Below are 72,089 nucleotides of genomic sequence, written 5' to 3' on the forward strand. Positions count from 1 at the left end.
CACCTAGTTGTGCTTGAAGGGGGTTGAACTTTGCGTCTTTGGCCCCGCCTCTCAACTGTTAACTGGTGTACAGATTCTTGAGCCTATTGGGTTCTATCAAATCTACATTTGAAATTGTGTATGGATTCAGCCTCCACCACATCACTGCCTAATGCAGTCCATCTGTTAACTACTCTGACACTGAAAACAATTCTTTCTAATATATCTGTGGCTCATTTGGGTATTAAGTTTCCACCTGTGTCCCCTTGTTCGTGTTCCACCCGTGCTAAATAGTTTGACTTTGTCCACCCTGTCAATTTTCCTGAGATGCAGAGGATCTCATCCTCGTGTGTGTGAATTTCAGAAAAAAAATATGAGAATGTCCTGCAAAATGAGCATAAACGTATGCAGTGGGACACACGACATAAACAAATTTACTGTGATATATAGGAGACCGGACATATAAGATCCACCAGGGTACACATGTTGAGGGACTTACTGTAGGAGCCAAGAGTGATGAGGGTCTCAGGGTCGAGGGCGCGGACGGCCTGGTTCTGCCTCCCGATGAACCTCAGCCACCTGCAGCAGATCACGAGCATGCACTTGTTTACTTGGCTGCACAAGTCTTTATACAACACACATTCACGAGAAGCCTTCAGGAATTATACTCTCATTCTAATTTGCCTCGAGTGAATGTTGACTTAATCTTTAGAATTGCATTTAATATTTGCAAGTGTTACACAAACGACAACTTGTGTAACTATAATAATAATTACGCTACCTGGAGCTTAGCAATTACTTTATTCACTCTCGTGTTCTTGAAGATATCCTCATATTGCACCCAAAATTTGCCAGTGCAGGCTACTAAACATATGGCCCTGTATGACTAACCATCCTGCGAGAAGGAAATATTTAGTATCACTGCTACCTTATTCACTCTTGTGTTGATGATATCCTCATAATGCACCCAGAGTCTGCCAGTGCAGACTACTCATCACGTGCCTCTGTATGACTAACTATCCTGTGTGATGGGGATTTTTAGCATCACGTAGCTAGCGTTTTGACACACTGTACTCCCCTTCATATAGTCTAGGGCAGCTGCACAAATGCAGATGTACCTAAATGTCTTGAGAAAAAAAGCCACCTAAGATGACTTCCCTGTTGACATCACTTGGTTACACACCTCTCAATGGGGATATTATCTCCAGTCCAGCCGGCGCCCTCCTGACCAATGAGGGTGGTGTCGTAGCACGGCTCGCTGTTGCTCTCCACCTGGAACACAAGCACACGTCAGCGACTATAGACTCTCGAGAATAAGACGCGGGTTCGATCCCGCCGTCCTACTCCAAAGAATTTTTCTTAGATATATCAGGCTATTGTGATTTCTTTACGTATTGGAGGATATCTAGAGAGACCCTTACGTTACTGTAGATGTTTTCCCTAATACAACACAAACATTACGCTACGTCGGTGTTAATGTTTTGGTTACCATTGTCGGGGACAGTTTTTTTCAAAACTTTCAAAACAGTTTCTTTCAAAATCTCTCTTTGTCTAGGCTTCTCGAGGATGCAACTAAACACCAATTAAACCAGTCCTCTCAGCTAATAGGTAGCATTTTTACGTTAAGGTAACCAACGTTACAAATGCAACCTTCTATAAAAAGTAACGGCTCGCAAATATCTACATTTTCTGTGCTACTCGATAGGTTAGGTGGCTTGCCTTAGTTCGTAATATTTTTATTAGGCCAACAGGTTGAATTTTTTAGGACAAATAATTTTTTTTAACAAGAGAGAGCATTAGGCGAAAGAAAATAGTGCCCAATCGTTTCTGCTCTGTTCGGAGATTAAATCCGGGTCTCTCAGTTGTGAGTCGCGGACGTACACCACTGTGGTTTCACGACTAAAACGCGAACTATAAATTATGGCAATTTCTCGGCTAGATGTTAAATTACACAGTTCTGAGAATATAAACTTTTCTAAAGTCTTTACTAGTGTTCGGGTTCATAAGAAATCAAAAGGAGGGCGTTATAACTCACAGCTGACAAAAGTGTATATTTTTACACTCCACGAAAGTGGATATTTTTACACTCCACAAAAGTGGATATGTTTACACTCCACAAAAGTGGGTATTTTTACACTCCACAAAAGTGGATATTTTTACACTCCACAAAAAGTGGGTATTTTTACACTCCACAAAAGTGGGATTTTTTACACTCCACAAAAGTAGGTATTTTTACACTCCACAAAAAGTGGGTATTTTTACACTCCACAAAAGTGGGTACTTTACCTCACATTCCACAAAAGTGGGTACATTACTTCACGCTGCATAAAAATGTGCACTTTATCTCACACTTCAGAAAAGTAGATTATTTACCCTCCATAAAAGTGGGTACTCTTCCTTAAACTCCACAAAATGAGGTACTTTATCCCACTCCACAAAAGTGGCCACTCTACAACAGGGCAAGTGGATTCCATCCTTTATTTTTGACTAATAAATACAAAGCATTTATAAACATTAACCAAATTTCAAGAAGCCAATTTATTCATTAAAGCTCCATAGAGCTTCTTAAGAGCTTCGGACAAGCTTCGCAAGAACTTCGTAAGAGCTTTGTAAGAGCAAGAGAGTATAAGTAGCCCTGGCCTAGAAGGATTAAGTGAGCGCCAATTCGTAAATGTGCGCCCCTGTTCACCCAGCATTAATTGGGTATCTGGTTGTTAATTGATTGGTGGGGATGTGTTCAAGGGAAAACTAGTAGGTAAGGCTTACCATGACCTCTGGCAAGGAAGAGCTCTCAGCCTGCTAACAGGAGTCACACGTCACCCGCCCCTGTACCCACCTGTGTATGACAAAGGGGAGTAGCTGCTCACCTTGACTGATCCCTCAGGTTCGTTGACGGCCTCAAAGGCTAACAAAGCCGGATGGCCCTTGATCTTCTCAAACAGAGGCTGAAAGTAAAGAATTACGAGTCAACACAAACTGCTTATCTTAAAGATGATCTGAGTGGAATTCCTGAACCCATTATTGTCTGTAATTACACACGGAGATCACACTAACGTGATGCATCAAATGAACAAATCCACAAGGGCTGTGACGAGGATTCGAACCTGCGTCCGGGAGCATCCCAGACACTGCCTTAATCGACCGAGCTACGACAGGGTAAAAAGAGTTGAAACCGAAGTTCTATTCGACGTAGGTTCGAATCCTCGTCACGGCCCTTGTGGATTTGTTCATTTCTGTAATCTCCCTCCACACACCCCATCCCCCACAGTATAGTTATGAGGTATATCATCAAAACCTAAATAATAAACAAAGATTACACAGAAAATTATCATAAGAAATTAATTCTATTTTAAATTTTCCATTATATAAGAAATTAATTCTATTTTACATATTCCATTATATAAGTTTGTTATATAGTAAGATGGTAAAAATAGTACAAAATATTCAAACAATGTTGGGACTCTCATACGTTTCTGTCCAGATTAAGATGTTAGAGGTGAATATTTATTTCTATACATACTCCAGTTGATTGATTTGTTATTTTACTACGTTTGGTGCTGATGCTTTCAAATACATTCCTCTGTTAATGGTAAATACTGACTTTGTTCATTTTTGTCAAAGCAAATTTTCTCCACATTGAGCATTTTACATATCCTGTCTTTTTTACGTAAATTCTTCGAAATAGCCTTGATTTATGGTAAATCATAGATCTAAACTATGATTTACTTTAATGATAAACTATGATAAACTTTAACAATTTAGTTATATCAATCAAACAAGTTAGTAGCTTCTTTTTTCTTTCTTTCAATAAAATTTCCGTGGCGCAAAATATTGATTGCCATACATTGCTATTCTATGCCCTCATAAGCTTCACAATTGCAATTCAATCCGTATCAAAGAATCTAACTTGCTACTCACAGTAAGGCAGTACTGTATGTAGGAGTCAAGCTTGGTGTCGTCATATAACAGATCGATGGTTTTCTGGTTCCTGAGGACGGCGCCGTTCCACATGCACAGATCCACCAGCACGTTATTGGCCTGTGCAGCGTCCAGCAGCGAGAGAACATCGTTCTCGAAGTTACCAGTCCTGTCGCAGGCGGTGACGAAGCCGTTGTCGTCGTAGATCGGGGTGCTGTCACCCTCCACGTGCACCCATATACCTGTAAAAAGATTGACATATGTGTAATATACATACACAAACATACATGTGTGGGATTATTTTCTTTTTTATTTGAATATACACGTAAACAAATACTCACGGATAGAGTTGCCGCCGGCGTTGCCGATCTCCTGCACCCAGGTCTCCAATACGCCGTTGTAGTTACCGTTGCCGAAGTCGTAACCGTAGCTGTTCCAGGCGATGTTGGCACCGTTCAGGAAAACCTTTTCACCCCCATATGTGAGATCCGTTCCAGACACCTGAAGAAGATTAACTGATTGACACCCATGTTTGTGAAATACGGTCCAGACACCTGAAGATTAACTGACTGATACCCAAGTGTGCGGGATCAGTTGTAGACACCTGAAGTAGAACGACAGAAAATTACTATAATATTAATGATATGAAATAGTAATGTAACGTACAGTGGAACTAGTTTTGGAGATTACGACAACCTCAACCCAGATCAAGTTAACCGACATGTCCACAGTTCCCGGGGGAGGGGGGGGGGTATCATGATCCTTTCCACTCATGGGGAAATTGTATACAGAGTAGTTGAGACCTGTAAATAAATACAAGTTCACACACATAGAATGGAAGGAGATACGCCACGACGCTCTTACCTCCTGAAATATTAAAAATTATGGAACGTATGTTGCCAACTGGCTGGCGACCAAATCATAATGTTACTTCAACGTTTCATAAATCTTGTTAATGTGTGGTAAATAACAATAATAATCAATGATATTTATGGCCATCTATAAAAATTATAATGTAGGTCTGCCTGCTAGACGCTTGGAGCTAGCCTCACCAAATTTTTACCCGATAGTTGATGATGGGTACGTGCCGACATGGGCGGGCCGAGGTTGGCATCAGTGAAACGAATACCACTTGATATGGTGCCAACTGGACCCCCACCCCCTATCCCCGCGAATCTTATAATATCTTGAGGTTATCTTGAAATAATTTCGGGGTTTAGTGTCCCCGCGGCACGTGCTTGACCAGGCCTCCACCCCTAGGAAGCAGCCCGTGACAGCTGACTAACTCCCAGGTACCTATTTACTGCTAGGTAACAGGGGCATCAGGGTGAAAGAAACTCTGCCCATTGTTTCTAGCCGGTGCCCGGGATCGAACCCGGGACCACAGTATCACGCGTCCAGTGTTCTGTTCGCTCAGCCACCGGCTAATAACATATTAATTGCACTCTGAATCATTATTTTTTTTTATTGTGTATTACTCCAATGTCAAACATTATATACTGATGTTTACCAAATTTGTTTTAACCATAATACTTTGTCTATAATATGTATAGAGAAACTAGACATTGAGAAACAAATAGACATAGAGAGACAGAAAGATATAGAGGCATACAGACAGAGGACAGAGATATAAAGGGCGACAGACATACTGGGAGAGGCAGACATATAAAGAGAAACAGAGAAAGACAGAAAGACATATATAGAGAGAAAGAGACAGAGCCACAGAAACAGAAAGACGAAGACAGAGAATGGGTTGCCCCGGGCACCGCCGGGTACCCCATGTGTATATATATGAGGTAAATAAAAAAGTGTTTGTTCGTACATTACTTGTAATTTAGTTAACGTTTTGAAGCAGACAAAAATCCTCACTTACCGCGAGTCGTTTAGCAGTGGTGGAGCCCAGGAGGGCCAGCAGCGTGAGGAACAACATGGCCGCCATCTCTGCTGCTACGGATGATGTCTCACCCCTGGCCCTCATGTTATATACCCCGGGTCTATCCCTCCCACAATCCCATTCCATCTCCCCTACTCCCCTCCCACAATCGTCTCTAACCGTTACAGTGCATGGGAACACTATCAGCGGCCAGTGAATACATTCACATGCCCTACGTCATTATGCAATTGATTGTGAAAAAGTCGTAGAATTCAGAGATCTTACAAATATTCAAGAAAAATGTAAACATTTAATTCAAAACGATATACTCCCATAAATCATAGTCAAATATCCCAAATAGATTGTGCATTTAGGTGGTTAAAATTTCCATTAGCTGCCTATTGGATGGATGTGGGTTGAGTGATTAGTAAATATGTAACTGGTTCTCCACAGATGTAAAGTGTTCGGCTTAGAGCAATTTACATATGTGGTCCAGTTCTTGAACTCACTGTTAATATATGTTAAACAAACTAGTTTATCAAGACTAACTTCCTTAGTCAAATGAATTTTGAGGGGCCAATTATGAACGCTAACCCTTTTCACTATCACCCAAACAATGGGTATGGGGCTCAACACCACCCACGGGATGGGTAAGGGATACATTATCACCCACAGGATGGGTATGGGACTCACCACCACCCACAGGATGGGTATGGGGCTCATCACCACCCACGGGATGGGTAAGGGATACATTATCACCCACAGGATGGGTATGGGACTCACCACCACCCACAGGATGGGTATGGGGCTCATCACCACCCACAGGATGAATATGGGGCTCATCACCACCCACGGGATGGGTATGGGGCTCATCACCACCCACAGGATGGGTATGGGACTCACCACCACCCACAGGATGGGTATGGGGCTCATCACCACCCACGGGATGGGTATGGGGCTCATCACCACCCACGGGATGGGTATGGGGCTCATCACCACCCACAGGATGGGTATGGGACTCACCACCACCCACAGGATGGGTATGGGGCTCATCACCACCCACAGGATGGGTATGGGGCTCATCACCACCCACGGGATGGGTATGGGGCTCATCACCACCCACAGGATGGGTATGGGGCTCATCACCACCCACAGGATGGGTATGGGGCTCATCACCACCCACAGGATGGGTATGGGGCTCATCACCACCCGCAGGATGGGTATGGGGCTCATCACCACCCACGGGATGGGTATGGGGCTCATCACCACCCACAGGATGGGTATGGGGCTCATCACCACCCACAGGATGGGTATGGGACTCACCACCACCCACAGGATGGGTATGGGGCTCATCACCACCCACAGGATGGGTATGGGGCTCATCACCACCCACAGGATGGGTATGGGGCTCATCACCACCCACAGGATGGGTATGGGGCTCATCACCACCCACAGGATGGGTATGGGGCTCATCACCACCCACGGGATGGGTATGGGGCTCATCACCACCCACAGGATGGGTATGGGGCTCATCACCACCCACAGGATGGGTATGGGACTCACCACCACCCACAGGATGGGTATGGGGCTCATCACCACCCACAGGATGGGTATGGGGCTCATCACCACCCACAGGATGGGTATGGGGCTCATCACCACCCACGGGATGGGTATGGGGCTCATCACCACCCACAGGATGGGTATGGGGCTCATCACCACCCACAAGATGGGTATGGGACTCACCACCACCCACAGGATGGGTATGGGGCTCATCACCACCCACGGGATGGGTATGGGGCTCATCACCACCCACGGGATGGGTATGGGGCTCATCACCACCCACAGGATGGGTATGGGACTCACCACCACCCACAGGATGGGTATGGGGCTCATCACCACCCACGGGATGGGTATGGGGCTCATCACCACCCACAGGATGGGTATGGGGCTCATCACCACCCACAGGATGGGTATGGGACTCACCACCACCCACAGGATGGGTATGGGGCTCATCACCACCCACAGGATGGGTATGGGGCTCATCACCACCCACAGGATGGGTATGGGGCTCATCACCACCCACAGGATGGGTATGGGGCTCATCACCACCCACGGGAAGGGTATAAGGATGAACCAAATGAATGAATGAACCAACTAAACCGGTCAGTGAATATATCGTTCAAACAAAGGTCTTACCATGTTTAAGCGCTGTATAAGATTTGATACACTAAAAATTTTAGGGTTTTATGAAAAATACTGAACTCTTAGTGTAATATTGTCCAATTTTGAAATAATGTAAAGTTTACAAAAATAAATTCAAACATTTTGCAGCAACACTTTTTCAGGAATATTCATTTTCAGGTTCTAGGCCTGTGGTTGACCCGCTCTATGCTCTCAAATTATAGTAATGATGATGATGATGATGATGATAATAATAATAATAATAATAATAATAATAATAATAATAATAATAATAATAATAATAAAAATAATACGCAGAGAGTAATCACACTAATGTGACTGCATCAATGAGAAAATCAGCAAGAGCCGCGAAGAGGGTTCGAACCTATGCGGTGGGTGTTCCCGCACACGCTCTAGCAACTGTGTGAAAAATCCTGGTCTGGCTTAGTAGAAGCCTCAGAAAACCCTCGTGTGTTCAGTAGAACTCTAGTTTACAAACCTTATACCAGGTTGAGGTCTAGTCACTAGAGCGTGTGCGTGGGAACACCCTCCGCATAGGTTCGAACCCACATCACGGCTCCTACGCTTTTTTCTCAATAACAATAATACTAATAATAAATTCAATATATGATTGAAATGAGCCTGGCGATTTGAAAGCAACTTCAATACATTTCTAAGGATTTAACGTGAGGCTGAATTTGTCCAAAGTATCGTTTGGCTGGTGGTGATAAAGCTATAGATCATCTGACGTAATAATAGCCTCAGAAGAATAGCCTATGGCCCTATGCGACGGCCAGCTCTACTGTCTCTGAAGTTTGTCGATAGGAGATAAAGATATACAGAAAGAATAAAGGAATATACTTGTTTAATTTAATTTTTCAGATAAACTCTTGCAACTACTTTGCGTACCTGATAAGAAATATAAAAGTATCTAGAAATTACACAGCCTATTTTTACCAACTTTCTTACCAACAGCTTACCAACATTCTAAAAAGTAATTTTTGTATTCAGCTTTGTCAAATGGTTTGGAGGCATCAATAAACAGAACGAGAACAGAGCTGCTTGCGAATTATAGTACTGAAGAGTTTCCGCTACAAAGACATTGCACAGTGTCATAGAGCAACTAGCTTGTATGAAAAGAATAAGACCAAGTTAGTCAGCTAGCAAATAAATTTGAATTATCAAATACTTCGTTTAAAAGTATGTTTAGAGCAATAGATCTATAGTTATCAGAGGAAGACATAGCTCCTCGACAGCTCGCTGGGATGGGAAGGAGCACAGACGTGTTTACTACAGATGACGATGTACCATGGGAGGGAACGCCTGAGAGACACATGGTTAGATAAGCAGTTTCGGAGTCCCATGATTAAGGTTATCAGAGTAGATGTTAAAGGAGCTATTATAACTCCCACTTCGTTTAGTTTTCTTAATAATTACAGTGGTTATATACAGGTATTTAGCATATATACATAGGTTTCGCAGACAGCTGTAGGAAAGTTAATTTCAATCTCATAGGTCCTATACATAGTACTGTTGTACAGAATTGAGCATTTGTCTTTGAAAACATTACATATATTATTGAGACAAAATGAATCATCCAAGATGTTCGTAATACTTTTACATAAGCTCTTTGAGTTCCTCATTAAATCTCAAATTCATAAAATATTTTTCTCTGACAAGGCTATCAAGAACTTATGATCTCATAATTGTATCCATTTCTTAATATTCTTCATTAATTGGTGAATGTCGTGTTAAGTTTACTTTGAAAAGTGAACATGACACTCACTAGGAACTTGCTAGAAAATAGCACAAAAATCCTGCAATCTACCACCGACCAAAAGTGATGGCAAACCTTGGAAGCCATACTTATAAAAGAAAAAAAGACCCACCTTAAATATACAACATAACAACTTCGCTTCCCTTCCGACACTCAGACCCAGATCTCACTGCACGTCACTGCATAACAATGAAGTCACTAGCGAGGTTTTCCCGCCATCGAGAGTACCAGAGTCGTCGAGGTAGACCAGAACCCGGAATCATTAGTTTACCCAATGTTTACGGGCTCGTAATTAAACGTATTAAATGGATCAACATGGGCAGCTTATGTTCCTGTGGCTGCTTGTGGTTTCTAAGGCAGAGTTATCGTTGTTATTTTAGATTAAGCTACTCGGAACAAGTTCCAAGTAGCACAGGCTATGGTGAGCCCGTAGCTTACCTGGCACAGGAGCGGGGCAAGTAGCACGGGCTATGGTGAACCCGTAGCGGACTAACCTGGCACAGGAGCAGGGCTGTGTGTTCCCCCAGGGTCATTGGATCCTGTTTCTGCATTGGCTCGGGGTCTTGAAGTGGGTAGAATGTAATTATGTGTTAACTGGTTGTTGATTGCTGGTCTTGACATGTTGATGTGTAGCGCCTCGCTGATGTCGAGTCTTCTGTTGTCGTTATACCTGTTGATTGTTTCAGTGTTGCTTGTTAAGATGTCTCTGGTGATGGTCTGGTTGTGTGAGGAGATTATATGCTCCTTGATGGAGCCCTGTTGCTTGTACATTGTTAATCGCGTACATAGAGATGTTATGATATATATATATATATATATATATATATATATATATATATATATATATATATATATATATATATATATATATATATATATATATATATATATTTATATATATATATATATATATATATATATATATATATATATATATATATATATATATATAAATATATATTGACCAGACCACACACTAGAAATTGAAGGGACGACGACGTTTCGGTCCGTCCTGGACCATTCTCAAGTCGATTGTGTACCAGAGTCGTCGAGGTAGACCAGAACCCGGAATCATTAGTTTACCCAATGTTTACGGGCTCGTAATTAAACGTATTAAATGGATCAACATGGGCAGCTTATGTTCCTGTGGCTGCTTGTGGTTTCTAAGGCAGAGTTATCGTTGTTATTTTAGATTAAGCTACTCGGAACAAGTTCGCTTGCAAATATATATATATATATATATATATATATATATATATATATATATGCAAACAAGCCTGAATGGTCCCCAGGACTATATACAACTGAAAACTCACACCCCAGAAGTGACTCGAACCCATACTCCCACAACTGGTATGTACAGGGACGCCTTAATCCGCTTGACCATCACGACCGGACATAAGGAAGTGATAGCCGAGGCTATATGAACCACTTCCCCGCCGGCACTCGGATGGTAATCTTGGGCATAGCATTTTATCAAATCACCTCATTCTTTGGGGCACACGTGAGGAACACAAATGCAAACAAGCCTGAATGGTCCCCAGGACTATATACAACTGAGGTGATTTGATAAAATGCTATGCCCAAGATTACCATCCGAGTGCCGGCGGGGAAGTGGTTCATATAGCCTCGGCTATCACTTCCTTATGTCCGGTCGTGATGGTCAAGCGGATTAAGGCGTCCCTGTACATACCAGTTGTGGGAGTATGGGTTCGAGTCACTTCTGGGGTGTGAGTTTTCAGTTGTATATAGTCCTGGGGACCATTCAGGCTTGTTTGCATTTGTGTTCCTCACGTGTGCCCCAAAGAATGAGGTGATTTGATAAAATGCTATGCCCAAGATTACCATCCGAGTGCCGGCGGGGAAGTGGTTCATATAGCCTCGGCTATCACTTCCTTATGTCCGGTCGTGATGGTCAAGCGGATTAAGGCGTCCCTGTACATACCAGTTGTGGGAGTATGGGTTCGAGTCACTTCTGGGGTGTGAGTTTTCAGTTATATATATATATATATATATATATATATATATATATATATATATATATATATATATATATATATATATACAGTATATATATATTTATTTATATAACTGAAAATTCACACCCCAGAAGTGACTCGAACCCATACTGCCAGGAGCACTCTGCAACTGGTGTACAGGACCCCTTAACCACTCGACCATCACGACCGGACGAAAGATGATGGATGATGGTAGCCGAGGCTAATTCCCCATCATCCCGCCGGCACTCTGATGGTAATCTTGGGCATGATATTTTATTAAATCACCTCATTCTATGAATATGGAACTTACGTTCCGTATTCATAGAAGGATAACAATATTATTTACGAGAATTACAAATCTTCCTAATGAAGCGAGATTAAGAACTATTTTTTAACAATTGATAGAAACACGAAGAGTTGGGGATGGAATGATTGAAGTAAAAAAGTTGTTAAAAGATTAAATAAATGGAAAAATATCCAGTTGCTAACACATATATCAAAACGAAACAATAAATGTAAATGGGATACGTTTAGATTCAGGAAAGACCTGCGCGAATACTGGCTAGGAAACGGTGGTATTTATTTAATAATTTACCAGGTAACATAATATAGACAATGTCACTCGATTGTTTCAAGCATCGGTTAGACCTGAACTTGAGTTCGGGTGGATATAAGTAAGAGAGGCTTCGTGGCACGGTCAGAATGATTATATTTTATGCCGTTTGTAGTTTACGAGGTTTTTTTATTACATTTAAAATTCAGTAGTTCGGTTAGTTGAGCTGCATCACTGAAGGGGTACAGCAGACGTATAATGACAGTCATTACACCCAGCAAAATCCATACAACTTCATACATCTTTCAAACTCAAACTAAGGAACGAAGGAGTTTAGGATAAGATGGCAACGTGTGATAAGAACTCCACACTCATATGCACTGCCGAGTGGACTATGATCAGAAGCCAAAAGATGGGATCGAACCCGCGTCCCTGGATGCCTCAGACACACCCATCGTACGGCTTGAATATTTTCTAGTAGATACTTCTCGTTCTTGTTATCTCATTGTGCATACGTGAGCCTGAGTTAGAACAATCACAGATAGAAAATAAAACTCATTGAAAGAAGTGATAAAATCTTTATTTATAAGTTAAATGAACTTGTCAAAGATAGAAAATATCCAATTAACGAAGATGATATTTTGCTGGCACAGATATTTACCCTGGTCTCACGATAATTCATGTACTCCAATTGTAATTCCATTTAAGTTAAAACTTTTTTACAACAGATCTAGCTATTAAATGTTTAACAATATTCACATTAATCGCATAACAGTTGAATAAATTACAAGACTGGGAGCTCAGCCAAGTCCAGAAAACCTTCAGTATCATAAAGTGTTGTAGTAGAGGTAACAGGCGGAAGACTAGTAGAGGTCCAAGGTGCAGGCCAGGCGGAGGACATAGTCAACTATTCCACTGTGAAGTCTACCAAGCCGTAATCAGTCCGGCCAGACAGGTGGCCGAATCCTGCCAGCTGGGTGTCCCGGGTGTCACTGCAGTCGCCAGTAGCTGCGTAGTGCCAGGTCCAGGCACCCTGTGAACCACACCTCCAATATCATTAAGAAAGTCTCCACAAATTAACATACAAAAATACCGGATATTCTCAAAGGGATAGACAACTGTCTACACCATAAAAACTAGCCGCCTGAGTAGCCTAGGTCAGCCGGAACTGAAATAGATACATGAATTAAATATAATTTTTGAGAATTTGTTCGTATATATATTTTCTAACGAAATTCACATTTTATTAAATATTTTAGTTTGTCGTTTTTTATTAACAAGCTTTTATTAACAAACACCGTGTAGATCAAAAACTAGCTAAAAGTTCATCTAATATCCCCATCTCACAGGATGGTTAGTCATGCATGGAATCAGGAGAGAAAATAACTGCCTCAATACAACAAATAAATTAAATGACTAAATAATAACTTTATGATTTTCATAACAGGTAACCACTGAATCATGGAAATATTATATTATAATTATTTGTTACCAGTTTGTCGTGAATGACTTTCCCATGGCAGCAGCATTACTTGACATAAATATGGTTAATACAAGTTTGAAATTGTCTATATTAAGAGAAAAACAAGCATAAATGTTTAACTCTCAAAGCTTTCCGAGATTAGGTAAGTGTACCAAGATCTAGTAGGTGATTGTGAAGCTCTAGTAGAGAGAGTGGGTAGGATTAAAGCTCTAGCAGGTGATAGTAAACTATCAGTGGATCGTAGTAGAGTTATAATAGATGATAATAAAGATTTAACAGGAGAGAGTAAAGATATAATAGTTGAGAATATAAATCTATCAGGTGACAGAACAGATCTAGTAGGTGATAGTAAAGATCTAGCAGATGAGTAGTATATTAGATACATTAGAAGTAGGCTAAGTCTTGGAAATTTTAGCTACACTAAATTATTTTTGTTTGTATTTCATAAACTATCTTATTTAAGGAGGAAAATCATTTACTTCACTGTAGCCATTGGAGTTTACTCACAAGATGTAAACTCCAGTAATGACAGATCTATACTATTAATACATGTAAAAAATTTGATCCCTTCTAATGCTAAATAAGGTATGTTTTTAGCTAAACAACAAATCAGTTTCATCCATAACTGTCCTGTAATAATAAGTTAACATATTGACTAAGGAAAATGTCTACGACCGAAGACATACTTCAGCCGAGAGTTAGAACAAGGAAGACACTTACGCTGTAGCCTTTGGTGTAGGCGTACTCGAAGAGGTCTGGCAGCGAGGTGCCGGCAGCACAGGCGGACGAAAACTCACCAATCACTATTGGCTTGTCCAGGTTGTAGTCAGAGGCCGCCACCTGTAGCCAGAGGAAACACTTGTATTAAATAATTTCCTTGTAACGTTTTGGTTTCCCATTAAGCCTATTTGCCTTATTTAAGCGAGGCACTTATTTATGTCAGGTAAATAGAACCATCAGAATTTGGGATGGGACGAGGGGACGGATAGGCGCCCAACCACCTGGACAGTCGGGGATTGAACGCTGACCTGCATGAAGCGAGACCGTCGCTCTACCGTCCAACCCAAGTGGTTGGTACACCCAAGATAATTAAAACCTAAATTGTCAAGGCTTTATACAGACTCACAGTGAAGGGTGCGCCCGTGGTCCAAGCCCCTTGCCAGTCGTAGCTGTGCATCTGGTAGAAGTCAATTTCTGCTCCGGAGCCGCCAGCAGCCTGGTTGAGACACTCGTCCGTGTAGTGGTTGTGTGAGCTGGGGAACACATCGTTCTCAGAGAACTGACCTGTAGAGGAAAACACATCTTATTTTTTAACAATTTAAATCTCTTAATTTTTTTTTAAGTTCTCTATCTGCTAAGTTATAGTTTTCTAATGAAATCATTATTTAATTAAAGCTGTAACACCTGCCAGTTTGATTTAACATTAAACAAATATCCAATATTTGAAAGGTCACATTTCAAAGTTTATTTTTCAGAAAAATAAATATGTTTCTCTACAATTATGTATATTAATATTTATATAAGAAAACTGTTACTCTGTAAGAACATAGACTACATTAGCTATATATTGTCCAAACTGTAGATGCAGATATGAGACCGGAGAAGAGCTCGCCACAAAATTAAATAATTTAAAATCGAACCTTTGGTCGCTGCAAATATTGAACAGAACCTGTTGATTTTGGAATAAACCCATCGGGTGACTTACTCCAGGAGCCAATAGTGATGAGGGTCTCAGGGTCGAGGGCGCGGACGGCCTGGTTCTGCCTCCCGATGAACCTCAGCCACCTGCAGCAGGAGACCACGAGCATGCACTTGTGTATTGTAGCCAAAAATATATTATTAATTTCGAAATTCATATTTATTTCAAGTACAATTCTAATTTGCAATATTTTAGATGAGTTGCCGAGTTTTTTACTTCTTTAGAAATTGTGAAATGCTTTTAACCGGCATCGTAATGGAGGTCACTGGCGCATCTTAATATAATAAAAGTTTTGCATGTTCTACGTTTTTCTCAACATTAATGGAAACTAAATGAAACATCATACATCTAATTCACATTACGATGATTTAAGTTAAAAGCATTCCACTGATGACCCAGACTGAGATTCAAAACAGCTATATTAAATTATAAATAGGCTGAGTGAATGATTTCTTGTCATTTTCGCCACAAATATGACAAAAACTTATGTGAAGTAAGTAGTGTAAGCGTACTAGTTGACAATTATTCAAGCATACTAAGGTGCTTGAAAAATTTTCAACTAATAACAATCCCTAAACATAGGACGAGATGTGCTTTATAAGAAAGCTGGTTCATTTCGCGATTACCTCTCAATGGGGATGTTATCGCCAGTCCAGCCAGCACCCTGCTGGCCGATGAGGGTAGTGTCGTAACACGGGTCACTGTTGCTCTCAATCTGTAACACCACAGTCATTAGTGAAACAACTGTAAACACTAGAGATTACAGAAGCCTAAGAAAAATGGGGTTCAAATTAAAGGTTGAGTATTTTTAAGGAGTTAAATCTGACCTTAGTACTGGTAAACACTTTTCGTACATTATATAAAAACAGCTCATGTAACAATTAGATTGTTTTGTGTTTGAAACGTTTGATTCGTGCATTTTGACTAACGCTTGTACTTACATTCAAATTTGGAATGTGGAAACGAAAACTTTTTACATTCGAGCAAAAGAGAGCAAAGAAAGACATCATATAAGTTTTTTGCAGACTAATCTTAGGGAATGAAAGGATATTCTTTGAGCATTTAAGCAAAACATTTCGTCTTGAGGTAGTTAGCATGCAATTGAGTAAACAAATCATAATTTTTAATAATTTCATGGGATACTATTAAATATAGACAAAATGACCTTACGAACTTTCAAGGGAGCATATGCCTTACCATACCCAACGTTAATTAATAAGCATTTAAATTTATTTATTTTGTAAGTTAACAAGGGTCGTCTTTATTTTTAAGAGTAATACTTTAGTCAAGGCTAAGAAATGAGAGTTAACAGTTGGCAAGAGTCGTCTCTCACCTTCACTGATCCCTCCGCCTCGTTGACAGCATCAAATGACCCCAGAGCGGGGTGACCCTTGATCTTATCCATCAGAGACTGTAAATGAAAAATGGAATAGTTGTAGGTATTCTGCATCGCACACCTGTTTACTAGGATAATGTAACCTTTACTGCTAATTAACTGCATACAAATAGTATCAAAGTGCACACTGATATTTGGGCTGTTTCACCACGAATTTCCAAATAATTACTCACAGTGAGGCAGTTCTCTATGTAGGAGTCAAGCTTGGCGTCGTCATATATCATATCGATGGTTTTCTGGTTCCTCATGACGGCGCCGTTCCACATGCACAGATCCACCACCACGTCGCTCGCTTCTGCAGCGTCCAGCAGCGAGAGAACATCGTTCTCGAAGTTACCAGTCCTGTCGCAGGCGGTGACGAAGCCGTTGTCGTCGTAGATCGGGGTGCTGTCACCCTCCACGTGCACCCATATACCTGTAAAAAGATTGACATATGGGTAATATACATACACAAACATACATGTGTGAGATTCTTTTCTTTTTTTATTTGAATATACACGTAAACAAATACTCACGGATAGAGTTGCCGCCGGCGTTGCCGATCTCCTGCACCCAGGTCTCCAATACGCCGTTGTAGTTACCGTTGCCGAAGTCGTAACCGTAGCTGTTCCAGGCGATGTTGGCACCGTTCAGGAAAACCTTTTCACCCCCATATGTGAGATCCGTTCCAGACACCTGAAGAAGATTAACTGATTGACACCCATGTTTGTGAAATACGGTCCAGACACCTGCAGAAGATTAATTGACCGACTGATTACTTTATTTTCATAAATGTACGCGAACATTTATATCTGTTCTCCCCGTGCACGTTTTAATCATTATTGTATTTGGCTTCTAGATTACGTATAAAATATAGCTTACCGTTAAAATTTTAAAACATTAACAAAAACATATAAAACTCCAAAACTTAAATATTTTGCAAAATTAAATTACTACAATAGTAATGGTGTAGTCAGTAGAAGTAATAATATCATTCATTCAAAAATGTTATAATTATCATTCAATCAAAAATGCCCTAGGCACTTGAGTAGCGCCTGGAACCTTTATGCGCTGTCTACCCAGCTGTCATAGTATGTGATATTAATTTAAGGTACCCATCTCGCAATAAATAGGTACCCGGGAGTTAGGCAACTGTTGTGGGTGGCATACTGACGAAGGTCAACAGCTAGTCTTATGGGATCTCAATTAGCCTAACAGGCTTCTTGCCCCCGAAAGCGGAAAACCATCAAACAAAATTTTCCTGCTTATTCCCTTCTAAGTTACATTTTCTTTCAGAATTTTGTGGTGTGGGTTTGGAAGAAGTCTTATATAAACCTACAGAAGCTTCCATCTGCCTCACTTACCGCGAGTCGTTTAGCAGTGGTGGAGCCCAGGAGGGCCAGCAGCGTGAGGAACAACATGGCCGACATCTCTGCTGCTACGGATGATGTCTCACCCCTGGCCCGCATGTTATATACCCCGGGTACATTACCTTATCAATCTCCCACATTCACTCTCATCTCTTTCAGTTCCCATACAGAACTGTGCTTACGTCAATTCTTTGGAAAAATTAACTGAGGCAAATGGCTACTTCGCACGGTTCCCATGCCTGAAACCATTTTGATCAATATGAAAAAAAAAGTATTTTTCCCATAAAAAATATGTAAATCCGTAGGTTAGATAAACATATGAATAAATAGTTTCACCAGACCACACACTAGAAGGTGCAGGGACGACGACGTATCGGTCCGTCCTGGACCATTCTCAATCGACTTGAGAATGGTCCAGGACGGACCGATACGTCGTCGTCCCTTCACCTTCTAGTGTGTGGTCTGGTCAACATGCTTTAGCCACGTTATTGTGCAAACATTTTCACTATTCAAAAGAACATAAATACAAATGAACCTGCTGAAGGTTGATGTTGTTGTTAAAGATTCGCTACCTGGAACAAAGTTCCAAGTAGTACGGGCTATGGTGAGCCCGTGGCTTAAGGCCTATTGTCCCATACCATCGTAGTCTATTTATTACATTGAAGACACGGCTCACGGCTGCAGCCTACTCTGTTCAAGTTCAAGTATGTTTATTGAGACAAGAAAGAAATACATCTCAAAGGGATAAGGCAGCTTAACCTACTCGTCACTAGGCTGTGTCAGTGTTGTGGCTTCTTCACTGTCAATATTCGCATCACATCTCAACAGCTGTTCTGTTGAGATAAGAGTAAATGCATTGCATCTATACAATTTCCATTACACCGTATTTATATTTTTGTGAACTTAAATGATCATAAAAATATAAATACCTAACACGACAGTTAGGTTTACTTTTGGGATTTACAATTTTAACAGTACAAAATGTGTATTTTATATATGAATATGAGTTAATATTGTGTACAGATGCCCAGAGTCACTATGTAGTATCATTTTGGAGGCTAAGGTGGGAGATTCATAATTTAGTTGAAGTAATTATTAACCAAAAATTATTTTGGTTTATAGGATGAAAAATTATTTTAGTTTGTAGGATGAAAAATGATTTTGGTTTATAGGATGAAAAATGATTTTAGTTTATAGGATGAAAATTTTTTTTAGTTTGTAGGATGAAAAATTATTTTGGTTTATAGGATGAAAAATTATTTAGGTTTGTAAGATAAAAAAAATAATTTTGGTTTGTTGGGTGAAAAATTGCTTAAGCTTGTAAGATGAACAATTATTTTGTTAGTTGGATGATTTTTTTTATTTGTAGAGGGGAGGGGAGGGAACTATCAGGAGAAGCGCCAAGCCATTACGACTATATATCACTGGGAAGGGATCAGAATAAGGATTTGGAATGGGACGGGGATAAAAAGCATGGTGCCCAACCACTTGGACGTTCGAGGAATGATCGCCGACCTGCATGGAACAAAACAGTCGTTCTACCGTCCAGCCCAAGGGTGACAAATTCATAAGTGTGTCTCATTTCAAGACAAGCGCCACCTAGGAGTGAGTGTGAGTGTGCTGCTCTGATGTAATGCTGTAAAACAAACAACACATTAACACATGGTAACGTGTGAGAGCTCAAACTTTCATTCACCGTTATTGTTGTTTTTGATTAGACTACTCGGAACAAAAGCTCCAAGTAGCACTGGCTATGGTGAGCCCGTAGTGGACTTGCGTTGCACTCACCATTATTATGTTTTTATTTTGATATACTATACTAAAGCTGGAGATGAGTCGATCAGTGAATCGTGAGTTAGGCTCATCACTTGTCATCGCACGTGATTATGGTAACTTTACGTTGGCAGTCCTCTGTTGTCACGCAGAAGACAAAGGTACCATATCGTTGTGTCTCACGCCTACTCGTGGGACTTAACACATCTGATGACTTTAGGATCGATTGCTTGATACCACAGGTGGGTATATAAGACTTATTAAGCTTTGAGCTCTTCCTCTGGATGGTAGAGCGACGGTCTCGCTCCATGCAGGTCGGTGTTCAATCCCCGACCGTCCAAGTGGTTGGGCACCATTCCTCATCCCACCCCACCCCACCCCGTCCCATCCCAAATCCTTATCCTAATCACTTCCTATGAAGTGTTATATAGTCGGAATGGCTTGGCGCTTTCTATATTATATGAATATGAATATATCTTACTGTCGTTTTCCCTGGAACACGTCACGACAACCTGTTTACAACTAGGTCCACAGTTATTGCTGGGTGAACAGCTAAATTAAGGTAATTATCATGAGAAAATGCTAAGCCAGTTCGACTATATAGCACTTGGGAGGGGATATGAGGACAAGGAGCCGTTATGACGGAGGGAATGAACAGTGCCCAATCACTGGGACCGTCGGGGATCAAACGCCGACCTGCAAAAAGCGAGGCCCTTTATTGTACAATGTAAGTGGTTGGGTGGGGCCAGCGTTTAAGATTCTGTCCATTCAATCATTCATGCCCAGGGCTTGAACCCGAATGAAATCGCTCCCGGAGCGTGGCGAGAGAGTGCTACCACTGATCCACAGTGTCTTAGGTTTGCATTGGTGAAACATACACATTTATTATCTTTTGCTTCAACTATGACATTCGAGAAATGGTTAGCGAAGTGAAGTTTGTAATGATCTGTCCTCCATCTACACGACCGAGGACATCTGTCCTCCACCTACACAACCGAGGACATCTGTCCTCCACCTACACGACCGAGGTCATCTGTCCTCCACCTACACGACCGAGGACATCTGTCCTCCACCTACACGACCGAGGACATCTGTCCTCCACCTACACGACCGAGGATATCTGTCCTCCACCTACACGACCGAGGATATCTGTCCTCCACCTACACGACCGAGGACATCTGTCCTCCACCTACACGACCGAGGTCATCTGTCCTCAACCTACACGACCGAGGTCATCTGTCCTCCACCTACACGACCGAGGACATCTGTCCTCCACCTACACGACCGAGGATATCTGTCCTCCACCTACACGACCGAGGATATCTGTCCTCCACCTACACGACCGAGGACATCCAACAGGACCAGCCACAAACGGCCGAGCAATTCATCCACACCAAAAGTGAACTCCTCAGTTGGAGCTTTATTATTCGCAACTAAATATAATAAATATATTGCGAGAAGATTCAGTATACATTATTAAAAAACGTATATATGATTTTAGCTTCTGTATTCATAGCTATAAGTAATACATGAGAGAATATTCTCTCGCACGACTAAAAAGCACTGAAATACGATTTTGTTTAGGGAAGTTTACTTGTGGTTGAGGAGGTATTGCGCTCATCATGGCTCAGTAGGTAGTGCGTGTGCCTGAGGACTCCAGGTATACAGCCTCAATATCTTTTCAATGTTTACAGGCTTTCAGTATTGTCAGCAAATATAAACAAAATATCTTACCTAAATATAGTTAACATTTACGTAATTCATAATTCAGTCCAAATTATCGTAAAGCAAAGGTGATTTTTATTTGTCTTAAAAGGCGTAAGCATATAGTTAAACATTTCACCAAAAATAGTCGAGACCCTTAAACAGACTTCAGTAATTCGTTTATCTGCATTACTTCTATATAATTTATGCAGTATATTATTAGCTCGGCATTAAGTAACATAAGACTTAAAACAGCTGAAGACGGCCTATTGACTCATATGAGGCAGCGCCCATTTTTATTCACCTAAATTCTGTCTTACCTACGCTTGAAACAATCCAGCGATCCCACATTCTAATCTTTTACTCGGTAATTTGTTTCGTTAATCAACGAACCCTGTTTCCAAGCCAGTATTTACCCAGGTCTTTTATGAATCTAAACTTATCCAATTAATATCCATTGTTTCATGTTCTGTTTATTGTTTAATAATATCCATTGTTTCAATTAATACCCATTGTTTCAAGGTCAAGTTAAAGTACGTTTATTGAAACAATACATACATCTCAAAAGGATAGAGTAGCTTAGCTCCCTAGGACAACTACTGACCTTCTCCAGGATGCAACCCACAATAGTTGCCTAATTCACGGGTACCTATTTACTGCTAGGTGAAGGGAAACCTGCCCAGGAGTTTGTCCTGCTCAGGGTTTGTACCCAGATCTCTCGATTGTGAGCCGAGGAGACAGAACACCTTGTTACAGGACCCTGAGACTGTTACTGGTCTATCTAGAGGAACAGCAGGTGCGGACAAATGGCCCTTTTGCTCTGCTCGAGGTTCCTGCCCACGCTGAGCTGGCCTTAGGACACCTGCGTTATCATTTGACAGATGTACCGCCCCAGTCAAACTCCCCACCTGATAATGTCCTCGGAGCGGATCGTGGTCTAGTTGGTGAATTCAGTAAAGCTTGAAATAAAATACAACACATGAAAACTGTTCCATATTTTATTATTTTTAGAGATTTCCGTATCTCAAAAATGTTGTCAAGAGATAGGCGTTAACCCTGGTTCCGGGGCATTTTTAACTCTGCTGTGCCTTTTAAATTAAAACGTTTAACCATGTTTATTAAAAACTGGATTTAATAGGAGGTTACAATTACTTGGTTTAAATAATAATTCAGTTTACACATGGTTGAGAATCATGGTGTGATGGAGCGTCAGGAAGAAGACTTGGGAACTACAGCCGGACGTTGCTCGTCTTCAGCTCAGCCTTGTTCTTGTTAGACACTATTTTCATTATGCAATTCAGTTTTGGTCGCAGTACTATAGAATGAACACAGATTATCTTGGTTTTTAGAAATCTAGAAATCCAAATTATCTATAAATCCAACATTATGTTTGTAACTCATCTTATGTATGTACTTTTACCTAAATAAACATTTGATTGATTTCATTTGATTAGAACGTGTTCAGCGAAGGATGGCAAAGTTAATCCCACCCATATGAAACCTTCCATATAAAGAGAGAGAATGAGAAAATGTAATTTACAATCTCTAAAAAGTCATGGATGAAAGAGTATAACAAAGGGGATACTGATAATGTGCTAAATATAGAACACGAAACAATAGATATATTGAATATAAGTATAGATGCAGGAAAGATCTGGATTGGAAACAGCATTGTTGATTTGTGGAGCAAATTACAGAGTAACATAATAGACATGGAATCACTTGATTGTTTCAAGCGTAGGTTAGACAAAACATATGAATGAGTTTTGGGTTGATATAAGAGGAGCTGCCTCCTATGGGCCACTATAGGCCTTGTGCAGTTTCCTTTATTCCTATGTTCTATTCGACTGTGATGGCCACGATGCCATGGTCGATGCGAGTGGCCAGGTGGCCCAGCGACACGGTCACCACCTCCCGGGAGTCCACGCACTCACCCGTGCCGCTCTTGTAGTGCCAGCTGAATCCTCCCTGAGAATGGAACGTTGAGTCAGTACTCGGGGGAAATGTGGAATACACACCAAAAAATTGCTGAGTGAAGTTAGAATGAACACTAAAGCAGCTCACAAGTGGAGTAGTTTATATATGTATATATACCTTGCACTGTTTATATGTATATATATGGTACTGTTTATATATACCTGGTACTGTTTATATATATACCTGGTACTGTTTATATATACACCTGGTATTGTTTATTTATACCTGGTACTGGACTGTCACCCAAACGTGTCAGGAGGCAGTAATCAGGTGAGATACCAGAGAACCAGGAATGAGTATGTTAGTGTGAGACGGGCATCAGAGAAAACGTATGAAAATTATATAGCAAATAAAGCCAAGACCGAACCAAAGCTACTCCACAGTCACATCAGGAGAAAAACAACAGTGAAAGAACAGGTGATGAAACTTAAAATGGGTGAGGACAGGTACACAAAGAATGACAAAGAGGTGTGTGAGGAACTCAACTAGAGATTCCAGAAGGTCTTCACAGTAGAACGAGGTGAAGTCACTGCGCAAGGAGAGGGGGAAGTAAACCAGGCGGCCTTGGACGGGTTCGAAATTTCAAGAGATGAGGTCAAGAATCATCTGTTGAAACTGGACGTGAGAATGGCTGTTGGTCCGGATGGAATGTCACCATGGGTATTGAAAAAGTGTACAAAAGCACTTTGCTTGCCACTCTCCATAGTGTATAGTAGGTCACTGGAGACGGGAGACCTACCAGAAATACGGAAGACGGGTAAAGTAGTACTGATATATGAAAAGGGTGACAGACCAGAAGCACTAGAAGCACTGAATTACAGGCCAGAGTCCTTAACTTGTATACTATGCAAGGTGATGGAGAAGATCATGAGAAAAAACCTAGTAACACATCTGGAGTGAAAGGACTTCGTGACAAATCGCCAACATGGGTTCACGGAGGGTAAATCTTGCCTCACGGGCTTAATAGAATTCTACGATCAGGTGACAAAGATTCACCAAGAAAGAGATGGATGGGCGGACTGCATTTTCTTGGACTGTCGGAAAGCCTTTGATACAGCACCACATAAGAGGCTGGTGCATAAGCTGGAGGAACTGGCTGGAATAACTGGTAAGGTGCTCCAGTGGATAAGGGAGTACCTAAGCAATAAGAAGCAGAGAGTTTCAGTGAGGGGTGAAACCTCAGATTGGCGTGAAGTCACCAGTGGAGTCCCACAGGGCTCTGTGCTCGGACCTATCCTGTTTCTGATGTACGTAAATAATATCCCAGTGGGTATAGACTCATTCATCTCAATGTTTGCTGATAATGCCAAAATTACGAGAAGGATTATGACAGGAGGAGAGCTTGAGGCTTCAAGAAGACCTGGGCTAATTGAAGGAATGGTCAAACAAATGGTTGTTAGAGGTTAACCCAAACAAATGTAATGTAATGAAGATAGGTGTAGGGAGCAGAAGGCCAGATACAAGGTATCATTTAGGAGATGAAATTCTTCAAGAATCAGAGAGGGAAACATCTGGGTGTTGATATCACGCCAGACCTGTCCCCCTGAAGCCCAAATCAAGAGGATAACATCAGTGGTATAAAAGAACGGCCTTTAGAAACTTGTTAAAGAATCATTCAGACCTTTGTGTACCACATATTTCAGACCAATCCTGGAGTATTCGGCTCCAGCATGGAGTCCATATGTAGTCAAGCATAAGACTAAACTGGAGAAGGTTAAAAGGTTTGCCACCAGACTAGTACCCGAGCTGAGGGGTATAAGCTACGAGGAGAGACTACGGGAATTAAACCTCACGTTGCTGGAAGACAGAACAGTTAGGGGGGACATGATCACCACATACAAGATTATCAAACGAATTTATACGATAAAGACAGAATATTTAACACAAGGGGTACGCGCACTAGGAGACACAGAGGGAAACCGAGTGCCCAAATGAGCCATAGAGACATTAGACTTTTTGTTTAGTATCAGAGTAGTTGGCAAATGGAATGCTTTAGGAAGTGATGTGGTGGAGGCTGACTCCATACATAGTTTTAAGTGTAGATATGATAGAGCCCAATAGGCTCAGGAACCTGTACTCCAGTTGATTGACAGTTGAGCGGCAGGGCCAAAGAGCCAGAGCTCAACCCCCGCAAGCACAATTAGGTGAGTACATAAACACACAAACAGAGGTAGATGGTTGAGACAAGTTAAGTGAGAAGGACACAACCGTCAGTAATGTCAAAACACCATACGACAGAATACTGAGAAGATGGGACACCTCATCCTGTAACGACACTCATACAATTACATACATATACAAAACACACACACACATATATATATATATATATATATATATATATATGAATGAAAACTCACACCCCAGAAGTGACTCGAACCCATACTCCCAGAAGCAACGCAACTGGTAACTACAGGGCGCCTTAATCCGCTTGACCATCACGGCCGTCAAAAGGAAGTGATAGCCGAGGCTATTTGAGCCACTTCCCCGACGGCAACTCGGATGGTAATCTTGGGCATAGCATTTCACCAAATCACCTCATTCTTTGGGGCACACGTGAGGAACACAAATGCGAACAAGCCTGAATGGTCCCCAGGACTATATGCGAATGAAAACTCACACCCCAGAAGTGACTCGAACCCATACTCCCAGAAGCAACGCAACTGGTAACTACAGGGCGCCTTAATCCGCTTGACCATCACGGCCGTCAAAAGGAAGTGATAGCCGAGGCTATTTGAGCCACTTCCCCGACGGCAACTCGGATGGTAATCTTGGGCATAGCATTTCACCAAATCACCTCATTCTTTGGGGCACACGTGAGGAACACAAATGCGAACAAGCCTGAATGGTCCCCAGGACTATATGCGAATGAAAACTCACACCCCAGAAGTGACTCGAACCCATACTCCCAGAAGCAACGCAACTGGTAACTACAGGGCGCCTTAATCCGCTTGACCATCACGGCCGTCAAAAGGAAGTGATAGCCGAGGCTATTTGAGCCACTTCCCCGACGGCAACTCGGATGGTAATCTTGGGCATAGCATTTCACCAAATCACCTCATTCTTTGGGGCACACGTGAGGAACACAAATGCGAACAAGCCTGAATGGTCCCCAGGACTATATGCGAATGAAAACTCACACCCCAGAAGTGACTCGAACCCATACTCCCAGAAGCAACGCAACTGGTAACTACAGGGCGCCTTAATCCGCTTGACCATCACGGCCGTCAAAAGGAAGTGATAGCCGAGGCTATTTGAGCCACTTCCCCGACGGCAACTCGGATGGTAATCTTGGGCATAGCATTTCACCAAATCACCTCATTCTTTGGGGCACACGTGAGGAACACAAATGCGAACAAGCCTGAATGGTCCCCAGGACTATATGCGAATGAAAACTCACACCCCAGAAGTGACTCGAACCCATACTCCCAGAAGCAACGCAACTGGTAACTACAGGGCGCCTTAATCCGCTTGACCATCACGGCCGTCAAAAGGAAGTGATTTGGTGAAATGCTATGCCCAAGATTACCATCCGAGTTGCCGTCGGGGAAGTGGCTCAAATAGCCTCGGCTATCACTTCCTTTTGACGGCCGTGATGGTCAAGCGGATTAAGGCGCCCTGTAGTTACCAGTTGCGTTGCTTCTGGGAGTATGGGTTCGAGTCACTTCTGGGGTGTGAGTTTTCATTCGCATATAGTCCTGGGGACCATTCAGGCTTGTTCGCATATATATATATATATATATATATATATATATATATATATATATATATATATATATTTATTTATTTAAATTTTCTATATAATCTGGAATTTAAATCTTCTATGTAATATTTCAGCTCAGCGCAGGCCACCTTATGCACCTTAAATAAACTAACTGGTAAGAGCTCAGTATAGATGTAATAACCAAGCAGGTTATTACATCTATACTATAGTTTTGTCTTTTTCATTTAATCTGCTTTTCCGAATTTTATAAAAGCCACTGAACCATTTGGGAATCAATGATTATATTTATATATTATATCATTTTAGCCAATTCTCGAAACAAACTTAAAATTTCTGTGATGATAAAGGTGTTCAAATATATAGGAATCACATTATAATTATCATTAGAGAGAATCGAGCACAAAAGAACATAAAGAACGGTGTGTGTCACGATATTCAGAAATTCCTGGATATCATTCACAATGTCAATACGGGAGCAGACACGCACAAGGCGAGTGATAGTCACATTTAACAGATTCGACGAGGAGTTTATCAAGGAACTTATGACTCGAAAATCCACAGGAAAGCAAAATTTGCAATCATTCTGAAAATCCGGACATTCTGCGAGGAGACTTACGCTGTAGTCTTCAATGTAGGCGTACTCGTAGAGGTCACGTAGCAGCGATCCGGCGCCGCAGGTTCCCGAGAACGCGCCAATCACTATCGGTTTGTGAAGATTGTAGTCGGTAGCCGAGACCTGTGGATGTTAAGGAAACATTCGACTTTTGAGGTTTTTGTAATCGTTGATATTACTAATAATAATTGGCTTTAGATAATATACCATAAAGCCATTTTTAGTGTGGCTTCAATGTATATGAAATGTTGTTGGTTCAGGACCCAGGGAGACATACACCGTCAAGTGCAAGCCAGAAGATGTGGACTATCGTGTACTAAAGGTACTGGCTGTTACAGCAGTGGTTGCTGTGAGGTGCTTGGGGTCTGCTGGCTAGTGGTTGTGTGTGCTGTACGTGGACAACCTGTCCTCAGGTTACGTTCAATCCATCCAGTGGCCGACCCCACAGATGCATTCATAAATTTTTACATGCTGTTCATTCAAAATTGGAATTCTCTCATATATAAAATAATATTATAATATATTAGCATACTGTGCATATACAGGCATAACTTAGGTTAGGTGTTTAGGTTCTGTTGGCGATTATTTGTATTTGGAGTACGTGGGTGAAGCCTTTGTAGCATTGTGGTTCGAACAAAATTCATCAGTGAAGCACTTGTTCTGGAAGTGTTCGAACGTCAACAGTTGTGAGTCGTGTGTAAACCGTTTTTCATTCATAAACACCTGGGGGTTTGGCGGGTACATGGAATCACTTTTGGGTCTTTGATTGGAGGACGGGCTGGACTCACAACTGATTTCGTATGAACACTTCCGGAACAAATGCTTCACTGACGAATTTTGTTCGAACCTCAACGCTACAAAGGCTTCACCCACGTACTCCAAATACAAATAATCGCCAACAGAACCTAAACACCTAACCTATCCCTGTATATGCACAATATGGTAATATATTAAAATATTAATTTATATTTGAGAAAATTCCTGGTTTGAATGAACAGCATGTTACAGTTTATGAATGAGTCTGTGGGGTCGACCGCTAGATTTGAGGACCTGGTTGTTAACCGTCTGACGGTCATGTCACAGGGAATCTAATGAGTCAGCCCGTCCTCCAAACGAAGATCCAAAAGTGATTCCATGCACCCGCCAAACCCCCTGTTTATGAATGAAAAGCGGTTTACACACGACTCACAACTGCTGCCGTTCGAACATATCCGGAACAAGTGCTTCACTGACGAATTTTGTTCGAATCACAACGCTATAAATGCTTCACCCACGTACTACAAATACAAATAATCGTCAACAGAACCTAAACACCTAACCTAACCTATCCTATGCCTATATATACACAATATGCTAATATATTATAATATTAATTTATACTTGAGAAAATTCTCGTTTTGAATGAACAGCATGTTAAAATTTATGAATGCGTCTGTGGGGTTGACCGCTGGATGTAATGGACTTGAGTCGAGGACGGGTTGAATGAGTAAGGTTAAGCATGAGCTATGGGAAGGCAAGACTCTCAGCCTGCCAACAGGAGTCAGTTGTCTACACCTGTTCCCACCCGGATAGTTTCTATCGTGAGGCTCAGTTTTTATCTCCTCTTTGACAATACATTTTATGTTTCGTTATATAAATATCCCTAGTCCCCCTCCTCGTCTAATCTATCAGAATGCAATAATTTTATGTTCAACACATACTTCTCCATTTTCTGCATTCGCCAAGTTTCTGTTTGTGCAATAATATGTATTGTTTATGTGCACACAAGTGAATCTAAATCTCCTGTTTTGTTTCGGACACTTCTGTTATTTGTGTGGTGTAGGTTAAGGGTGTTGTGTTGACGTCCATCTCAGCTCCATTTTTAAACCAAACTTTGATATTTCACTCTCAAACCATTTTTCTGCCACACCCACACTTAGTGTCTTCTTTCTCCAAATATGTTCCTATACCTCTATCATCTAACAGTTTAAACCCCTGACAAACTCCATCTACCGTAGAGTCCATGGAATTGGCAAATGTAACAACCTCAGCCCTAGATAAACTAATCTTGTCCCGAGAACATTCATGTTCCCAGTTATCACTGAATGATATTGAATTAGATTTGCAATCTTCTCTAATCCCCAATTGGCTCCAATTACCCTTGACAACTATTCATTTCCAGTTCCCCATTCTCGAAAAGAATGACACGTGATCGGGATCCCTCCCTTGAATGTAATTCAATAGCTGTTTTAAACTTCTGAATAAGTGTCTCTTCCTAAATCGTTTCCACCTGGACGAATACAAATAGCCAGTTGTTTCCCATTATCATCCATAATATTACCCGCATTATTAATAATATCCCCATGAAACAAAAAAATAGTTATTTAAATCTGTAATGTTGATATGTTCAGGTTATGAAAAATTATCTCCAAGTGTGTTTACAGGTTGAGCAATAAAAAGTATGGTTGCTTAAATGACCTGCCTTGGGTCGCTGGCCAAGAACACTAACAAAGACCTGTTTTAACAATGATATAAAATAGATGGTGTGAAGCTAATGCTATCACTCCCTTCCCCTTGTGGTATTATAACGATAACAGTTGAGTCTGTGGCCTTGCGCTTTGTCATAAGGTTGATTTAATATTCACTTCCTGACAGTGTAAAACTCCAGAATAAGACCAGGGTTTAAGATGACACCAAGACTAACATTGAAAGGAGCGTGAGGACTCCAGGAGCCAAGCCAGTCGAAGGCGTGCATCTGGTAGAAGTCAAGATGAGCGTTTGTTCCGCCGGCCGCCCCATTGAGGCACTCGTCCGTGTAGTGGTTGTGGGAGTTAAGGTAGACGTCATTCTGGGCGAATTGACCTGCAAAGCGGTTCACACTTTATTACCACTGATTATTAGTTGAGGGTTATGAGAAAATAGTAATAATACATCCGAAATAATACGTTTTCTTGAGTATTTTCAGTGGTAACAGAAATGGGCCTTAATTAGTTTCATGAAACACTTTGTGAGAAGTCAAGGGCCAGCTTGACACGAAACTCTGTCGGCAGAAGAGACTTATATCCTTGTATTCCGAGCCGACTCGTTATTCTGCCAATATCACTCGAGAAGGTCACACCAGGATTCCTCGTGTCATGGATCATTGAAAGTACATATTCAGCTGTATAACTTTGTGTCTACGCTTGTCAATATATGTACATGACTTTTTAGAGACACAGCTGCGAGAATTGTCGTATATCTATATAGTAGACTTGAGGTTTATTTCTAGACATCAATGTCCAAAGGTTATCCCATTATTTCTCATGATTTCTGTAGAGTGACGGGAGAGTATTAAATAGGAGTCATCATGTATCTTCAGTGTTCCAGCAAGTCCTTGAGTCCCTGCCTGGAAGCCTGACGGTCAGCTCCATACAATAGTATTAGAATAACATGGGTAATTTTACTAGTGAAGTGCAGTTATAAATTGATCTTGAATTACGGAAATTAAGGACAATAGTGTCGATCATAGTTACATTAACATGGTGCATGATAAGAGGCATGTGCCTCCCTCGGGTGACTTACCGAAGGATCCAATGGTGATAAGCGTCTCACTGTCGATAGAGCGAATGGCCTGGTTCTGGCGACCAATGAACCTGAGCAACCTGTAATAAAGTCACTTATGAGAACATTTATCTTTATAAACATTATCAGATATCGTATTTACACACATATATATATATATATATATATATATATATATATATATATATATATATATATATATATATATATATATATATATATATATATATATATATATATATATATATGTGTAAATATATGTTCACTTACGAGACGGAAAAGGATGGGAAGCTGCCTTTTCTAGATGTAACAGTCATGGAAAAGGGCGGAGGTTTTCACACTGCAGTCTACACTAAGGAAACAAACATAGGAATGTGCCTAAATGCCAACAGCGACTGCCCTGACAGGTACAAGAGGAGTGTTGTTAACGCATACGTCGACCGTGCTCTCAGCCACAGCTCAGAATGGAAGCAAGTCGACGAAGAACTCTGTAGGGTAAGGCAGGTCCTAGTCAATAACGGCTTCTCCAATGGTTTCATCGAAGACATCATAAGAAGGAAAGTGAAAAGCCATGCAACCTCTGAAGAGACAACTAACACAACACCTATACCCCCTATTAGACTATTTTACAGGAACTTCTTTTCCACAGCTCATAAAACGGAGGAAAGGGTCCTGAAAGATATTGTTAATAGAAACGTTATCCCTACAGACAAAAATCAGAGGATACAACTGACGATTTACTATAAAACCAGAAAAACGGCCAGCCTACTCATGAGAAACTCTCCAGACACAAAACAGAACGCTTTAAAAGAGACTAACGTCGTCTATGCCTTCAAATGCCCACTTGGGGACTGTAAGCTCCAAAAAACCCAGTATATAGGCAAGACAACAACATCTCTTTCTAGGCGTTTAACGATGCATAAGCAACAGGGCTCCATTAAGGAACATATAATCTCTTCCCACAACCAAACCATCGCCAGAGAAATCCTAGTAAACAACACAGAAATCATCGATAGATACAGCGATAGCAGGTGGCTTGACGTTTGCGAGGCACTACACATCAAGAAGTCAACACCAGCAATCAACAGCCAATTATTGCACAACTATATTCTACCCACCTCAAGACTCCGCTCCAATATAGAAGCATCAAGAAATATGGACCAATAGGCTTTCTACAAACACTTCTATTCAATACCCATTGTTTCTGTTCTGTCTTGTGTTGATACTTTTAATACCCTATTAATATCCCCTCTTGTTCTGTCTTGTGTTAATGCCACATCACCCCTCCCACCTCACTCAAATGTAGATATAAAATCAGAGATACGTAAGTTCTAATCAGTTGTGTATTTGTGAAGTCTTTGAAAATGTAATAAGTTTTACGAAACGCGCCCGTGTCGCGTCAGACTAGAAATAAAAATGAATTTTGGAGAAGTGATTTTTGATTTACCTCCAACAGTGAAGCGTAATGTACGAAAGATTGAGAAAATTCGTGTTAGAATTATTAATCTTACTTTTTCGGTCATATTTAATAATATATATATATATATATATATATATATATATATATATATATATATATATATATATATATATATATATATATATATATATATATATATATATATATATATATATATGTGTGTGTGTGTGTGTGTGTTGTGTAATTACCTAAGTGTAGTTACAGGATGAGAGCTACGCTCGTGGTGTCCCGTCTTCCCAGCACTCTTTGTCATATAACGCTTTGAAACTACTGACGGTCTTGGCCTCCACCACCTTCTCCCCTAACTTGTTCCAACCGTCTACCACTCTGTTTGCGAAAGTGAATTTTCTTATATTTCTTTGGCATCTGTGTTTAGCTAGTTTATATCTATGATCTCTTGTTCTTAAAGTACCAGGTCTCAGGAAATCTTCCCTATCGATTTTATCAATTCCTGTTACTATTTTGTATATAGTGATCATATCACCTCTTTTTCTTCTGTCTTCAAGTTTTGGCATATTTAATGCCTCTAACCTCTCCTCGTAGCTCTTGCTCTTCAGTTCTGGGAGCCACTTAGTAGCATGTCTTTGCACCTTTTCCAGTTTGTTGATGTGCTTCTTAAGATATGGGCACCACACAACTGCTGCATATTCTAGCTTTGGCCTAACAAAAGTCGTGAACAGTTTCTTTAGTATATCGCCATCCATGTATTTAAAAGCAATTCTGAAGTTAGAAAGCGTGGCATAGGCTCCTCGCACAATATTCTTTATGTGGTCTTCAGGTGATAGTTTTCTATCTAGAACCACCCCTAGATCTCTTTCTTTATCAGAATTCTTTAAAGATTTCTCACATAATATATAGGTTGTGTGGGGTCTATGTTCTCCTATTCCACATTCCATAACATGGCATTTATTAACATTAAATTCCATTTGCCAAGTGGCGCTCCATGTACTTTGTCCAGGTCTTCTTGAAGGGCATGACAATCATCTAAGTTTCTTTTCCTTCCTATTATTTTAGCATCATCAGCAAACATGTTCATATAATTCTGTATACCAACAGGTAGATCATTTATATAGACAATAAAATGGGATTGTGTGTGTGTGTGTGTGTGTGTGTGTGTGTGTGTGTGTGTGTGTGTGTGTGTGTGTGTGTGTGTGTGTGTGTGTGTGTGTGTGTGTGTGTGTGTGTGTGTGTGTGTGTGTGTGTGTGTGCAAATCACGAAAATTAACACGTGATGAAAAATGTGACAGTGTCAGACCACGGAGGACGAATTGAAACAGGAATTTCCTTAAGTACTTTCGTATTTAATAATACATCTTCAGAAGGGTGAGTTACAAGTAAAACGATATGGACATATATAGGCAGGAGAGAAGTGAAGTGAAGTGAGGTACACTGATAATTTTTTTGTTTAATGACTGGGATTGGGTGGGTATGAATAGGAGCAGCATCCTATGGGCCAATAGGCCTTCTACAAAGGTAACTGCAGAATGCCTATTGGCTCATAGGATGCTGCTCCTATTCACCCTTCTGAAGATGTATTATTAAATACGAAACTACTTAAGAAAATTCCTGTTTCAATTCGTCCTCCGCGGTCTGACACTGTCATATATATTTATATAAACATTTCATTCACCTGGGCACTAGGAGACTCGAACCGCCGACATCAATGGTGTGAGGGTCAGCGCTCTATATACCACACCATGAGACAGACTTAATAAGGAAAGATTCCAGAGGCAACTAACGGGCTATTCATGCCCGTGCCACCTCTTGGGTTGCTTAATCTTCATTAATCAATCAATCAAGGCAATTAACCGCTACCCAACTGAAATGTTATACTTTCCCTGGCTGCTATTAAGTACAAAAGAATTAGTGATTAACGCCCACACCATATAAATATGACGTGGGCGTGAATATATATAGAAAAGTCTGTATATAGTGAGAAAGAGAGGGTTTCCGGAGAGAGTCATACTGCCTGATGTTTTCGTAGCCTAACAGCTATAACAACGAAGCATGTAAACAGAAGTACTCACAGGTCTATGTAAATATTTGTATAAAAAAAACTTTGAGGCTGTAGTTATGTATATATAACCGATCTCAACAATTTGTGTGTCACTCATCATCATAAGACTACAGAGTGAAAACAGTATTTAACCACAAGCATACAATGTAACCATAACATTATGTTAGTAACGTTACAATGTTGTAACAAGGTAATAATGTTAAAATACCTCGAGGTCATGATGTGTGTGTTTTCTGGTGGCCTCTGTTGACCTCAAGTTTGTGCACTCCTTTAATCGAGGCTAATGGGACAGTATCATACTGCAAACCTTATTGGTATGATGATCAAACCACAGCAGAAAATGCAGAAACGACGATGTTTCGGCTAACCTTTACAGCTTTTATTCTCTCATAAGACGTGCATACTTTACACCAGGCTTCGTGCAGAAGCAAGTCAGTTGTGTGTGCTGAACTTCCATGTTATCGCACTAGAAATTACAATATAAATTTACTGCATTACCTGATACATTCTGTAACTTTTTAGCACAAAGACGCCATCTTATTAAAATTAAATTTACACTACACTTACTTTTCCATGGGAATATCTTCGCCGGTCCAGCCAGCACCAGCTTCCCCGATGACGGTGGTGTCGTAACACGGGTTGCTGCTGCTTGCCACCTGTAATAAACGGTGTCATCACACACATACATATATATATATAATATATCATTACTCATCTCATTACTCGAAAGAAACTATCAAGTCTCACAAAGTGTGTTTAAAAATGAAAATGCTGCCAAATGCTTGCATGACCCCATACTAGATCAGACAAAATCTTTAATAGTTTTAAAGCTAAGCTTGGTAGATTGACCAGACCACACACTAGAAGGTGAAGGGAATCGACTTGAGAATGGTCCAGGACGGACCGAAACGTCGTCGTCCCTTCACCTTCGAGTGTGTGGTCTGGTCAACATACTTTAGCCACGTTATTGTGACTCATCGCCTGCAAGCTTGGCAGACATTATTGTGAATATTTTAGTTTACCTTGAAAAGCTGAATAGAAAACACCGACCTAACCTAACCTTCTTAGTATGTTAAGATAAGCATCTTATTGCTTCTTAATTATAATTAGTACTTAACCTATACCTATATTGATATTACAGTTTTATAAAAAGAATAAAACAAAACCAAAATATTTAATTAATTGTAAAGTAACTCAGGATATTGTCAAATATTGTATAAAATCTCTATTGTTTAATAAAACTGAAAAAATTACTAATATGAAAACTGGTGTTTAGTAAATCTACAGAAAGGGTTTGTACCTTAAAAACATAATATAACTTGGCATGTACCACATATGTACTTTATAATCAGACAAAAAGTGACTATAAGCAATAAGTTATATATGTATTGTCTTGTGCGAGAGCGGGTTGGGTAGACACACGCGGGAGAGGAGTTAATCCTAAATGGGCACCGACCAGAATAGGCCAACAGGACAGCTGCAGTGACTCCTGCTTCGACTGACGAATGTATTCACCTAAATATGTGTACATATGTGCGTGTGTGTGTATGTGTACTCACCTATTTGTTCTTGCGGGGGTTCAGCTTTGGCTCTTTGGTCCCGCCTCTCAACTGTCAATCAACTGGTGTACAGATTCCTGAGCCTACTGGGCTCAATCATATTTACATTTGAAACTGTATGGAGTCAGCCTCCACCACATCACCGCCTAATGCATTCCATCCGTTAACTACTCACTGAGAAAGCCTTGTGAAAGTTCGTGTGTGTGTGATGAACATTTTTAAAGCCTCACCTTCACGAAACCTTCGGGTTCGTTCATCACTTCGTAGGAGGCCAGGGCGGGGTGACCCTTCGTGGTATTGACCAGAGACTGAAATGAAAGTGTTAAAAAGTTATACTGTATATATTTAATAGGAGGGGATACTCAGCAGCGTTCAGGATAGTCTGCCTCTCCTCTCACCCCCTCTTCCTCAATGATTTTTACCTTTCCTTTCCCACTTCCCCTCTTTCCTCTAATCTCCCCCATTTACCCCTTCTCTCCACCCTACTCCCTACCCCGTCACAAATCACAAGGCAAATCGGACCTTGCATACTAGGCCGAGTAATGTGTTCTGGCTATTAGGTACGACATACATATAGATGTGTGATATATATATATATCATATTTCGTTCAACGAAGCCCTTACTTTTAACAATACATTTGTCCCCTCTGAAGTCGATAGAATGATCACATAAACTGTAATGTAAATACAATGACTAGAGTGCTGGGTCGTACGAACAGCATAAGAGTGTTGTTTTAAAAGTGAGGAAAGAGATTTACATATACATTTATCATCTCGAATATCCTTATTCGAGAGGAAAATATACTTTATTTCTGCCTCACATGGGCCATTAGGCCAACTGCAGTGGATTAGGATCCATGCAACTTAAATTGCATGGATCTCGGGGCCTACTGCAGTGTTCTATATGTTCGTGTTTACTTTAATTTTATTGACTATGTGTCTACAGATGTAAACAATGCAAAGTTGATGTACTTACTTTAAGGCATAAGTCTATGTAGAAATCGAGTTTCATGTCGTCGTTAATTAGGTCGATTAAATCTTTTTTGTTGACACTAGAAGCGCCGTTCCACAGAACCAGGTTCACCAAGACGTTATGTTGTGCACTAACGTTCAACAGCTGGAGAACATCGTTCTCCAACTGCCCAGTGAGATCACAGGCAACAACGTAGCCATCGGCAAACAATGGCGAGAAGAATCCTTCGCTGTGCACGAACACTCCTGTCACCAGATAATATCAACTCATTTAGAATCGTTGTTTTAAGATAACCAGTTTGTTAACACGCTAGCGTATTATGGTATTACTGAAGTTATAGAACAGATACTCACTGATGGAGTTGCCGCCTGCACTACTGATGTTCTTCACCCAGGTCTCCAGCGTCCCGTCGTATGCTCCATTACCAAAGTCATCGCCAATGTTGTTCCAGGGGATGTTGGCCCCGTTCAAGAACGTCTTCTGTCCACCGTATGTGAGAAACGCTCCGGACGCCTGTTGGCGCAATGACAATGAATTTTGGTGTATATAGTACATGTACTGTATGTATGACGCACTGACCAATGTGATGAAAACACAAAGATCCGGACAACACAGAAACGAAACAGTGAACATTTTGGCTTACAAACTGAGGTAGAATGTGAGACAGTGACTGCTTATTCATTCCGTCCTTCTAAGGTTTCCCAACGTCAAGAAACTGTCGTACTAAAGTGGCCTTATCCTAACCTACCAGAAGACCCAAATGAGAAAACGGGACAGTATGTAATTTTCGCAAGTCGCTACCATTTTCTAGTACGATGACTTTTGGCCCTAGGTAAAGTATTCGTCAAAATGCGACGCTCTATTAGGAGGGCGGGTTGCATCTGAGGAATGGGGAAGGAATCACCCATATGTTTTGTCAAGTCAACATTCCCGTCGTAGGCTTCTGATAACATCCTTCACACGGAGCAATTACTTACAATTTCAGGTATTTACTGAGCTTGGGAGATATTGAAGTTCCGTGCATTATTTATGTATACAGATTTTTTTATGTTGAAACCAATTTTTTATTATGAATGTTATGAATCAGTGAATTAAGTGATTCTTACTGATTTCATGATATGTATAAATTCTTAATTTTCCCTCTCAATTATTATGATGTAATTTGCATTCCTGTATTGCGTAATATATACGTACTGTATATTGTTTTATTATTTATATCATGCTGACGTGTCAGTGATGATAATGATTAGTGATGAAAACTTTGTATGTTTTTGGATAAGAGGCTATTACAGTGGCGCCTCTTGGTCGACATTACCATGGGAATTGCGTCAGCTTCAGTGGTGCGTGCATTGTTCCCAGCTTAGCGTCCTGCTGTACCTTGTAATTATTTATGTTTATGTTGATGCTTGTTCTCATAGTATTTACTGTGCAACGTACATTAGTACATCTTTAAATTCAGACTTGTTTTGGAGTGATTAAGTCAGGATGTTCTAGTGTCTGAAAGAAGTCTTGTCTGGCAAGTTCTGGTACTGTGGGAAAGCGACGCTTGCAAGCGTAGGACGGTGGGAGTGAGTTAGTGGCTGTGGAGTACTGGAGTTGGTCTGACGTGTGTTTCGGAGGTTTAGTGATGTCTGCATAGTTGTTTGTATATGTTTAGTAACTGCTTAATTGATCTGGTGAGATAATTATACATATATTTTGCCCTCTATCTAAAAGTGTGTCATTAGTTATTTTATGCTTATAAAAAGACTATTGGCTCCATCCTTGTTTATTGTAAATTTCTGCGTAGTGCTTTTGCCCCCCCCCCCCTCCCATAACGACTTGGATGTTATAGGTTAGACAGTGTGTGTATAATTATCCCTAGACGCTTGTGACTCTTTGTGAGTACATATGTTTTACTTGTTACCACTGTATAATACCATGAACTGACTGATATTGGCGGGGTTTATAATAATGGACAATATAATTCTGCCAGTCAAATGTTCCTTGATTACTCATGTTTAAAAAAGGCAGACCTTTCTTGTCAATTTCCAATAGATCTTTTGTATTCTGTTGTTCTAGTTTTTAAATCCCTACCTGTCTACGGGGTATTTTATAAATCCCTGCACCTTCTGCAGTCTTTTTCGTACATTTATGAGAAATCAGCGGTGTAATATCTGGGTTTTTTTACTTTAGTATGAAACTGTCATTTATACGTTAGTATGAAAATTATATTTTTACTTTAGTATGAAACTGTGCATTTATACTTTAGTTAGAAACTCATAATTTATGTAATACCTTTCGCATTTCTTTTTAACCGTAATCTATTAAGGCAATCAATATTTTGATATCGATCATTCTCAATTTTGTGTTTTATAAGCCTTTAAAAAATGTTGTGTAGATGGGATAAACGTGAACTAACAGCACAGTTTATGAATCTCTGTATTCCTTTGAAAATTCCACACTTCAAAAAGATTATTGATATGTATTTGTGTACATGTATGTATATATATGTATGTGTACATATGTACTTGTGCATGTAATATTAACAATTGTGTAACGCGTCACAAAATAGTCACTTGCTTGGCTGAACGAATTATGGGGCTCAATTTCTGAACCCATTATGTGCCTTTGTAACCCTTTCCACCGCCGCCAAAGGATGGGAATGGGGGTGCATAATAAGTAAATAATATGTAATGTTTAATCCCTCGATGATATTAATTTAAGTTATGGAGCAGCGTTCCTTCATTCCGGCAGTGTATAAACACCAAGCTTACTTTATCTCGAGCTATGGTCATTAAGCAGTTGTTGTGGTGTCAGTAACCCTCCCTCGGTGGGTAGATAACATGAAGGAAAGCTCTTACTCACCGCGAGTCTTTTAGCAGCGGCGGGGCCCAGGAGAGCCAGCAGGGTGAGGAACAACACGGCGGCCATCACGGTCAGCACAGTAGTGTCGCGTGGCGCCAGTGCAGCCAGTTATATTACCAGAGATTCCCACACAACTAACCCTGACACCACCTGCCACTACAACTCTTTGGTTCATCAGTTTCATGAGGAAAAGCTAAGTTCAGATAACTTTCATTGGAATTTTTAGATGCATTAAATACACGTCAGTGCTCAGGTTAATCGTTTCTCCTTCCCAGGAGTTACATATATATATTTGAATCTCGAGTTTTTTGTATATATAGTATTGTGGAGAGTGGTTAGAGGCGACGGAGACTTATCTCAACCAATCTCTTTTCTTGGAACTTTTTCACTGAAATTTTTTCCATAACATAAGCGAATCGCTTCGTGATACCGGTTGCGGATATGTTATGAAATTAAAATTTAAAAAATGCCCAAAATACTTGATGAGATAATTTTTTAAACTGATTAGTTAAACTAAATACATTAGACTGCCTGGCAAGTAATTTACATATAATTATCAAAACCTCAAAGAACATTTTTATTTTAGCTTATTTGTATTCGAAACTTTAGTGTGATAGGAACAAAAATTACGATAAAAACTTTTGTATCGAATTATTTATATTGTTAATAATATTTTTTTTTGGTTCTTTAAACTTGTTTAAAGACTTAAATTCATAATTAATGTATAAATAGGTCAGCTTACTCATGGAAACATGATTTGGTTGCAAAGTAATATATGTACAACACACACACACACACATACATATATATATATATATATATATATATATATATATATATATATATATATATATATATATATATATATATATATTAGTATATTTTGGTAGCAGTCTTTCTGTAGACATATATTATTAAATATGACCGAAAAAGTAAGATTAATAATTCTAACACGAATTTTCTCAATCTTTCGTACATTACGCTTCACTGTTGGAGGTAAATCAAAAATCAATTCTCCAAAATTCATTTTTATTTCTAGTCTGACGCGACACGGGCGCGTTTCGTAAAACTTATTACATTTTCAAAGACTTTAGTTCACAAATACACAACTGAATAGAACTTACGTATCTCCGATTTTATATCTACATTTGAGTGAGGTGGAAGGGGTGATGTGGCATTAACACAAGACAGAACAAAATGTGGTATTAATAGGGTATTAATTTCATCAACACAAGACAGAACACGAAACAATGGATATTGAATAGAAGTGTTTGTAGAAAGCCTATTGGTCCATATTTCTTGATGCTTCTATATTGGAGCGGAGTCTTGAGGTGGGTAGAATATAGTTGTGCAATAATTGGCTGTTGATTGCTGGTGTTGACTTCTTGATGTGTAGTGCCTCGCAAACGTCAAGCCGCCTGCTATCGCTGTATCTATCGATGATTTCTGTGTTGTTTACTAGGATTTCTCTGGCGATGGTTTGGTTGTGGGAAGAGATTATATGTTCCTTAATGGATATATATATATATATATATATATATATATATATATATATATATATATATATATATATATATATATATATGTATACATATATATATATATATATATATATACATATATATATATATATATATATATATATATATATATATATATATATATGTATACATATATATATATATATATATATATATATATATATATATATATATATATATATATATATATATATATATATATAACTGAAAACTCCAAACACCAGGACGATTGGAACCCAGACAGCCAGGAGCACTGTGCACCTTGGCGTACCTGGTAACCTTAACCACTTGACCACACTGACTGTACATAATATTGTTAGTCGTGAGACTATTTATCCAACATCCGACAGCGTTCGGTGGTTTACTTGGGCAAAGACTTTTTTACTTTTCATCGCTTTCCCTCCATCCCTGTAACCATCTTTTAATACATACGGTCTTCATCACCAAATTACATGACAAACTAATATGCAATCATCATGCATAAATTATTATACTTGATGAATCATAGTAAGGATGGGGTCTGGTATTTAGCAAGATTCGAAATTGGTATAAATTGCCACTTCATGCAATGTAGGGGAGACATGGGGGATCGACCAAGATCTGCCTACGGCTATCCCTGACAGCCTCCCAGTTACCCTACAATGTTTGGTGAGACTAGCCCCGTCTGCCCTCTAACCTCGAACAAACATATTATCTTTTATAGATACAAATTTTAGTCAAATTACTAATTTATGGGTGAAGCTAAAAGAGAAAATGGTAAACTTCTTAGTAATACACCCGGCTTGGTGCCTTTTTTATCATTACTTACTTTCAGTATTACAAAGAAGTGTAGGAGCTTATTACAAACAGAATCACTGATGCAATCTGTCTGTGGAAGATAACAAATTATTCTCTGATTACGAGCCAAAGCTGCTGCATCCGCTCCCACACCCTAATACAAGTTGCCAAGCCTGTGGCATTTTAATGCCTCGTAAACAACCCAGCACTCTCAAGCGGATTGAATAGAATGTATGAGTCAGTCAACTACAATTCCTTGCTTAATGTAAACATTGTGATGAAACGGCACAAAATTCTACTCATGACAGATAACGCTACGACTCGCATCCCTTTAATAACCAGTGGAAGCATTACACACAAGCCTGTGCACTCCTACATGATAACAAAGACTTGTATTCTTTCCTCCACGGCAAAACAAACCTGTGCACTCTTTCTCGGAGCAACACAACCCCGTGTATTCTCCCACTGGATAATACAAAAACTGTATTCTCTCCTCCAGGGCAAAACAAACCCGTACACTCTTCCATAGCAACACAAACCTGTGTCCTCTCCCAGGTAGGTAGACTTATCCAGGGAAGAAAAATTTCCATTCTGCTTCCAAATTACTACACACAGACAGTGGCTGTACACTTGAACACAGAGAAGGCATGTCTAGACCAATTGATTACAAAGCACAAACTAAACAAAATTCTTTCATTAAAGTAAAATAGCATTCGATGTATTTAATAATGACATGGAAACCTTTCTCAATAGGCTGCTGATTGTATAAATGACACGATATCCTCGCACACTAGGCTGTTTATCGTGTAATGAACATGGAAACCTTACATACTTGAGTATGTAAATTAAATGAAAGCGTTGTTCATTACCTTGCTGCTCGTGTAAACGTAATACTCATGGGTAAAGGAAGCGCAGCCAAAGGGTTATAAAAAACACATACTTATTACTATATATTTAATATATTTAAAAGACAATTAAAAATTCCCTCATAGAAAATGATGTAAATGATCATATAAAAATATTATCAGGAAAAAGGTGTTGATCCCGGCTTTGAGATAGGATGCATTACTATGGCGCCATTTGGGTTTAAAACAAAAAACTTGAAAACTTGGTCATATTTGGATTTCCATAAAGTTAAAAGATCAAAGGTGGTCTTAAGTTTCATTCTAAGTTTACACGAATCTCGGTCATCTTCTGCTGGCATGACAGGAATGATGTTTGGCAGTTACTGGACGGTGAAGTCGACGGTGCCGTGGTCAGTTCGACCGGACAGGTGGCCTAGTGCCTGTCTCTGGGCGTCGCGACTGTCACTGCAGTCACCCGTAGCAACATAGTGCCAGGTCCATGCACCCTGGGAGTGGATCATATATTTACTTTTACCAGTTAACGTGGAAAACAATATTAGTTATGTATAGAATGATGACTGAGTACATGTTAAATAACTTTAAAAATAGAGGATATGTAGATTAGCGCGTGAGATACGGAACATATGATGTAATGATAATTACGTGATAGGACTGTAGTGATTTTTTTTATAATATGAATAGATATTATATGTAGTCAATGGTGTTAGAACGAGGAAGACACTTACAGTGTAGCCGTGGGTATAGGCGTATTCGTAGAGGTCTGGCAGCGAGGTGCCGGCAGCACAGACTGACGCAAACTCACCAATCACTATGGGCTTGTCCAGGTTGTAGTTAGACGCAGACACCTACAGGCGAAAGGGCAAAATTGCTACTGCAGACTTAACTTGTAAGCTGACACTAGCTACTAATAATAATGTCTATAAATTTCCTTCTCGTGGAAATATCGAAATCTTGTTCTCTGTTCATAACAAAGAAAATTCAACAGTAACATTTTGTGTAAGAGAAAATAAATTAAAATATAAGAGACTTAATAACGTAAATTTGAGGGCTGGTTAATGTTAATCTCTTTTGACAAAATGTTCTGAGACCGTTAATTCCCAGCTACGTCTGGGTACAAGTGATAGCCTGAACAACCCAGCGGATTTTCTTCTAATTCGGAGAATGGAAGGTTTGTACAGGCTACCATAGTGTTTTTTCACTCACAGGTTGAGTGACGCTTATTAATAAATTACCCCTTCAAGGCAAAATTTAAAAAATAATAAAAACTTACAGTGAAGGGAGCATCAGGGCTCCAGCTGCCGCCCCAGTCATAGGTGTGCATCTGGTAGAAGCTGAGTTGTGCGTTAGAGCCACCGGCCGCCCCGTTCAGGCAGGAATCCGTGTAGTGATTGTGGGAGTTGGAGTAAGCGTCATTCTGGGCGAACTGACCTGCGCAGTAGTTCACTAATGAGATTCACTGCCAAGCAGTTGAAAGGTTTCCAATACACTCTAGCTGTTGAATCTCCTATTTGCTGTTACTCACTAAATTATAAGAAAATTAGTACATTAAACCATGGTGCCTAATGTATGTTCCGTCGTGTATAGAGACACTTTCTAAGAAAATCAACTGAGTGGCCAAAACAATAGAATGACAAAAAAGTGTCCAACCAAACCTAAGCTAACCTACCCATACCTAACCTAACTCAATCCAACCTACCATGCCTAATCAACTTGACAAAGCACAAATAATACCTGTCACAAAAGCTTCATTCAGGCTTTAGTTCTCCATGAATTTCTATACACAAACGAGTGCGTCACATGTAATATAGAAGTAGATACACCACATGTGATATAGAAGCAGCTGTACCATATACAATATAGAAGTAAATGTGCCACGTGTAATAGAGAAATAGATATACCACATACCGATCAACAAAGATATGGACAAGGTTGACTATTAAATTAAAAATAACTAATCAGAAGGCCATGGTTGCCAGCGTGTGGCTTGGCTTACCCCAGGAGCCAATGGTGACGAGGGTCGCCGAGTCTATGGAACGGACGGCCTGGTTCTGGCGACCGATGAATTTGAGGAATCTGCAGTAGAGAGTCACTCGTCACATACGCCGGGTCTTTAAACATCTTCAAGTGTTACACAGTGAGATCACAATAACGTGATGTATTTATGAGAGGCTATACAACGGGGGTATATCGGCTATATAATAAATATTGAGGCTATAGAATGAGATCGAACCCGGGTCACTGGACTCCCCTGCAGAGTTAACTGACGCGAGTTCGATCCTGTCATTGCGTCTGTATTTTCTCATCTACGCATAATTATATCCGCCCATAGTTACACGGTCATAAATGATTTTCAAAGCCCACATGATACGTCCTAGAAATTCACATATGAACAGTCTTAAAAGATTACATTTACTGCTACTGGTGGCTCGAGATACGGAACATATGTTATTGTAGAAACACTGCAAGTATCAATTAGTTGTCAGAGATAGTCATAAGAGAGAACGACTGCTTGCCTCTCCAAGACTTGGAGGCCAGACGCCATATGGAAAGAACTTAATATCTGTTCGAAGTTGAGGCCAGGGAAACAAGGGAGAAAACAGAAGGGAGGGGGGGAACGAAGAGGGGTGGAGGGAAGGGTGAGCGAGTATCCCGGGCGATGCCGGGTACCCCTCCTAGTAATATACAAATATATGCTAAGACGTCATTTGCTGCTAAATTAATGTGTACCCAAGTTCTGTATTTAGCCTGGGACCGGTAAAACGTGTATATAAATTCAATGCCCAGTGAATTGTGAAGATTTCCAGACAACACTGGATACAATTTTAGAAGAAAAATACCAATTACCAACAAACATCGTGAATACTGACCTCTGCATGGGAATGTTCTTGCCGGTCCAGCCTGCGCCTGATTGGCCGATGGTGGTGGTGTCATAGCACCAGTTACCATCACTTGCCACCTGAAATGATTGGTGACAAAGGATATTTACACCCGGAGAAGACGCCTACTTCTAGGTGTATATACGCTGTGAAGTGTACCTTGTACTCAGTGTGTATACGCCGAGAGGTGTACCCCGCTCGAAGTGTATATATACTGGAGCACTGAGAGGCGTACCCTAATTCTTTGTGTACAGACACTGAGATGTACTTTGCTTCTCGGTGTATAACACTGAGAGACGTACCCCGTATCTCAGAGTACGTATCTCAAAGTTATACTTCAGAGCTAAAGTACACAGAGTTTACTTTAACTCTGAACTATGTTTAGAACTAAAGTATACCTGGTGGCTGGTCAACAAGTTCTGGTGGTGGCCTTCATAACCATCCCGCGGGTGTGAGGAATTAATCATAACACTCAAACCTACAGGTGTCAACACACAACATCAGGAGCTAGTTTAGCAAACATTTAACAGATGAATCTTTGTGTGATTGAAGTGAACTTAACAATAATATTATAATAATCATAATAAATATTTATATAATTAATTCTGATACAATACTACTACTACTACTACTACTAATAATAATAATAATGATGAATTGTAGTAAATTTTATAATATATGAGCATAGGCCTAATCATAGCACTCCTAAATTAAAACAATATTGGTGTATGTATGTACTCACCTAGTTGTGCTTGCTGGGGTTGAGCTCTGTCCCGTCTCTCAACTGTCAATCAACTGGTGTACAGATTCCTGAGCCTACTGGGCACTACCATATCCACATTTGAAACTGTGTATGGAGTCAGCCTCCACCACATCACTGACTAATGCATTCCATCTGTTAACTACTCTGACACTGAAAAAGTTCTTTCTAAAGTCCCTGTGGCTCATTTGGGTACTCAGTTTCTACCTGTGTCCCCTTGTTCGAGTACCCCCCGTGTTAAACAGTTTATATTTATCTATCCCTGTCGATTCCTCTTAGAATTTTGTAGGTAGTGATCATGTCTCCCCGAGCCCTCCTATCTTCCAGCGACGTGAGGTGCATTTCACGCAATCTTTCCTCGTAACTCATGCCTATTAGTTCTGGGACTAAGCTAGTGGCATACCTAGGTGTGCCACTAGGCATGTGTGTGTGTGTGTGTGTATACATATAATATCCCTCACCTGAACTGAGCCTTCAGGTTCGTTGACCGCCTCAATCGCTGCCAAGGCGGGATGCCCCTTGATTGTGTTCATCAGAGACTAAAAAAGAAAACCACATATTAGAAAAGCCAAATGCATATGTATAGAAAAATATAATTTAATGTTATTCAGAGAAACGGATTTAGATTAACTTCTAATTGTTTTACACAGCAAGCAGTGATATCTAACAAAAAAGTCACAAGCATATGACGTATCTATGAGAAAAATACTAAGGCCGTGCAATGGGATCGAACGATCATCCTTAGACAAATAACAAATCCTTAAACTTCCTAGTCCATGGACTCTGTTTTATTACAATACTGGAAATTACATACTTACATTAAGGCAGTTTGATATGTAGGACTCGAGTTTGCTGTCATCCCAAATCAGATTAATGGCATTCTGGTTGGTGAGATAAGCACCGTTCCATAGGACCAGGGTCACCAAGACGCCATTCTGCTGGCCAGCGTTGAGCAGCTTGAGGACGTCCCCTTCGAACTGCCCAGATGTGTCGCAGGAGGTGACGTAGCCGTCGCTGTCGAAGGCCGGAGTGCTGTAGCCCTCAACGTGCACCCACACCCCTGCCACCACATATCGTCAGCCATCAGGTACCGTCAATCACCAAATATTACCAGGCATCACGTATCGTCACCCTCAATTCACGTCACGTCACCCACCAGATATCGCCAACCGCCAGATATAGTCAATTACCAGATATCGTCAACCGCCAGATATCGTCAACCACTAGATATCGCCAATCAGGTATAGTCAACCACCGGCTATCGTCAGCCACTATATATTATCAACCACCAGATATCGTCACCGCCAGGTACTGTCAGCCCCTAGATATCGTCAGTCATCACATATCGTCAACCACCAGATATTGTCAACATATGCAAATTATTCTGACATTGTAACAAAATTCAGTCACGTTAAATAAGTTATTTATTTTGAAAAGGAATACATTAACGCCTAAACAAGTACTCACGGATGGAGTTGCCACCGGCGCCGCCAATCTCCCGCACCCAGGTCTCCAGAGTACCGTCGTACCCGCCGTTGCCGAAGTCGTAGCCGTAGTTGTTCCAGGCGATGTTGACACCGTTCAGGAACACCTTCTGCCCTCCGTAGGTCAGATCCGAACCAGACGTCTGTCAGCAGAGGGACGGAAAGTTGGGTGAGAATGATTACGATTCAGGTTCATATATTCATTATACACCTCATACTCATCCCGTGGGTTTATAGAGGCACATAATGGGTTCAGGAACTGAACCCCATAGTTCGTTTAGCTAAGCAGGTGACAATCTGGTGAAGCTAGTCACACAATTACCTAATCTTCATCTACACCCACTCAACTGGGCGGCAGCTTTACAGTCATGTACTCTACACTCACCCAACTGGGCGGCAGCTTTACAGTCAGGTGCATGCATTACCTACAGTAAGCTAATTTCTTATACTTCGCTAAGATTCCTGGCAGTACATCATTATGAATTAAATACTTACACTCACATGAATATATATATGCTTATTTGCTAATAAACTATTTAACCTGCTAATACTTCAGGTTTCTTTAGTTGACGATGAATATTTCTAACGTACCGCGAGTCGATTAGCAGAGGTGGAGCCCAGGAGGGCCAGCAGTATGAGGAACAACATGGCGGCCAAAACTGCAGTCACTGGACCGTCTCGGGCTCTGCTGCCTTTATATACCAATGTATATTCCCAGCATGTCCTCTCCGACGTCAGCTGCCTCACCGCCAGCACGACACGCACGTCCACGCAAGACGTGTTCAACGATGCTATCTCTAGGTGAGAATGTCTCGTTCATTTTGGTCTCTCCAGGTGGGAGTGTCACATTTTTTGTCTCCTGATAACTTAAGAGAAGCAGTCACTTGTAACATTCACAGAAGCTCCTCATTTTGAAATTGTTTGTAAGCTCAGTGTTAACGGTTTGTTGCTTTGAAATATTGATGTTGTACAATGAGATCGAATCCGTATCGCTACCCGGATAAGGGTAAGGATAATCACTCAGTGGTTCAAGTCACTACGACTGTATAGCACTTGGAAGGGATTAGGATAAGGATTTGGGATGGGACGGAGAGGAAGGAATGGTGTCCAACCACTTGGACGCTCGTTTTGAAGTGCCCAGGAGTTCTGGCCTGAGATCTTTGTTACTTTAACCCCTCGTCTCAACTTGTACGTTATGGTCTCCAACGTATAAATTACAATACTGTGAAAAGTATCGGTTCACAAATATCCACGTTTTCTGTGCACTAGTAGGTTAGGTTAGGTGGGTTGTTTAGGTTCGCAAATTTCTGGTTAGGTTAGGTTAGGCTAGCACTTTGTATTTTGTACGGTGGTCAAATAAAGAGAACGGTCAGGTTATTTACTACATATTTTTGATCATTTATAATCTTTTTTCCCAATACAAATATTGATTTCATTATTGAAAATAATATGCATATATTTTATTTTTGTAAGCAAAAAGTTGTTTTTGTAAACTGGATTACAGACACCCTTAAAACTTTATGTGGATCAAGCATTAGAGTTGGTTTAATGAGGATTTTAATGTTTAATATTGACATACAATGCAAGAAAATTAAAAATACAATAATTATGCTACTTTCTGATTGCATTGTTTTGTGTGTGGATAGGCAGGCAGGAAAGGGTTCAGTTCCTGAACCGATTATATGCCTTTGTAATCCTTTACACCCCCGTCCAGGGGATGGGTATGGGGTGCATAATAAAGAAAGAAATTGAAATTGGAGGGTTACTCCGTAGACAAAATATTGAAGTTCTTGCGAAGCAGGATCAAGTATAACATTTGGGGTTTACGCCTTATGCTCTGTGATGATATGAAAAATTGGTTTACTGAGAATTATATAAACTGTATGTATTGTAGTATTTTCCTTGTAAATTGATGTATATATGACTTTTATATTGTATATTATGTAATAAAGAGATTTTTTTTTATCTGGGAAACTGAATTCTTTAAAAGAAAATCAGGAAAACTACAGATATGTTTTTGCTGAACTGGTGGTATTGACTTGGTATTATAGGAAACAAATGATTTAATTTACCGGGAAATTAGAATATGTCAGGGTTTGAACATAGGATAATTTAATTAACCATGTATATTCACCTTACTTAACCTTAAATTAACAATAAGTCTATCTACGGACTCTTCATATCTGACAGTAATATTTGTGACGAGTTGTGTAAGTTGTTACTGATAAAACTTTTAAGCCTAAATCTAAAAACGTTGTTGTAATTTATGCTATATTTTTCAATCATTATTTTTTCTTTATTAAATAATATACAATATAAAGATCATATATACATCAATTTATAAGGGAAAATACTACATTTATATATAGTTTATCAATCATTATTTGTTTCACAAATGTTATTCTATACTTTGTTTTACTTGCAACAATTATTAATATAAAATTCCTACATATGAATATAAGCTTAGCAATTAATCAATGAGTAAAGTTTACCTATTCAGATTACAGCTTAAATTTCATCTCATTATTTAAATTATTCTCTACTTTGCAAAATCATCATACTTAAACAAACTACAAAAAATCATCACACTCAAACACAAAAAAACATCATCGCAATCATACCCCAATCACGCACACACTAGCAACACAACCATCACTCTCAAGCACACACATACACACACACACACGCACATCAACAATATCACACTCAAACCTTAAAGACACATATATCAACAATATCATCACACACACAAACCTCAAACACGCATACACAGCAATGCAATCGTTAGTCTCCAGCATACACATAACACTTGCTATCATACTCAAACATAAAACACACACAGTAACACAGTCATCACTTTCAAACCTCAAACACACACACGGCAACAATATCATGACCTTAATGAACAATTATAAATCGACAATTTTTATTTAAGAATTTCCCGTCCCGTGATACGCTTATGGTAATAGCCTGTACAAGACAGTTGTTTCCAAGGTCAGGTATCTACTGACAAGGGGGAAGATGGAGTTAAATTTATTTTTTAAATATATGACTCTATTATTTTGCTGTTGATTTAATATTTTCGAGGATGCACCATAACTAGATTCTGCTTGTATAGTTATAGTTATAATCTGATATACGTTTCTGCTTTTAATGTGATGTTCTTTGTTAATAATAACTGTTATAGCTTGAGTTAACAACAGCATCGTATAACATTTATGGATGCCTTCATGTTCAGGGGAAAAAACATAGGTTAATAGCCCTAGAACTTAACATTTACGTTAAATTTAGCAAAATAAATAGTAACTTTAATATAGCTGTTGTGGCTTGGAAATGTATCAAAGCCCACTATATAGTCCAAAGCATTATTTTTGTTGATCGTTTTCATTTCATTTCTTTATTATCCACCCCATACTCATTCCGTGGGCGGTGGTGGATTGAAAAGAAAATTGAGACATTTGAGACCCAAGCCTAGTGATTCCAATTCACATTTGTTCCTAACGGTATTGATAAGTTTGAGATATTTATTTGAACGAGAATTTCGACCAAGTGTTGTTATTGAGTAATCTACCAAATTTCCTATCGATGAATATTAAACGTCTGTGGTAAATTCATTTATAAACATTTTGTAGGGCATTATGCTGACTGTTTCCAATTAACGGAATTTTCTCAAAAACATCTTTATGTAATGTGTGCTTAAACTGTAACTTTGTTGAAAACATCTTTATAATGGTAATAACTGATAAGATATAACCACCCTAACCATAGCTCGAACGGCCCTACAAAACCTCTCCGGCCCTACCGAATAGAACCGGCCGTATCAAACCTAACCATCCCTATTTAACTTCACCAGCCCTACCAAATTTAACTGTCCTACCAAACCTATGTGACCCTACGATACCAAAACAGTTTCGACCTTTGTGTTATCTTCATGAGAGGTATACTGAGAGGGAAGCTGTAATTCACTACATCTGGGAAAGTCACACGATATCTCCTGTTAAGCAACGGCCCAGTGAATGTCCATAATCATGACACTCTTAACTAACCGGAGTCTTGGTGTTGTTAATAATTAGTTAACAATTCCTTTTACTTTTTGCCACATTCACCCTCTTGTGTTAAACTTTTGAATTTAATTATTACTTTAATACAATATAAGATATGACTAATAAAAACAGAACTGCAGAGAGCCTAATGGTCCATGTGCGGCAGTTGCTACTTATACTACACCAAACTCACTCACATACATGTCTAGCCTACGCTTGAAACAATCCAGGTATTCCAAGGCAATTGTCTAACTCAGGTATCTGTTCCATAAATAAACAACCCTATTTGTAATCCTGTATTTACCCTGGTCTTTTGTGGAATAAAGACTTATTCAATTTGAATCCATTATTTCGTGTTATATTTGTGTTGATTATTTGACGATTTATAAGTATACAGACTTATAAATCATATACAAATAAGTATACAGACTTATATTTTATTCATTTGTATACTTCAATTGTGTCTGTATACTTTAATTGTGCCTGTATACTTCAGTTGTGTCTATACTTTAATTGTGCTTGTATACTTCAATTGTGTCTGTATACTTCAATTATGTCTGTATACTTCGATTGTGTCTGTATATTTCAGCTGTGTCTGTATACATCAATTGTGAATGTATACTTCAGTTGTGTCTGTATACTTCAGCTGTGCCTGTATACATCAACTGTCCCTGTATACCTCAATTGTGCCCGTATACTGCAGTTGTGTGTGTATACTTCCATTGTGTCACACCTTATTCTTTGCAATTTTAGAATGTGTAAATAAACTTTTTTATTCGCTCTTTGTAAGAGAGGTTTTCAGTCTAGGGATGAACTTTGTCATTCTTTTCTGTACACTTTCAAGTGAATTTACCTTCATCCTATAGTATGAGAGGGGAAAATGCCTGCTGCATCTTGGGCACGAATTCGAATCACGAATCATCTTCAGAGGGATTCGAAGAGGGGTTTAACTTGCAACATAGTCCAATACTTTGTTGATTTGAGGTTATTGTTATGTAGTTATTTGTTTGTTCTTTATATGTATTTTTGCAATAAATATATTATATTTTTATATCTTATATTATCTAGTTAAAAAAAATTAATGAAAACAATTATAAATTAAAAAAAATATATATTAACAATTTTGTTTGTTTTTGTTATATTATTTAAATAAAAGTATCATCCTGTAGTATAGTGACCAAAGCAACTGCATAATCTAGAGGGACTTAACAAGGACGAAATAAATTAGATGATTTCTTATTACTAACGATTCTGATATGAGCACAAGTAACCAATTTAATTTATTTCGAACATTTCAACAATGATTTTTTGTCTTAAGATATCTGTTAATTATGACTCACTGAACCTTTTCACTTTCAGATTAGGCAATTTAACATTGTCCGTCTGATAACTCTATTGTCATTACTGCTCAGAAACCTTTGCTTATCAGCTTTAAAAAAAAAAAAAACATTTGGGTCATATAGTACAGTAGTCTACATCTTCGACTCACAAGCGAGGGATACGGGTTCGGTTCTTAGGCAGGAGAGAAACAGTTGAGCATGTTTCCTTTCACCTGATGCCGCTGTTCCCTCTAGCAGTAAATAGGTACCCGGGAGTAAGGCTGATATACAGGCTGAGGTTGTGAGGTATAGCGTCTCACTGATATTGTGAGGTTGAGTCCTCACAACCTGTTTAATGCCAAATAATGTCAATGTAGTGAAATGTCATGTAATGTAATGTCAAATGTAACTAATGACAATGTAATGTTAAATTCTGGGATGATCTTTGTCGTTCTGTGCTGATATTTTTGAGGTAGTTATCTCTTCTTGAAAGCGAGGTTTCTATGCTTGGTTATGTATGTCTAAACCAATCTCGTCATCTCCCTCCATGTTCATCTCCCTCCTCGTCCATCTTCTTTCACGTTCATCTCCCTCCTCGTTCATCTCCATCCACGTTCATCTCCCTCCACATTCATCTCCCACTATGTTCATCTCCCACTATGTTCATCTCCTCGAGTGGCACGTGGAATGTGAAATGTAAAATATGACAGATTTTTGAGCCCCTTGAGAGACCTGAAATGGAGGAGGGTAGAAATAGCCTAAGCTACTCTATCTTTTCGAGATGTAATTTATTGTCTCAGTAAAGTTACACTGAACTTGAGTGGCACGTGATCTATAGGCAGCCTGTTTGTCCCCCTCACCAAATAAACACACTCTGGGAAAACGTTTGTGAGAGGGAAACAAAACTAACATCCGGCAGAGGGCGTCAGGAATGGCAGGGAGAAAACTGTCATTCCTGAGTTTTCATTGTGTACTGTATTCATGACGAATGGGTAAAATGTTTTACTTGTTGATTGCTGTGTGGCGATAGCACGTTGGTAAATTTTATGTGAATATATATGTATTTTTACAAAGCTTCATAGAAAATTAAGAAGATTGATAATGACTCCTAAAACATATAATGTGGCGGGAGCTTGTTTTAAGCTGGTGGCGGGAGAATTGAGGTTGATGCGGCGCGGTGTGATTGGTGGAGCCCGGGCGCCGCCCCTGCCCAGGTGACTCCATAACCCGCGAAGAGATCAGTGCCTTATTAAAACGATTACTACTGGAAATCATGGCCGTCCCCTTCACCCGCGCGTACAGACCTCACCAGTCGTCCAGTTCACCCGTTGGAGCTACCGGAGAAGAGAGATGAACTCCAAACACAAGGTAAGAACTATTTTTTGGGTTGTACGGGTTGTACATTGCCCAGCGGGGCGCCGCCATTACTGTCCTGGCACTGGCCGTCATTCAGTTCTGTTATTAAGACCAGACAAATTACATACAGATTGTAGCATAAAACAACTTCGTGCAGCAGGCGGATATATTGGGAGGGAGGGGGAGAGATAACCAACCAACTTCAGTGTTAAAAGTTTCCGATCAAAGTAATTTTTTTATATTTTAAAGAAAAAATGTACACCAAAAGTATTGAAAATCTTATGACGTCACATCTTATGAGCACTAGATACATATAACTAAATGTTATCTTTGTTTTTATTCGGTTAGGTTAGGCTGGATTGGATTGGGTTAAACTAGGTGAGGTGAGAGCCAGTCGCTCTACCCACTGAGCCACCACCAGTAGTTACAGCTTCTGGCAACTGCCTACGTGAGCGGTCGTGCAAGGCTCCCAGCGTCCAGGTCAATGAAATGTTATTATCCACAATCATTTATGTTAGATTTGTTTGAAAAAAAATGAGTACCCAATCACTTGGGCTGGACGGTAGAGCGACAGTCTCGCTTCATGCAGATCGGCGTTCAATTCCCGACCGTCCAAGTGGTTGGGTACCATTCCTTCGCCCCCGTCCCATCCCAAAGCCTTATACCTTCTCATTATTATTATCTTTATTGATAAAATTTAATTACAATTTTTCCTAATCTGAGGATTTCAAGTAAGTTTTATTAAAGTGAGGATAATGATGGTATTCACTGTCACACAACACAGAGGATCATACACAAGACAATAAGTCTAAACTGTAGGCTCAGGCACATCTATATCATGGTTACAGTCAATGTTTTAATGTACGAATATGTAAAAACAACTTTCTATTGTATTCGCCTAGATATGCTCGCGGGGGTTGAATTCTGCTCTTTCAGTCCGCCTCTCAACTGTTACTAACAACTATTTTTTTTCCCCGCACACACACACGCCCAGGAAACAGCCCGTAACAGCTGTCTAACTCCCAGGTACCTATTTACTGCTAGGTAACGGGGGGCATCAGGGTGATGCCCCATGCCCATTTTGGCATCAGGGTGATGCCAAAATGGACAGGGGCTCTGTCCATTTTGTTTCTGCCATCATCGGGGATCGAACCCGGACCCTAGGATTACGAGTCCAGTGCGCTATCCACTTAGCTATCAGGCACCCCCCTCCCCCTAGACTGTGCACTGCCACACAAGGGCAGGGATGGGTTCATAAGAGATGCAGCTTAAAATTATCCCTTCCCAGTGCTATATAGTGGTAATGGCTTGGCGCTTCTCCTGATAGTTCCCTTCACTTGAAAAAAAAAAGATTAGCGATGACGTCGACATGTCAAACTTTTCTCAGGTTGTAGACCCTGCTCAAAATGTTAAGCCAGGAATGGACAGGAATTATATACCCAACTCGCACCTCAGAAATTAAAAGGAAGCGACACATTTCGGTCTATCCTGGACCCATTTATCAAGTTGTGGGAAGATCGAGTGATAGAGAAAGTCAGTATTTAAGGTGAAAGGTAAGAATGTAATGGTTCAAATAAGGTCCGAAATGTCCTCGGTTACTATATGTTCTTAGATGTGTGGGTTGGATGTCCAATGTCCAGCCCCGTTATTGTTACTGTCTACACTGGATATTAATGCTCAGTACTGTTCAATTTCACAATTTCATAATATTCAATTTCATAATGTTCATTTTCAAAAATTAACATTTTATTTAAATGTTCAATATGGTTTGTGCTCCGCAAAATTTATAGAAAACTAAACATAACATGTAAATAGAAAACGAAATGTAGACAATGGTTAACTAATTTATTTAACAACGCTAAGGCTTAGTTTCTTATTGACCGGGACGTAAAGCCTGTTAGGCTTTTTGTGGGCGTCCTAGGCCAACGACTAGACTTTCCCATGATAGAACCCACAACAATTAATTAACTCTTAGTTGTTTGTAAATGACAGAGAAAGTTTAACACGCTAGGCTCAGGAACCTGTATATTATGAATCCAGTTGATTTGACAGTTGACAGGCGGGACCAAAGCCGAAGGTCAACCCCTTGCAAGCACAATTAGATGATTATAATTAGGAAAATACAAGCACCTACTGGAAGCTGCACCAGAGTGCATACTGCTGAGAGAATTATAAATATAATACTTTCAGGGGCCCGGTAGTACAGTCGGATTCGTCCTCGACTCATAATCGAGAATTCCGGGTTCGTATCCCGGGCGGGATAGAAATAGTTGGACGCGTTTCCTGTCACCTAATGCCCATGTCCACCAAGCAGTAAATAGGAACCCAGGAGTTGGTCAGCTTGTGGTGGGGTTGCATCCTGGGGAGGGTCAATAATTTGACCCTGGGATGGGGGGCCTCGATATAAGTTTAAAATGTATCTATAACCTGGCTGCCTGTCCACGACACAATGAATTATTAATTATTATATGCGAGAGCGCATGCTAGACGATATACTAGAGTGCATTCTGTTAGACACACGAAAATGTTCATTGTTAGAACAGGCAGGCACTGGAGACAGCACCATCACTGCTATATATAATTGAATGGAATTAGACTAGAAATTTGAAACTCTTTGTAGAGGAGCAAGGTGGAATATATTTTGTATAAACTTTACTATAAACAAGCATAGTATATACTAGCTCAAGCAAGAAATCCAAAGTTCTGCTTGTTACTCATTTTATATATATATATATATATATATATATATATATATATATATATATATATATATATATATATATATATATATATATACATATATATACATATATGTACTTTAACCTAAATAAAGAATTATAATTAGAACTAAATATTTTCTAAGCAACGCAAAGAACTCGAATTAACATAATTCAATCATAAGAATTCACAAATTTCTAATAAATCATACATAGAAACACTGTATGCCGTAGCAGTGTTCAAGCAAACACAAATACAAACAATGGAGAAATCCTATAAAATGCAGACATGGTTTGCATGGTCTCTCTTCTTTAACATGATCTCGAAATGGAACAAATAAATTATAACAAATCAACATAATGAAGTCTCTTTACTATAATAAATCCTGTCTAATTTGTATCTCTTTCTGAGTAAAGAATTGGTTAGCCTATTGCAGTGTCTTACCAACCTGTCCTCTTACTGAATGCACTTAAATGTTCTTTTTTTTTACGAAATCTACCATGGTGTAAAAATAGTGGTGGTTTATGAAAATTAAAAAGACCGCAATATTTACGTTTCATGAGCCATATGATTATCGGCTCCAGTATTGTAGGTGGGTAACCAAGATTTTGAATCTTTTTGGTTAAGCCACTGCATATTTGACTATATTTAAACAAAATTATGGAATGATAATATTTTCCATTATCATTCAACCCACCTAACCTACCGAGGCTGGTGCATAGAAAACGTCAGAATCCCGACACTTTCATCTGTACTGAAACCTCGCATTTGTAACGGGTTGGTTGATTCCGTAAAGAATGCGACGAATAAGGTTAGAGGAGTGGTATTTTGAATTGTAGTTTTTGTCGTCATATTTATTCGAAAGCAATATTGTAACGCGAGTTATGTTGATAAAGATTTTGGTAATTATGAAATTAAATGTCAAACCAAATTCATCAACATGCTATCGCTATACTAATATATTTCCCCCCCCCCCCCCGGCCGTCACCAACACCTTTGAATTATTCTTTGATTAATTGTTGCCGCCAGAAGTTGACAGATTGTTGCCGCCAGAGGTTGACTGATTGTTGCCGCCAGAGGTTGACTGATTGTTGCCGCCAGAGGTTGACTGATTGTTGCCGCCAGAGGTTGACAGATTGTTGCCGCCAGAGGTTGATTGATTGTTGCCGCCAGAGGTTGACTGATTGTTGCCGCCAGAGGTTGACAGATTGTTGCCGCCAGAGGTTGATTGATTGTTGCCGCCAGAGGTTGACTGATTGTTGCCGCCAGAGGTTGATTGATTGTTGCCGCCAGAGGTTGACTGATTGTTGCCGCCAGAGGTTGACTGATTGTTGCCGCCAGAGGTTGATTGATTGTTGCCGCCAGAGGTTGACTGATTGTTGCCACCAGAGGTTGACTGATTGTTGCCGCCAGAGGTTGATTGATTGTTGCCGCCAGAGGTTGACTGATTGTTGCCGCCAGAGGTTGATTGATTGTTGCCGCCAGAGGTTGACTGATTGTTGCCGCCAGAGGTTGACTGATTGTTGCCGCCAGAGGTTGATTGTTGCCGCCAGAGGTTGACTGATTGTTGCCGCCAGAGGTTGATTGATTGTTGCCGCCAGAGGTTGACTGATTGTTGCCGCCAGAGGTTGACTGATTGTTGCCGCCAGAGGTTGATTGATTGTTGCCGCCAGAGGTTGATAGATTGTTGCCGTCAGAGGTTGATTGTTGCCGCCAGAGGTTGATTGATTGTTGCCGCCAGAGGTTGATTGATTGTTGCCACCAAAGGTTGACTGATTGTTGCCACCAGAGGTTGACTGTTGCCGCCAGAGGTTGACTGATTGTTGCCGCCAGAGGTTGACTGATTGTTGCCGGCAGAGTTTGACTGATTGTTGTCGCCAGAGGTTGACTGATTGTTGCCGCCAGAGATTGACTGATTGTTGCCGCCAGAGGTTGACTGATTGTTGCCGCCATAGGTTGACTGATTGTTGCCGCCAGAGATTGACTGATTGTTGCCGCCAGAGGTTGACTGATTGTTGCCGCCAGAGGTTGACCGATTGTTGCCGCCAGAGGTTGGTTGATTGTTGCCGCCAGAGATTGATAGATTGTTGCCGTCAGAGGTTGATTGTTGCCGCCAGAGGATAGCTGATTGTTGCCACCAGAGGTTGACTGATTGTTGCCGCCAGAGATTGATAGATTGTTGCCACCAGAGGTTAATTGATTGTTGCTGCCAGAGGTTGGTTGATTGTTGCCGCCAGAGACAGCTTGTTTATTGTCTTATTCCTGACGCGCTCTGCCCGGTGTTGGTTTTCCCCTCACTCTCACAAACGTTTTCCCAGATTATGTTTACTTGGCGAGGGGAACAACCCCCCCCCCCCCTTCCAGCAGGGGTCCGAGGCCTCTACCGCTGTGAACTTTATGACGTCATAGTCACGTTACACACCTCGTGCACACCTTATATAAAACACATTTTATATCTTAGGTTCTATGCACCGCTCACGACACAGTACTGCTCCTGTGCCAGGTAAGTCCACTACGGGCTCACCATAGCCCGTGCTACTTGGATCTTGTTCCGAGTAGCTGAATCTATAACAACAACAACTTAGGTTCAATTACGGTGGGTTGGATTTATTTTGTAAGGTTAGATTAGGTGTGGTTAAAGAGTAGCGATGACTTTTATTATTATTATTATTTTCTACCACAGACGTGGCCACACATTTACAATGCTAACCAGCATATATACATTTTCTTCAGTCCTTCATGGACAGTGTGAGAGATCTGTTAAACAACGTTAATGGGTACATATTTTTTCCAAGATTTTAGACCCTACTTAGACAAACAAGTGGTCCTTAAAAGGTTGTTTGAGTCACAGATTAAATAACGAGGTAAGCTAGCAGTCGGTCATAACTGAAAGGTCCCGGATTCGATTCCCGCGGAAGGACAGAAGTTTTGGGAACTTTTTATTTCACCTGATGCCTCTGTTCACCTAGGATCTGGATAGGTCACGTTATTGTGACTTATTCTCTAAATGACATTTCTCATCATGCAGGTATTTTATTGTATTTTGTTGTGAAGATTAGTGAAATCATGGAATCTCCTTTTCAAGTTTCTCTATGAATGAAACTGAACTCTGTCAATTTCATTCTTTACGAATGAACTTCCGAACCCGTCTGTCAATTACTGAATGAAGCATTTAAACCCCTGTATGTCATTCTTTGTGAACGAATCTGAACTTATGCCTTTTTTTTCTATGAATGAACCTCCAAACCCATTCTCCGTCGGTTTGTCGTTCTCCGTAAATGAGCCCTTTAGTATAGTAAATGTCACCACCTGTTCCGTTTCTGTTGTGTTTTTCTGATATGGGAGTGAAGAAGCCATTGCTAGGTCTTTACTTCCTAAGTTATTTCAGTTTCTTTCTGCTATCTTCACACTTTGGTGTAGTTATTCCTGGCACCTCTGGTACCCCGGTTTACTCTTGTTTCGTGTATCTCTTCACCTATGTGCGCCAGCAGGGTGAGCTTTAGCTCCTGTGCCCGACGATTTCAGTCACCGGTGTCCAGTTGTGGTAAAACTGCTCTCTTCTTTTCATACCCCACTCATGGAGCTATGGATGGAATTTGTTTTAACTGCTCGCTCTCTGAACTCTCTCCACCTGTTCACTACTCTTACAGTGAAGAAGTGCTTTCTTACATCTCTGTGGCTCATCTTAGTTTCGAGTTTCCACCCATATTTTCTTGTCCTTCCCCCTTTTCATGCCAAATATTTCTGTTCTCTCCACTTTGTTAATTCCTCTATGATTCGTATATGTTATAATCATGTCTTCTCTTTAACCTTTGTAGTGTGGCGAGTTCTTTCAGACCTCTCGTAGATCAGTTCAGGAACCAGTCTTCGGCAAACCTTTAAACTTTCCATAATTCGGCTTTACTGGGGATTGTGGGGGAGTGGGATAGGGAGTTCACACTGTGGCTACATATGGTAGCCCTGGTCAAACATAAATAGTATACAATGTTATGAAAACTTCCTAGTCTAGGTGCACTATGGCTATACTAATGTTTGCCAGATTTGCTTACACCACTGATGTTATCCTGTGTACGTGTAGCCCCGGTGATAGGCTTGGGGTTATCTTATCTTGAGGTTATCTTGAGAGGATTTCGGGACTTTAGTGTCCCCGCGGCCCGGTCCTCGACCAGGCCTCCACTCCCCAGGAAGCAGCCCGTGACAGCTGACTAACTCCCAGGTACCTATTTTGCTGCTAGGTAACAGGGGCATAGGGTGAAAGAAACTCTGCCCATTGTTTCTCGCCGGCGCCCGGGATCGAACCCGGGACCACAGGATCACGTGTCCAGCGTGCTGTCCGCTCGGCCGACCGGCTCCCTATATCTATAACTGTTTATTTCTATAACTATATATAGTTATAGAACTTTTATATAGAATTTATAGAATAGGATAGAATATAGAATTTATATAATTCTATATAGATATATAGAATTATATAGGGGTATATCTATAACTATTTTATTATCTAAATCATTTGCCTCGTCATGAGCGTATACTGTCCACGTGGCTTCCTCACCCCTGTCCCGTATACTACCACCTTGTATTTTCGTGGTTTAAAGTTGGATCGTCTTGTACCAGACCGTCTCTCTAGTTTGTCCAGCTCCACCTGGAGCATTCTGAAAACATTTTCTGATTTGATTCATCTTGACAGTATTATATTTTTGGTTACCATGTGTACAAGGATAAAAGAGAGATGTATGAGAATGAGGGGGGTTAGGGGAGGGGTTAGAAAGGTACGTAGTCTGCAAAAATAAAGCACAATAACAAGTAGCAAAGTTTCAGGCGGTGAACGTTAAGAGGTCATGTTGACGCCATCCCCTTCACCACCAACCTTGAGAGTACATAAAACACCTTTACTCTGTCGTGAGGTCACATACTATAGCGCATTCAAAATCTTGCACATCCCCATCAGGCCTTTGCTATGCTTAGGCCCATATCACACTCCCTTGATACAAAAATAAAGTGATCACCCATCAGCTCTTCAGCCTCGCCCTCGCCATAGCTAAAAGGCATAAAACCGCTGAGTGATTACAGAGGCGTCATTTAGTTTTATGGTCGGGCATCTCTTTCATGGGTTCGTAAGCGACAGACCAGGAAACCGGTGGCGTTGGGTTACGCAGATGGAGAATTTATGGAGCGGGGGTGTGGGGCATGGTGGTGGGGAGGGGACGAGTGGAGGCCTAGGAGGAAGGGTGGAAAGGAGTGTAATAGGCCTCGATGGGTCGTATATGATGAAGGGGTTAATCTGAAAGGAAAAAGAAACGGGGTTTGGAGGGGGCCAGGGGGCTGGCTGGTGGAGGAGGGAGGGAAGAAGTAGGGGGCTTTTAGTAATACTTTTGGCTTTTAAAGATAGACAACTGGTAGGGGGGAAAGCCTGGGTCGGTAGGCCTACAGTGTAGGAGGAGGCGTGGATTGTGAAGGCCTCATTTGATGTGGGATTTTGTTGATTGTTGCCACCAGAGGCGGCTAGTTTATTGTGCACCTCATACTCATCCTGCGGTTACCTCGCGATGATTTCGGGGCTCAACGTCCCCGCGGCCCGGTCCTCGACCAGGCCTCCTGGACTTAGATTCACGAAACTCCATATATTTCTTCGTAAGTATGTGTACTACGATGGTTCCTAAGTACCGGCTAAGAACGCACCAAAAGGCGATTCAGAAAAGTATACTTACGAAGATTTTTAAGTAGTTCACTTAGGTTTCGCTAGATGTCACTAGGGCTTTTAGTTTGACCAATCAAAGAGAAGGTAACATTTTTCATCTTACAGCTATAGCCAATCACGACGCTGGCATTTCGGAGCTTATCCGTGATGCTCTTGCCACTTATTTACGTCGATTTTTCTTATAAAATTAGTATATTTCGAAGTAAAACTATGTTTTTTTCAACTAGTACAGTCAGCACCGACATTGTAGTTAACCTACGTAATTCTAAGAGATAGTGTATAGCTTTCCTTGTCGCTCCCAAGATTTGAGAAGCGATGGTATTTATTTATGTATATATTTACCTAAATTTACCCAAGGAGCCACTAACTATTTAGTGGCCTCGACGAGGACAAAAAGCCGGAGGCTTGTTAAGTCCCGCCAATTGTCCTAATGATATTTTCTAGCTGGATTTTATCATTTACGGCTTCAGCGGGTAGGCGGTTCCATGGTTTTATAACCTGGGTGAAAAAACATGTTTTCAGTCCTACTTCAGAGGACATACTCTCCAACACTATATCTGTGATTGCCCTGTTATCAATGAGTACTCACCTTGTAGTTCACTACTAGAAAGATTGATGAAGATTAAACCACCCAAAAGGTGGCACGGGCATGAATAGCCAGTAAGTGGTGGCCCTTTTGAGCCATCACCAGTATCAATAGATGATACTGGAGATCTGTGGAGGTGCGACTGCACCCTGCGTGACGGGAGATGTCTCCCGTGTTCACTACTAGGTGAGTAGTGAACTAACTACTCACCGCCCAATCACTTGGGCTGGACGGAAGAGCGACGGTCTTGCTTCATGAAGGTCAGCGTTCAATCCCGGACCGTCCAAGTGGTTGGCCTCTATTCCTTTCCCCCCGTCCAATCCCAAATCGTTATCCTGACCTTCCTAGTGCTATATAGTGTTAATGGCTTGGAACTTTTCGCTGATAATGCCCTTCCCTACTCACCTAATTATATTTGCGTGGTCTGTGTTACGGCTCTTGCTTGGGTTATGCCGCTTAACCCTTAATTGACCGGTGTAAGAGCAAATGAAGACGAGGAATGTGTAAAAAAAAAGTCCACAAGCCCTTTTCCATTGGAGTACCTTCCCTGTCACACCTGCCGGTATCTGCAACTTGTGCACCAGTACCTTGTAAGATATCTTGTAAGGTACTGTGTCAAAGGCTTTCTGGCAGTCCAAAAATATACAGCCTCCCCATGCTTCTCAGACTTTTCTATTTTGTCACCATTCTCTCCAGATGTGCTTCTAGTCTTTCTCTCATGATCTTAACCACCTTGCACGGAATGCAGATTAGGAACATTGCTTCCCTTCATATACTGTATATTAAGACTACCGTGGCTACCTTCCAACTTTCTGGTAGGTCTCCTATTTCTAGTAACTTATTATAGAAAGGAGTAAGCACAGAGCTTCCATACATTCTTTTAGTATCAATGGTGAGATACTAAACACAACCGTTGTCGTATAATTCCAGTAGATGCCTCCTGTCCTCATTTGTGGTAATCTCAAAGTCATCCAGTGCCGATAGGTCAGACAATTTCCCTTTGATGTGAAGACCTGGAATCTATTATTGAGTTCCACACACTTTCCCTTGTAGTTCGTTGTGAGAATGTTCCTCTTTGCCCTCAGTTTCATCACTTATTTTTTTTTGTATTGTTTTCCTCCTGATGTGTCTGTTAAGTAACTTTGGTTGAATCTTTGTTATATTTGAATGTCGTTGTGAAATTGTCTCTCCGCTTCTCTTCTCGCTCTGAGGTACTCGTTCCTGGTTACCGTTTCTAACTAGTTAAACCAGCGGTTGTCAACCTTTGAACCCTTGAAATAATTCTGGGTTGTTCGTTAGATAAATACACGGATTTCATTGTCAACTAAAAGGAGACCATTTATGTCATTGCTCTTGTTATTGGCTAAATGAGAAATATTCCTTACAACAACGACTCAAAATATATTTATATATGAATAGAATTTGCCAATTTATCAGTATCTCTTGCCTATATGTATGTGTATGTATATATGTATACGAATATATATATGTACATGTATGAGAATGTATACATGTATATATAACATTAATAATTTTGTAAGTAGCGTCAAAATTGTTATTTGCTTAGCTAAACGAACTAGAGGGTTCAGTTCCTGAACCGATTATGTGCCTCTGTAACCCTTTACACCACCGCCCACGGGATGGGTATGGGGTGCATACATAATAAAGAAAGAAATTGAAAAAAATTGATACACTGGTTGAGACACGCGGGGTTAAAATACAGGGTTCTCCTCCGCTTGTGTGTACTCTCCTAGTTGTGCTTGCGGGGGTTGAGCTCTGGCTCTTTGGTCCTGCCTCTCAACTGTGTACACACACGCACGCACACACACACACACACACACACACACACACACACACACACACACACACACACACACACACACACACACACACACACACACACACACACACACACATCGTAGCCTGGTAGGACCTGGAGGCCATCGTAGAAGGTGCCTCGTAGCCTGGTGGATAGCGCGCAGGACTCGTAATTCTGTGGCGCGGGTTCGATTCCCGCACGAGGCAGAAACAAATGGGCAAAAGTTTCTTTCACCCTAAGTGCCCCTGTTACCTAGCAGTAAATAGGTACCTGGTAGTTAGTCAGCTGTCACGGGCTGCTTCCTGGGGTGTGTGTGTGGTGTGGAAAAAAAAAAAAAAAAAAAAGTAGTTAGTAAACAGTTGATTGACAGTTGAGATGCGGGCCGAAAGAGCAAAGCTCAACCCCCGCAAAACACAACTAGTAAACAACTAGTAAACATACACACACACACACACACACACACACACACACACACACACCTCACAGTCATTCAGAGGAAATATTTAAAGATTTCTGTATATCCCGCTGCCTTCACTAGAGGCAAGAGTAAGGACGGCAGGAGAAGACAGGAGCGAAAAGAGTGACAGAGAGGAGACAGCTGTTAAGACGACAACCTCTCTCCTACCTTCACGGGGCGCTGTGTTCGCGAAGACCCTGTCTATCTTCACGGGATACTAATGTTCGCGAAGACCCCGTCTATCTTCACGAGTTACAAATGTTCGCGAAGACCCCTATTCTTATATTGTATTTAGTTCCTTATCCCATTACAACAGCGGGTTTGACGCCATAATGGGGTTTAAATATTGTATAACTATGTTTTACAATGAGTGGATCCTGCATGGAGACGCGTGACAGGAGGCCTACTTGGTCGGGTAGATGATGCAGGCTCTTACGTCTAGAGTCTAATGGCTCTAGGAAGTGAAAGAAATTTGTTTACATTACTGCCCTAGCTGCTGCGACTGTTGCTGTTACTGTTTCTGCAGCTGCTGGAGCTGCTGCGACTGTTGCTGTTACTGTTTCTGCAGCTGCTGGAGCTGCTGCGACTGTTGCTGTTACTGTTTCTGCAGCTGCTGGAGCTGCTGCGACTGTTGCTGTTACTGTTTCTGCAGCTGCTGGAGCTGCTGCGACTGTTACTGTTTCTGCAGCTGCTGCTGCAGCGTCCGTTGCTGTTGCTGACATTACAATTGCAACCAAGACCTCTTGTTATAGATACTGTTTGAAATTGTGTGAGAGTTGCTACCATTAGTACTACTTGTTGTAACGTGGTTGTTGTTACTGCTGTCACCGGCGCTGTTACTGGAGTCACCGGTGCTGTTACTGCTGTCACCGGCGCTGTTACGTCTGGCATCACTGTTGTTCCTGCTGCCACCATCCCCAGCATGACGTTGATATCAACTCTGATATCGTTGTTGTTACAAAGTGGCTGTATTACTGTACCGCGCCGCTGTCACCGCTGTCACCGCTGTCACCCACCATATAACCCCAAGACACAACACGCCAGAAACACCTGCGGAAGTACAAGGGAGCTGCAGTAGCTACCTGACTCAACCAATATTGACGAACAAATATAAAAAAATATGATGACCCATACCAGGTCGCTCTTCATAATATACACAGCTCTTGCTCAGCACATCTAGGATGTATATCCGGTCGTGTTTTAGCTGTGTATACAGTTTGTATTCCTCCTTACATAAGCGTGCGTGAGGTGTATTGTGTGTGAGTGGACAAATAAGCAGTTTTGTGCAATTGTTTGTATTAGTTACCGGCTGCGTTACATTCATACAGAGGCGTCTGGAGTTTAATGGGTGTTTTTACAACCTTTTGCCTAATACGTCGCAATTTTTTTTTTACTGAAACGACCAATGTGTTTTTAATATTTATAATTTTTTTATGCGTTAAATTTAGTTTAGTGGGTCGCTTGGGTTCGTACGTTTCTGGTTAGGCAAAACAGTTGCATTTATTTACGGAGTGGGAAATCAATAGAAAAGGTCTCGTAGTCCAGTTGGCTTCGTTCTCGACTCACAATCGGGGATCCCGTGTACGGTTTCCGAGAAGGACAGAAACTAGTTGGGCACATGTCCTTTCACGTAATGATTCTGTTCAAATAGGTACCCGAGAATTAGGCAAGTATTGTGGGGGTTGCATCCTCTAGGATCTGCTAGAATATAATTTTTAAGTCTTCTTGTAAACATATATATAATCGTGTTAAGTCTTCTTGTAGATGAAAGATATAATTTTTTAGTCTTCTAGTAGACTATATTCGTCCACGCATCACCCATAACAAAAATAGCTAATTTTCTCGTTCTGCGGAAGCAAAACTTGCAGTTTTGTCGGGATAAACTAATATTAAAGTATAATATAATTTTGTGTACGGTATAGTTAGGTCTGGGTTTGATTAGGTTAGCAATTATTTGTATTTCCGGTAGGTGGGTGAAGCACTTACAGAGGGGCGATTAACCACAGGAAGAGGGCGAATGAATGGCCTAGAAAAGTTCGAACGTCATCAATTGTTAGTCGTGTGTAAAGTGTTTTATTTTTTCATTCATAAACAGGTGTTTTGATAGCTATATTAACGAGCCAACATTCCCTCTAAACCCTGAAGATGTGGCTACACAATGTTTACCCTCCCCCCTCCTCCTCTGGACACATGACTACACAACTGGTGGTAAACACAAGACACACGTGTACTCCACACACACCCAAAATACTCACGCCCATGACCTATCCCACTCCCACACCCATGTTCTCGTTCACGTCCAACCCCACACCCAAGTCCTCGGCCACGCCCACAACCTCACCTCCGCCCACAGAGATATATAGATGTCAAGTGAGTGTGTGGGCGGATTTGGAAGAGGATCGGCAAGGCTTATAAATGAAAGGTAAAGGCCAGGAAGAGATGGAAGGAGAAGGAAGGTGGTGAGAGGGAGGAATGGAGGGTGGTGAAAGAGAGGGAAGGGAAAGGAGGGAGGGAGGGAGAAGGGAAGGTGGTGATAGGGAGAAAATAAAGACTGATTAGGAGTTGAAAAAGGTGCCAGAAGAAAGAAGGAAGACATAGTAGAGAATGTATATAGTGTGTGAGGGGAGTCGAGCAGGTGAGTGAGGGGTATGGAACACGTGTGTGAAGGAAGTCGACCAGGTGTGTAAAGGTGTCGACCAGGTGTGTGAGGGAGTTTAATGACAAATCTTCCGTAAACATTATCAAATTCTAGCGGCTATTTATATCTTCCGATACTGTTTCAAGCGTAGGTTAGACATATATATACATGAATGAATTTAGATGGATATAAATAGGAGCTGCTTTGTGTGGGCCAATGTACCTGGTGCAGTTTCTTCCCCTCTTGCTTTCTCTGTCTACCTATCTAGTTCCTGGTGTTAGAAGAGGGCGTTCGTGTTCTGTTGCATATGTTATCTATTTGTTTAAGTTCTTTTTTATTAATTAATTAAAGTATCATTTGTATAAATATCATTTCTGTTCTGTAAACATTTACTTACAACATTTCTATAATTTTTCCGTTTTTCTACAACGTTGTTATATGGGTTGTTATATATATATCTATAAATAAAGAGATAATTGCATGGTTATCAATAAAGAGATAATCGCATGGTTATCAATAAAAGAGATAATCATGAATTTTAGTTCAGATGGCAAAATCTTCGGTGTAGGGCGGTGGGATCTAATCTGCGGAGGTCTTGGGTCACTAATAGTTTTATCTTATAAATATTACGCTATTATGATTTCATTGTTTGTTTTAGTCAAGATGACAATTAATTCGTCTTGTCGGGGACAGGAAGCCTCTAATATATATTCTTTAGGTTTGTATTGAGGTTATTTTTATAGAGCGAACTACTTACTCTCCCCAAGATGCAAGCCACAACAGTTACCTAACTCTGGTACCTATTTACTGCTAGATGCATTAGGTGAAAGGAAACGTGTCCAACCATTTCTGTCCCGCTCGGAAAGTGCACCCAGAATCTCCGCTTGTGAGTCACGAACAAAGCCAACTGTGCCGCGAGGCCCTTTTTTAAGTTTAAGTTCAACATCTGCTACTGTTGTTGCTTCAACATCTACTGTTGTTGCTGCAACATCTACTGTTGCTGCTGCAACATCTGCTACTGTTGTTGCTTCAACATCTGCTACTGTTGTTGCTTCAACATCTGCTACAGTTGTTGATTCGACATCTGCTACTGTTGTTGCTACAACTGCTGTTACTACTACAAATGATTCTGTTACTGCTACAATTGCTTCTATTACTACTACAAATGTTTCTGTTGCTGCTACAACTGCTATTTTTGCTGCTACAATTGCTTCTGTTACAACTACAAATGCTTCTGTTGCTGCTACAACTGGTACTGTTGCAACTACAACTGCTTCTACTGCTACTAAAACTGCTTCTGTTGCTGCTACAACTGCTATTTTGGCTGCTGCAATTACTTCTGTTACTACTACAACTGCTACTGCTGCTGCTACAACTGCTTCTGTTGCTGCTACAACTGCTACTGTTGCAACTACAACTGCTTCTACTGCTACTAAAACTGCTTCAACTGCTCTTGCAACTTCAACTGCTTCTACTGCTACTAAAACTGGTCATGTTGCTACTACAACTGCTATTGCTGCTGCTACTGTTGCTGCTACAACTGTTACTGCTGCTGCTACAACTGCTACTGTCGCAACTACAACTGCTTCTCTTGCTGCTACAACTGCTACCGTTGTTACTGCTCCAGTGTGGCTGCGGTTACTTCCGCTAGTAATATTCCTAACGAGGGAGATGCTGACCCCACTCCTTCTCTTGCTCCTGGGCCTGTGAGGAAGACATTCTCGAGGATCACAAGGCCAGCGAGGTTAGTGTTGGCTTGGGAGGTGATGGGGGTAAGGGTGAGGGGAGGTGAGGAGAGAGGGGAGACAGAGGAGAGGGAAAGAGACGTGGGGGTTGGAGAGGGTAGACGTGGTTGAGAACTTGATATTTGGCACCTCCTCCCCCTCACCCCTAACCTCCCCACGTCGACCTTTATATATATATATATATATATATATATATATATATATATATATATATATATATATATATATATATATATATATATATATATATATATAATATATATATATATATAATATATATATATATATATATATATATATATGTATATATATATATATATATATATATATATATATATATATATATATATATATATGTATGTATACACACACACACACACACACACACACACACACACTTAAATGTGTGTGTGTGTGTCATAAAGCAAATGAGCTTGGAGAACTGGTACTAGAGGAAAACCCAGACATAATAGCCCTCACAGAAACAAAGATCACGAAAACGATAACAAATGCAGTGTTCCCACAGGACTATTATGTTATGAGGAAAGAGAGGGAAGGAAGAGGTGGGGGTGGTGTAGCTCTGCTGGTAAGAAAAGGCTGGGATTTTGAGGAGATGGATATTCAGGGCTGTGAAGGTTTCAGTGACTACATAGCAGGTACTGTAACAAATGGAGGGAAAAAATTATAGTCGTGGTCATATATAATCCACCACCAAATGACAGAAGACCTAAACAGGAATATGATAGAAACAACATGGCCACCATTAACATAATAGAAAGAGCAGCTTCTGTTGCTAGCAGGAATGGATATGGACTACTAATTATGAGAGACTTCAACCATGGGAAGATAGATTGGAAGAACAGAGACCCGCATGGAGGACCAGAAACATGGAGAGCTAAGCTGCTGGACGTGGCAACAAGAAACTTTCTAAGCCAGCACACCAAAGAACCAACAAGAATGAGAGGAGAAGATGAACCAGCAATGCTTGATT

The 72,089-nt window shown here is 40.5% G+C and overlaps 6 protein-coding genes across 6 annotated transcripts in view; 1 reads left to right on the top strand and 5 right to left on the bottom strand.

Annotated features, from left to right (window-relative positions):
• LOC123761102 (mannan endo-1,4-beta-mannosidase-like) overlaps positions 1–5,896 on the bottom strand; it is an 8,953-nt gene extending 3,057 nt beyond the window's left edge. Inside the window, exons 1-6 of the mRNA XM_045747046.2 lie at positions 5,771–5,896; positions 4,239–4,398; positions 3,898–4,139; positions 2,847–2,924; positions 1,163–1,251; positions 479–558 (exon numbers count right to left, since the gene is read on the bottom strand). Of these exons, the coding sequence (XP_045603002.2) occupies positions 479–558; positions 1,163–1,251; positions 2,847–2,924; positions 3,898–4,139; positions 4,239–4,398; positions 5,771–5,875 (754 nt within the window). The 5' untranslated portion in view covers positions 5,876–5,896. The remainder of the gene's footprint in view (positions 1–478; positions 559–1,162; positions 1,252–2,846; positions 2,925–3,897; positions 4,140–4,238; positions 4,399–5,770) is intronic.
• A 6,949-nt stretch (positions 5,897–12,845) lies between these two features.
• Positions 12,846–18,359, bottom strand: LOC123761101 (mannan endo-1,4-beta-mannosidase). Its single transcript, XM_045747045.2, has 9 exons — positions 18,203–18,359; positions 17,375–17,534; positions 17,033–17,274; positions 16,797–16,874; positions 16,090–16,178; positions 15,470–15,549; positions 14,891–15,048; positions 14,485–14,604; positions 12,846–13,314 (listed from the first exon to the last, which is right to left on the bottom strand). Exons 1-9 carry the CDS (start codon positions 18,305–18,307, stop codon positions 13,189–13,191), a joined length of 1,158 nt encoding a protein of 385 aa, XP_045603001.1. The 5' UTR covers positions 18,308–18,359; the 3' UTR covers positions 12,846–13,188.
• Positions 18,360–22,669: 4,310 nt separating this feature from the next.
• Positions 22,670–40,572, bottom strand: LOC123761100 (mannan endo-1,4-beta-mannosidase). The gene is made up of 9 exons (XM_045747044.2): positions 40,416–40,572; positions 37,922–38,081; positions 37,572–37,813; positions 36,826–36,903; positions 35,604–35,692; positions 31,540–31,619; positions 30,683–30,840; positions 28,003–28,122; positions 22,670–23,653 (listed from the first exon to the last, which is right to left on the bottom strand). Exons 1-9 carry the CDS (start codon positions 40,479–40,481, stop codon positions 23,525–23,527), a joined length of 1,122 nt encoding a protein of 373 aa, XP_045603000.1. The 5' UTR covers positions 40,482–40,572; the 3' UTR covers positions 22,670–23,524.
• A 3,100-nt stretch (positions 40,573–43,672) lies between these two features.
• On the bottom strand, positions 43,673–49,469 carry LOC123761222 (mannan endo-1,4-beta-mannosidase). Its single transcript, XM_069339459.1, has 9 exons — positions 49,311–49,469; positions 48,703–48,862; positions 48,054–48,295; positions 47,697–47,774; positions 46,467–46,555; positions 45,593–45,672; positions 44,870–45,027; positions 44,325–44,444; positions 43,673–44,084 (listed from the first exon to the last, which is right to left on the bottom strand). Exons 1-9 carry the CDS (start codon positions 49,365–49,367, stop codon positions 43,959–43,961), a joined length of 1,110 nt encoding a protein of 369 aa, XP_069195560.1. The 5' UTR covers positions 49,368–49,469; the 3' UTR covers positions 43,673–43,958.
• A 9,670-nt stretch (positions 49,470–59,139) lies between these two features.
• Positions 59,140–67,437, bottom strand: LOC138373157 (fap1 adhesin-like). The gene is made up of 2 exons (XM_069339178.1): positions 67,196–67,437; positions 59,140–60,361 (listed from the first exon to the last, which is right to left on the bottom strand). The coding sequence occupies exons 1-2, from the start codon at positions 67,435–67,437 to the stop codon at positions 59,140–59,142; spliced, it is 1,464 nt and encodes a 487-aa protein (XP_069195279.1).
• Positions 67,438–68,732: 1,295 nt separating this feature from the next.
• Positions 68,733–71,063, top strand: LOC138373158 (antifreeze protein Maxi-like). The gene is made up of 2 exons (XM_069339179.1): positions 68,733–68,767; positions 70,121–71,063. The coding sequence occupies exons 1-2, from the start codon at positions 68,733–68,735 to the stop codon at positions 71,061–71,063; spliced, it is 978 nt and encodes a 325-aa protein (XP_069195280.1).
• The last annotated feature ends 1,026 nt before the right edge of the window (positions 71,064–72,089 follow it).

This window comes from Procambarus clarkii, chromosome 41 (assembly GCF_040958095.1).
Source record: "Procambarus clarkii isolate CNS0578487 chromosome 41, FALCON_Pclarkii_2.0, whole genome shotgun sequence".
Taxonomy (NCBI): Eukaryota; Metazoa; Arthropoda; class Malacostraca; order Decapoda; family Cambaridae; genus Procambarus; species Procambarus clarkii.

Bases quoted from the DNA above. Each gene is read 5' to 3' on its own strand.
- LOC123761101 (XM_045747045.2), bottom strand. From the start codon at position 18,307: ATGCGGGCCAGGGGTGAGACATCATCCGTAGCAGCAGAGATGTCGGCC. The intron at 16,875-17,032 runs GTGAGTAATTAT...TTTCATTTACAG, and splicing joins ACATAGAGAACTGCCTCACT to TCTCTGATGGATAAGATCAA. The intron at 15,049-15,469 runs GTAAGTCACCCG...TTTCCTCTACAG, and splicing joins CATCACTATTGGCTCCTGGA to GTCAGTTCTCTGAGAACGAT.
- LOC123761100 (XM_045747044.2), bottom strand. From the start codon at position 40,481: ATGGCCGCCGTGTTGTTCCTCACCCTGCTGGCTCTCCTGGGCCCCGCC. The intron at 38,082-40,415 runs GTGAGTAAGAGC...TTGCGCCAACAG, and splicing joins CCGCTGCTAAAAGACTCGCG to GCGTCCGGAGCGTTTCTCAC. The intron at 36,904-37,571 runs GTAAGTACATCA...CTTTCATTTCAG, and splicing joins ACATAGACTTATGCCTTAAA to TCTCTGGTCAATACCACGAA.
- LOC123761222 (XM_069339459.1), bottom strand. From the start codon at position 49,367: ATGTTGTTCCTCATACTGCTGGCCCTCCTGGGCTCCACCTCTGCTAAT. The intron at 45,673-46,466 runs GTCAGTATTCAC...TCTCTACTGCAG, and splicing joins AAGAACATTCCCATGCAGAG to ATTCCTCAAATTCATCGGTC. The intron at 44,445-44,869 runs GTAAGTTTTTAT...TTTCGCCTGTAG, and splicing joins GCCCTGATGCTCCCTTCACT to GTGTCTGCGTCTAACTACAA.
- LOC138373157 (XM_069339178.1), bottom strand. From the start codon at position 67,437: ATGTCAGCAACAGCAACGGACGCTGCAGCAGCAGCTGCAGAAACAGTA. The intron at 60,362-67,195 runs GTAAACAAATTT...AACCTCTGGCAG, and splicing joins GCAGCAGCTAGGGCAGTAAT to CAACAATCAATTAACCTCTG.
- LOC138373158 (XM_069339179.1), top strand. From the start codon at position 68,733: ATGAATGGCCTAGAAAAGTTCGAACGTCATCAATT. The intron at 68,768-70,120 runs GTTAGTCGTGTG...ACTCTCCCCAAG, and splicing joins AAGTTCGAACGTCATCAATT to ATGCAAGCCACAACAGTTAC.